Source organism: Stenella coeruleoalba (assembly GCF_951394435.1).
Source record: "Stenella coeruleoalba genome assembly, chromosome: 1".
Classification (NCBI taxonomy): Eukaryota; Metazoa; Chordata; class Mammalia; order Artiodactyla; family Delphinidae; genus Stenella; species Stenella coeruleoalba.
Window position 1 is genome coordinate 165,020,350 of NC_137169.1, and position 72,089 is coordinate 165,092,438.

A 72,089-nucleotide genomic window follows, 5' to 3' on the forward strand; every position below is an offset into this window, starting at 1 on the left:
CTCTGCCATCACTGGAGTATCCACCCTGGAGGTTAAGGACCCCATATGAGGGTGATGCTCTCTGCACACTCCGATGGAGGATTTGAAGAATCTGGTGGACGGTACATGTTGGGAGGGGTAAGAGTGGGGTAAGGGAGGTCTGGAGGGAGAGGAATTGTCCCTTGTGCTCTCTGATTTGGGCTGAAATCCAGAGAGAAAGCAAAGAATCCTTCCATCCCAGAGCTATTTCCTCCCATCATCGCCTGCCATCATTTATCAGAGCCAAACAGGTTGGTCTCTTTCTTCCTTTAACTATGAAATGGTTCAAAGACGGTGCAGGGGGACCATATCATCTAGATCATTCACAAGTGGGGCACATTTCTCTCTCATGATTGAGAGCCACGCGTACTTACGAAGAAGCCTGATGGGAGAGGATGGGCCAGCCTCCTTCCTCCCGGTACCCAGATCCCTGCCCAGAGCACACCCTGTGTTCGCCCTGACCAAGGAAAGTGGGGCTCTGCCTCAGCAATGGCTGGAACCCCGAGCCCTTGTTGAAGAGCCTTTTTTGAGATGCCCAACGCCCAGGGGGTTGGATGGGGGGTGGGGAGCCACGTTACAAGCCGCTGCCTCCCTGCATCGGGCCAGAACAAGCCCCGGGAAGAAAGTATTCCAAACAACAGGGTGGATCTGCCCTAACTCACCCAGTCAGCAAGTCGGTGCTGAGAACAGCCTTTTATGGGGCTTACACTGAGCCCAGGGCACGTCTGAACACAGCGAGGAAGGGGAGGGGCAGTAACTACATAGCAACGGGTGGATGGCATCTCTTTGTAGGAGGACAGAGAGCTCTCAGAGGGTTTCCATCCTCTCTGTTTATCAGTCTCTGAAATCCAGGTTATGGCCTCCCTCTCCACATTCCCCATCCCCAAGCCCCGAGAAGATGTACTGGTGCCATTTCCAGGAAGTTTGGGAAAGCATGGGGGGCCCCCGGAAAGTGGCCATCCTAGATGAGTCTGTAGGAGTGAGAGCAAGAAGGCTCACCCTCAAAAAAAGAAACAAAAACAAACAAACAAAAAGAAAAACGGAAAGGGCTTCCCTGGTGGCGCAGTGGTTGAGAGTCCGCCTGCCGATGCAGGGGACACGGGTTCGGGTTCGTGCCCCGGTCCGGGAAGATCCCACATGCCGCGGAGCGGCTGGGCCCGTGAGCCATGGCCGCTCAGCCTGCGCGTCCGGAGCCTGTGCTCCGCAACGGGAGAGGCCGCAACAGTGAGAGGCCCGTGTACCGCAAAAAAAAAAAAAAAGAAAGAAAAAGAAGGCTCACCCTCATGTGCCCTCCTGCCCCAGCCCCGACCAGGGTGCCTGGCTCCAGCCGTCCATTCTTCCTCCCATTTCGCACCCGCAGATGGGCCTGCCAAGTGCTGTTCACGCTTTCTGGACAGTGTGTTCTGGAGGGCAACGCCCCCGCCCCTGCCTCCCTCCGCCTTGGTAAGCAAGTGCACAGTAGATGGATTCTTCTAAAGCACTTTCAGAACACCTGCCTTCTGTAGCCAGGACCAAGCTCAGTTACGGCCCACGCAGGGGGACACAGACCAAAGAGGAGGATGACCAGCATCCATCTAGGTAAACACAGAGAAGCTTCCACATGGACTGGTGTGGAATGGCTGCTTCCAGGGCAAGAAACGGCAAGGGTCCCAGTCCCGCAGGCCATCCCCACCACTCAGCATCTTTGGTGCTGCAGACACAGGGGGATCTTGGTGAGCTGGATCTCTGCAGCTCCTGGGAGGAAGTGATCCTGGGGAAGATGTGAGTACTCAGATCTCCCACACCTCCCAAGTCTGTGATTCAAAGATCCCGAAGGCTTTCGGCCAGGCAACAACCCTGCGTGCAGAGGCCAGGCTTGACACGTGGCCCACCCTCTGAGAAAAAGACCTCAGACCGTCCATGTGCTTCTCTTGTCCTTCATTCCACCGGAGTCTGTCTCATACCCAACCAGATTTCAGTGGAGTGAAGTTCAGGAGGCGTGGAACTGACACCAGAGCAGCTGCAAGCGTAGCTTTGACTTGGAAAAGGAAAGGCCCAGTGAGAGGCGTGAGAGATGCAGACATCTGCTGTGAGTATCCTTCCGCAGATGGGACGGGCGATGGGCAGATTGGCAGAAGCGCCACAGATGGGATCTGCTTATTCTTTCTAAAATGAATGCCATGGACGTGTGTGTTTTCTGTAACTCATAAAAATTAAAAGTTTTCTGTCTCTGTGATTCACGCTGTTGGATGCCGACTCCCTGGCCTTCTAAGTCACCTCCCCTTTGAGCTAAAACGGAGACATGGGCTTGAACAACCGACACAGAATCCCTGCTCTCCTTGGGTTCTCCAGGCAGGTGGCTGGAGCACTGTTTGAAATCAGCAAGGAACCCTACCGCCCTCAGCCTCCCTGCAGTTCCAGCAGGACCTGCAGAATGGTGTAAAAAAAACTCTATTAAGATGTCTAAAACCCATTTATATTGTAATAAAATGAATGTAAGTAAGATTTAAGTGAGGGCAGATTGCAGATATTTGAGACGCTATACAAGATATATCTCATATAGTACGGGTGCAAATTCTGTAAAGGTTAATGCACTCAACATATTTGACACATAAAAATGTCAGGTCTAACATTTAATCATTTATCCATAGTAATTGCCCTTATATGGGTCTCTTCTCCCCAAGACATATGATTAAAACACCAGGCTTGGTGAAAATCCGGAAGGCGAAAAAACAAATAATACTTCTCAGCTGTCAGGCTCTATGATTTGCTTTCAGAGATTTAGCACTGATTTCATTGGCTTTACAGTCCTGTGTGGTTTGCCTTTTTTTTTTCTCCACGTCTCTTCTTTAGGGAAGAAGAAGGTTGTGGGGAACAGGGTGGGCCCCTAAGTCCAAAGGAAGTCCCACCCAGTTACTGAGGAGATGCCCAAGCCTTTCTGTGAATTGCCCCTTCCTCAGGTAAACAGGGGCTCCTTCAGGGAGCCAGTCCACTAAAGAGGCAAAATCTGAACAAAGCCTGCCCCTGACAAGACTTCAGAAAAACCGGTTTTCACCTCCAGAATGTGCCCCAAATGGTAAAAGTCAGTAGATGCCCCTGGCTTGGCCGAGTGGTGTTTTTCTTAGGAGCCGGCTATAAAGGAGAGTCCAGCTTTACAGACGGACGCCTGTCACTTGGGTATCGAAGCCCCCTCCCCCAGCCAGTGACCTCTGAGGGGAGGGGCCTCTTCACCCCTCCACCCCTTCCTGGGACTCCGCCCCTCAGGAATACAGGGCTCCCAGACTGAGGGCAGGAGACGAGAGGAATAAGCATTTCTCCAAAATATTTTCCTCTACGTTCTACCTGATGCACTGTTGGGTCTCCATACCCCAAATCGCACTCCAACGCCATCTTCGCAGCAGGGACACAAGAGTCTGAACTGCCCCCTCCCCCTGCTGGTGCCGCACGGGCAGGGTGGTTAATCTCCCATTCGGAAGGAGCGTGAGCCAGCCCGGAGCCACCTGCCAGGGAAGCCAGCATGTGCTGTGAGCTGGAGCGAACTGCCCCATCCGTCTTCCCCATCCAGCCCCCGCTATTTTATGTCCCATATCTTCATTGCAAAGCGTGGCTCGCCACGACGCAACACAGAGAAAATGATTTAATCAAATTTCCCCTGCAACAACAAGCAATGTTGCCCTGCTCGCTTTATTCATGATCTTTTATTGAGGCAAAAGGCAAATATCATTAAGCCAAACCTGAACAGACAAATATATACAACCACTGGTAATTTCATAGGTTGTGCTAATGGTATACACTGTAGATACAACCTGAGAAGAGTAAATTACAATCCTATCAATAATACATCACACCCGGGCTCTGGTTTCCTAGTTCACGAGAAAATGTGTACTGGCAAAAGGCTCTCCAAACAGTAAAAGCCATGCATATAATGAGACAGAAGCTACCTGCTCCCCTAGGGCTGTAGTCTGGTCTTTGTTATCAAGGTCCTTGATGGAAGAAATATCCCACATTGAAATATCCTAAAGCCGGTGCTAAATAAAGAAATCCCCTTCACGTTCTCGGCAGACCCCCGGGTGAAACTTCAGTCACAGAATAAGCTACAATCTGGGCCTCCGTTTGCCCGACAGCTCAGAGAACTGCATCCTTTTGAATGCCTCGGGTCCGTGGTAAATGTCTAGGGTCTGTGGGAGTGACCTACAACGATGGACAGGGGTCTGCAGAGAGACCCAGTGCAGACGGCAGTGTCAGAAGGAAAAACCACGTGGCTTCAGAGCTCTCATCCTGACCCTAACTCTGACCCTGTCTGTGGTCCTCCAAAAGAAAGGAAGAAGGGAGGGAGGACTGATAACAGGCAAGCAGCCAAGCACCTGCAAAAGATAAGAGATTTATTCTGGAATTTTAAAAGTCCCTAGTTCTTAAAAGTCAGTGGATCCAAATCCCCTTACTCCTACTTCCAACCCCCATCCCCCGTCCCCTCCCCTGCCCCCAGAGAAGCAAATGACAATTTCACTTGCAAGTGAGGAAGAAGCCTTTCTGTCAAGGTAATACTGCTATCAGGGACGAATTAGGTTACTGTTTACAAGAGTGCTAGTTCGTGCCATAGTCACACACTGATTCCCATCTTTGACCTCCTCTGATTAAGGACGTGAGGAGGAATCAGTACCTCCCTTAACTCTTTTTAAATTAGACCCTGAAAGAAAGAGCCCACAGAGGGATGAGAGCCTGTCAGGGTCTTTCAGGCAAAAGGAAGACAATGCAAGCAGGCAGCTGCCTCAGACTCAAACTCAGAAATGCAAAGGGCTGGCCAGACACCAGTTCGTTAGTGGAAATAAAAGCTTCCTAAACTGTAGGGAACTGACTCTAGGCTTTCTGGAGAGAGACACCTATGCATCAAAGAAAAACAATGCAAAAGACTACCTTTGTCCGGAGGCAAGGAGCAGCTTCTAGAAGACTCATCACAGTCTCCCGCCCTCCTCCCCACAACGCCTCCGTCCCCCCTCGATTCCTTTTTCCCCTTTGGAGGGGTGAAGAAGGCCATTTTTTCCTTGATGAGTGTCAGATAGCAGGGCTGGGTGGGACACCTGGTGGTGAATAGGGGAATTACACCCACATTGGCTCTCAAGCATCACTACAGGTCTAAGGAGACTTGTGCACCCTCGGAGATCATGGGAAATAACAAGGCAAGCAGCTGCTAGGGTATGTGGAATTGAAGCGGACTTTAAATATAGTAGCAATTCGGTAGATACCCACCTACGTTTCTGCTATGTTCAACTGTATTGGGGAAGTATTTGGCTAGGAATAAATATAAGTAACTGGAATCTATAAATAAACAAATATACACTATGATTTGCAATACAACTCCCGTATTATTATTATTATTATTATTATTATTATTATTATTATTATTATTATTTTGCGGTACGCGGGTCTCTCACTGTTGTGGCCTCTCCCGTTGCGGAGCGCAGGCTCAGCTGCCATGGCTCATGGGCCCAGCCGCTCCGCGGCATGTGGGATCTTCCTGGACCGGGGCACGAACCCGTGTCCCCTGCATCGGCAGGCGGACTCTCAACCACTGCACCAGCAGGGAAGCCCTCCCGTATTATTTTAAATTTACTTAAAGTCATGTTGAAAGGAGATACCATCCCAGAGGCTTCATCTTCCTGAACAGCTGGGAGAAGTTCCCCAGCAGATAATCTATAGATGAGAAACTCTCACCCAAGATAATCAAACACTGACTACGTAAGGCTAATACAATTCCTTATTTGCACCCAAGTGCATTGCTGGCAGCAGGCTGCGGTTTCTGAGTCAGTGTGTGAAGTACTTAAGAGGGGTCAGATTAGATCTGGTGCCAATGTGATCTGGCTAGGGGACTTTGGGCCAGACGCTTAACCTTTCTAAGACCCAATTTCCCTATCTGTCAAGTGGACATAATGATAATAATGGCGAGTATTTACTAAGGGCCAGACACTGCATGCTTTGCATATATTAAATCATTTAATGCTCACAATCACCTTATAAGGTATGATTGATATTTCAGTTTTATCATCATAAAAGTAAAACAGAGAGGGGTAAGGGACTTGTCCAAGGCCACCCAGTTTGTGAGCAGCAACCCTGGGCTCCCGGGCCCTGGAGTTCACACACGGGACTATTACTCTCCCCCATTTCTTGGTGCTGGTGTGAGGATGAGGTAGGATAATGCAGGCAAAGGGTTCAGCAAGTGTCCAGTAAACCGTAAGGATTCAAAAATAGTATTTACTATTGTAACCTCAATAACAAGACAAGTACCTTCGAGAAGCTTGCCTTGTGTCTGCCGACCAGGAAAAAGTAACCATATGCACATCTTTGGCTGCCAGCAATCCAGTGTCGAGTTCACTGTGCAGTTTAGTCCCAACTACAAGCCACCTCGGCTTCTAGAACAGTTCTCTCTTCCTCCCGTCATCTTCATTTTAGGGGAGTTTTCGTTTTTTAGCTTCACATTCAGTGCATGTGTCGTACCTTAAGGCCTTGAGGATTTTTTTTTTTTTTTTCAAAATAGGTGTGGCATAAATCAGACGTAAGTAACCGTTTTTCCAGGATAAGTGTCATTTCAAATTTTCACTCTATTTTCCCTGGGGCAAGTGGAATGTATGAGGGAAAAAGAAACTGGTGAAGAGCTAATAAAGAAAAAATGGTTTCAGCTCCCAAGAAAGTAGAACATTCAAGAGATGAAGCAAGAAAGACATCAAGAAATAGCAAACAGACCATCAGCAAGGAGGCTGCGATGGCTCTGAGCTCAGTACCCTGAAGCCAGAGGCTGAGGTTTGAGGAGCAGTTTCGCGCTGAAGCCATGACATGGAGGTCCCAGTAAAGAGACTGCAGTCCTGACAGCAAGCATGCCATCCCCCCGCTGGGGCTCATTCCCCAAGGGTTTTCACAGATGGGAGTGGGGCTGTTATGCCACTCGGACCTGCCAGGCGCCTGGCTCTCAGGTCACCACTCCCTCCTAGAGTGCCCAGCTGATCTCAGAGTATGAGGGTACTGGCTGGAGACTGCTTATCTGGTAGGTGCCAGTACCAGGGAGGTTCTCACTGGCAGCTGGACAAGGGAAGGCTAAAAGAGAAAGGGAAATGTTTACAGAACCTGTTCCTTTTGTCTCATTACCTTAGCCCAGACCATTTGCTTTCTAAGAAAGAGAGCCTGGAACAAAGAAAGTGTTCCTTTTTTATAACATATCAATTATGTTTCATCACTACACCATTATGGCACGTTGCATTATAATCCAGCTGTTAATGGCCTCACCTCAAAAGTCCACAGCACTCCCCTTTGCCCTCCTGAAGCCCTGGCTTTTAGCTAAGTTGCTTTATCTACTGCAATCTGGTCCAGAGTCCTTCCTTCCTCCGTCAAGCCCATGCCAATAATGGCAGCAACTTCCCTGGGCCCCTCCAAGCGGGGTCTATTAAACATGTCTCGCCCCTAGGAGGTTAATTTTCAATGTTTCTATGGGTTAATAAACCAGCAGGGCTTCTTTAACTTGAATGTGCATACAAGGCACCTGGGAATCTTGTAAAAATGATTCAGCAGATGTAGGGTGGGGCCTGAGGACTGCATTTTGAATAAGTTCCCAGGCGATGCCACTGTGGCACCAGGCCTACACTTGGAATAGCAAAGAACTAGAGGGCTTGAGACTCAAAGCCAGTTTCCCCAACACCACGCCTCTCAGTTCAACAGAGGGCCAGGACCCACTTCTCAGCTTTCCTTTGCTCATTTTCCTCTGTTTTTTCTTTCAAGTCCCTGGCGTCTTAGCCACTCCGGGGACACATGAGAGCCGCAGAGGGCAGAAGGGGGGTTCGGGCTTGTCATGGCAGCCCAGGCCCTGAGATGTGATGAAGAAGTTGGGGTCTTTTCTGGACGTAAGAATGGCCCAGGCGATCCCAATTCAAAGAACCCACAGCAGTTTAGAATAGTAATGGTACCTCCAATGCCTAATATACGAGGTACGTTACTATGGATAAAATCTTTGGGACCCAGGAACTAAGAGGAAGCACCTTCAAGGATCTTGGCCCATGACCACTGATCTGGAGCTAGGAACCATGAGTATACTTTGGCTGCCAGAAAACTCAGAGCTAAACTTAGTGAGCAATTTTGAAGATGAAAGAAGAAGTCAGATAATTTACCAAAGATTAAGATTCTGGGCCAGACCTTGAACTGACCTAGTCCTCCCACCTTGTAGACTAGTGTTCCTTTCAACAAGCCACTCTGTTGCTGTGCTAAGGACCTCCTGCTCTCTTGGCTAATTACCACGTGGATTTATCAACACCCTGAAACTCAATGCCTCAATTCATTTTTTTGTAACAGGGGGACCGTAGAGCTGTTAAAATGCAAAAATTAAATATTTAATATCATATATATTTATAAAAGTATACTTATAATATTGAGTTACTTTCTCAGCGGTGACTGGAGAAGTGAATACCACAGATAAATGACTCTTAGCAGTACTAGGTTGGCTCAGGAAATCAATAACTGGGTGGAAAGAACTCAAGCTGAAGCAGGACCGATTTGGGTTCAAATCCAGAGTCTGCGGCCTTAAGTAAAATAACAAACCTATCTGTGCTTCAGCTGACAAACAAGTTACAAAGCAAATCATGTTCCTTGTCTCTCAAAGTCATTGCAGGTACAAGAAGTACTCAGTGAATGGTAACTAGGAATAGGAGTATTTTTTTACATCTCACTGGTAGTCGGACACAGAGACAATGAAAGACAGCAGGACCAGGAGAGCTGAGGAAAGACTGCAAGGTCACAGCCAAAGGAGATTAAAGACACACCAAAAACCCAGAGGCCTCAACAAAGTAGGAGTCTAAAACACAGTGGGCAGAGAGGCAAGTGTGGATTCCAAAGGGCAAGTCGCCCCTGGATCCAAATGGATTTTGGAGGTACACATAGGCAGAGGGAAGACACACTGTGACCGATAATCAGAATAAAGTAGTGGTTCAGCAGACCACACAGTGTAGGGGTTCAGGAAGGTGCATTTCCCTGCGTAAAGGTGAGACAATGAGTTGGAAAGCCAGACGGGTTGGTGGGCCAGAAACATACCCACCACGAGAAACGAGCAACAGGAGGCTATGAATTGACCTTGCTGGAGGCAAGTGTCTGGCCCAGTCGAGTCCCTCAGTGCTTTCTATCAGGGCATAGATGGCTTCCAAGCCTGCAAGTACGGGCAGGAAATAACAGAAGCAACAACGTCTGGCTGGGTTGCAAAGAGAATATTGGGGCAGCGCCTGACAGCAGATTCTGACACAGCACCATTAACATACTCCTGACCCACATTCATTTTGTCAAAAGATGCTTTTCAAAATTGAGTCTTTATTGAGAAGACATGCACCTAGATCTGATCTGAGCAGGCAACATGGCTGCATGCGAAATAAGAGGTGAGAAAGAAACTGTTTTACACCATACTCTATAGCGAGAAGCAAAGCGCCCTATTTTGTATTCATATTCTGTGTTCCAGATAAACTGTCAGGTCCCTCTGTCAGATTTTTATGGATAATTAGAAGGTTGCAAGAAGCAGATGTTATGAAACTATCTATGACTCGTCCTTAATGGTGGATGACAAGAACTCAGCACCGTTTCTTAATTACACAAGACATAGTGAGAGACATAAAAAAAAGTAGAGGGAGAACTTGTCAAAGCCTGACAAGGTATCAAACGGTTAATCACCCACATTGAACCTGAACACCTCTTTGCTATGTAATTCAGAATACAGATCTCACCTCCCTTTAGCTGAATAATTTTCTAAGGTGTGCATTCTCCTGTGTTTTAATAACTAAAATATCATTTCAGGTTTTCATAACTAAAATATGAGCTCCTGCATAAAATAGGTAGATTTCTGGTTAAAACTTCCCTGACAAGAAAATTTGCATTTTATTAAATATAGATAAACTTTTGCTACATCAGATCCTATTCAGTAGGATAAAAGGAAGACACAGTACCTGGAAAACTGGGCTCTTGTCCCATGAATATGATGGCCACACCTTTTTTGAGATTTTGCTCTATAGCAGGTGCGGTGTAAGCTGATGGCCATGCAGCATCTCAAGTCTAAGTAGGTCGGCATTTTGTTAGGCCCATTTCTTAGAAAAGGAAACTAGTACTAATGTTAAGACGTATAAGTACCTGATAACTGCCACCAGTTGTAGCTGATGTGCCATCTGTTGCTATTGTTGTTATTATTAGTACTAGTTTCTTTTTCTAAAAAAGGGACCTAACAAAATGCCAACCTATTTAGAGTTGAGATGCTGCATGGCCATAAGCTTACACCGCACCTGCCACAGAGAAAACAGTCCATGGACTGGGGGAGTGCAGGGCCTCACTAGCAGTGGAACACTCTTCTCAATGGATCTGGGGCAGGTGCAAGTTTTATAGGGGTGTTACGAGAGGCAATTCGGACACAGGGCTTGAATGACCAGGAGGTGGGGGATTTCCTTATAAGGCTGAAGACCCTATCTTCTAGGTAAGGTAAGCTACTTAAAGCTGAGTTGGGGGATTGTGACCAGTGTGTGTGAGGTTTCCTTGACAGTGAGGCGTTAAGTGTGGGCTGACTGAGGTTCAGATTTGTGATGTGGGCCAGGCCACTGGGTTGCCCTCATTCTGTGGTTCCTGATACACAAATTAACTTTATCAAATTAAAAACAAAAATAGATATTCTGAAGGGGTGGAACAGAGTTCATCAGACTTTCTATAGAGCGTTTTTTCCCCCCAATCAAAAATGAGGCCAGGGCTTCCCTGGTGGCACAGTGGTTAAGAATCCGCTCGCCAATGCAGGGGACACGGGTTCGAGCCCTGGTCCGGGAAGATCCCACATGCCGCGGAGCAACTAAGCCCATGCGCCACAACTACTGAGCCTGTGCTCTAGAGCCCGCGAGCCACAGCTACTGAAGCCCACAAGTCACAACTACTGAAGCCCGTGCGCCTAGAGCCTGTGCTCCGCAACAAGAGAAGCCACCGCAATGAGAAGCCCGTGCACCGCAACGAAGAGTAGCCCCCGCTCACCGCAACTAGAGAAAGCCCACACACAGCAACGAAGAGCCACACAGCCAAAAATAAAATAAATAAATTTAAAAAAAATTCCAAGGTCAAAAAAAATGAAGCCCAAAAACGCAAATACTCCAGAAAGAGATAGTATATTAACTTAAAGTCACACCAAGCTATAAGTGATTAAATCAGTCCCTTTCCTAGAGCTCAGTTTTATGAAAAGGATGAAAGAGCAGAGGTAATGGGGTGCTGGGAGTGGGGAAAGAACTAAGGAAAGAGTTGCTGAATAACTGAAGACTAATGTTTTCTGCCTCCCAGTTTCCCCCAGGGCCACACCCGGCTGTTCTGCTCTGTGTTTCAGGAAATCTGTTAGAGTTTAGCAAGTTCTTACTAAGGAAAGAAGACAAGTATAGAGCAATAGACTCTACAGAAAGACAGAAAAGTAACTTTTAAGTAAAAAGTTGTGCAACGTCAGGAAGATTTCTCTTAAGCTGGATAAACAAGAACACATCCAAGAATAACTAGACAGTGATGACAACTTAGACTACCTGGCTTCCACAGCAGGAAAAACCAAGTGCATTTCATTCTGCATCAAACATGGATTGAGAGTCTCCTCCGCTATCCGCTCGTATTACCCCACCTTCAGCTGGTGCCATTGCTGCTCTTGGTGGCCTACTTGGTGGCATGACCCAGACCCTTATTCCTTGGGGTCTGTGCTCTTGGTCACCATGCCCTCCTCCTGCCAGGGCTGATGCACTTACCCATCTCCTACTTTCGAGCGTTTAGCTAAGCTACTCCATGGTATTGCTGCCTCAGCATCCCTTTTGTTTGGCCAGGTGTCCTGCAGTTATCTTCAACTGACATTAGCCCTCTCATGAGAGCACATACTCTAGACAGCAGCCCACAGAGTCACAAGCAAGGGTAGGTTCCTGCTATTGTGATATTGTGATACTGCTATGAATTCCTCAATAGCCCTTCTGATCAACAGTCTCCCTTCCCTCCCAGCACCTGTATGCTGTACGTACCTTTTAGATAAGACCCCCAAGGGGTTTATCAAAACCCCACACTTTTGGTTTGAATTGACCAAACCATCCCTAGCCCAGGAATCACAAAGCACTCCACCCATGAACTTTAATAAAGGCATGCGCCCCAGGTCTTGCCTCTCTCTCAGTACCCTTCCTTGACTGCCCCGTGTAGTGACCTGAGGCATGCTGTGTACTTCTCCCAGGACCCGTGAGTAATAAACTTCTCTATTTCGATCTCTCTGTGGTCTGCTGTTGAACTGTGATTCACCAGCTTACACCCTGTGCTCCACTTAACAATTATGAAGTTAACAAAGTCATAATACCTACTAAAACTGGTCAGAAATTACCAAGAGATGCCTCCAAGTGGATCACCTGAATTCCAAACATGTTTCTCCCTGCCTGCAATGAGTAACAGCAGCCCTACCTCCTTCTTCTAACCAGGGTAAATCACGCCAGACAAAATGGTAACTCCTCTTTTTGCCTACTGGTCTCCAGACACAAGGTGCCTGAAGTGTCAAGGAAGTAAGTGTTCAGTAGAATTCCAGCAGAATTTCCCCTTTAAAAAACAGTGGTAAAAAGAAAAGAAAAGAAAAAAAGAAACAGTGCTTTTACACATTTGTGGCCCAGATCTGTGGGGTAAGAAGCACGTGTTCCTTAAGTGGTCATTGGAGTATGATTCTATTTTTGTCCAAATGCAGTCCACTTGCCACAAAGTGGCCAGTTTTTCTCCTTGAGGGATGGTGTTAAATCATGGGTCCATCATTGTTCTCTGTAGCTGGCAGGTTGCTCGTTTGACAGTGGCAATATATAAATCAACCTTGGAAGTTCATGCTGCTGTGCCCACGTATATCTTGCATTCCTGCCAACATGGCTCTTACAGTCATTTGTCCATTGTGCCAACACAGGGGAGGCCAATGACAGATCCTGGCCAAACTTTCTGTGTACATGGTTCTATAATATCTATACCATGGTAGAGTACACTCTGTTAGGCACAAATATATAGTATGAAGATCTTTGCACTTTTGGCCCATTTCCATATGTCCATCCTCATGCCTCTTGCCCATACCTCCAGCCAACCCATTCCCTACAGCCCATGAGTCCATAAATATTCTAACTTTGGGCCACTTGTTAGATGGATGACTAGGTGGACCTCCTGAGGTCTTCCCATTTTGGAGGCTTTCCCTCATCACCGTCTTTCAAGCCCACTCCTGAGTGGAGCTGTAGTTCAGCTACAAAACACATCCACATACCAAACCAACCCATTCATGAACCAAAATCAGCTTGTTTCCTCCTTCATCAACTGGTCATACAAGATCCCAAGTATGGTCACACATGTGAGCTGAGGAAAAGGCTCTGGTACGGCAAGGCAGAGGTCATGAGGTCTGGGCTACTTGTTTGTGCAACTTGCCTGTGCCTTCTTCTGCTTGTGCTCAATACCAGATATATCACTTCCATCATAGGAAAGCTGGGCCTGCCTGATCTTACGATTTGGTGGATCTGATCAAATCCAGCTCATGATGGGAAATTCCAGATGCGTGATCATTTATTGTCCTATGGTCAAGTGTTTCATCTGCATTAACGACTAGTACCACGCTAGGAGCTTTTTCTCTAAAAGCTGTGTAATTCTCTTCTGCAGATAGCATGGCCTTGTTCCAGAATCCCAGGTGCCTATGTTAATATCCTCCCACTGGAACTTTCCAAAAACTCTACAGTGCATTGTTTATCATAACAGACACCTCTAGTACCATTGAGTCTGCTTGATCATATGACTCAAGCATCAGGGCCACTTGTACACTAGCCTGAACCTATTGCAAAGTCCTTTCTTGCTCTCAGCCTCACTCAAAACCAACAGCCAGCCGTTCACGTCACCTGGTACATGGAATGTAGAGTATTCCCAAGTGTGGAGTATCTGCCTCCAGAATCCAAAGAGGTATTGTGTTTTCTTCTTGGGGTTGGGATGTGCAACACACAATAAATTGTCCTTTACTTTAGAGGGGATATCTCAATATGCTCTAATGCATTGGATGCCCAAAATTTTGTTAATATGATGGTCCCCTAAATTTTCTTAGGGTTTATCTCCCACTTTCTGGAGTGCATGTTGTCTTACCAAGGCCTCCAGCAGGCTCATCCAGTCTGATTAATAGGATGTCATGTCATCAACATAGTGGACCAGTGTGATACTCTGCGGGATGTCTACATAACCCAGGTCTCTATGGATTGTTTGGCCTAGAGTGGGAACTTGGCTACTCTTCTGATTAAGTCCTGAGCCAGGTCTTCAACTTTCTATGTTCATCCCCCTGCAGGAGATGAGAATCTCTTTATATGCTGCCAGGAGGAGAGGTGTAGGAGAGAGGATGTATGTGTCTTCAAAAGACTCCAGACAGGGCTTCCCTGGTGGCGCAGTGGTTGAGAGTCCGCCTGCCGATGCAGGGGACACGAGTTCGTGCCCCGGTCCGGGAAGATCCCACATGCCGCACAGTGGCTGGGCCCGTGAGCCATGGCCACTGAGCCTGCGCGTCCGGAGCCTGTGCTCTGCAACGGGAGAGGCCACAACAGTGAGAGGCCCGCGTACCGCAAAAAAAAAAAAAAAAAAAAGACTCCAGACAAATTTGAAGGGGGTGATTGGATGAATAAAATGAATAAGTTTAGACATCAGACTCACATGGGGGAGCTTATAAAATATAGATTCTTGCCCTCCTGTCCCCATCCTCCGGAAATTCTGACTTTATAAATCTCAGAGTACAGCCTGGAAATCTTTATTTTTTAGGAGCTCTTCAGGTGAACTTTTGAATTATTTGACAAGATGACCACTCAGTTTTATGTCTATCCCAACACAACTACTATTTTAAATTGAAAACAAAAGGAATCCAAAATCTGGTACCCAAGTTTGGAAGTAAATTTATACACTGCCTAGGTAGGGGAGGAAAAGTTTTTCCTCTACCCTTCTAGGTTCTTCCAGTTGGTTTAATAATTAAATTGACATGAGACAGATTAACAGGAAAAAAATCAAATTTTAATTTCATATATGCAGAAGGTCATAGAAATATAAGACTCAAAGAAACGACCAAAGCAGGCAGCTTTTAGACAAAGAAACATTAAATGTGTGAAGAACTGGCAAGGCAAAGAGACTTAGGCTTGGGTAATGATTAGTGAAGAAACGAAGCAGAGTTTGTTTACATAGCCTTCTCAGCCCTGAATTTCCTATCTCTGGTGGTAAGAATGTCTCTCTAGCGACTTCCCTGGCAGTCCAGTGGTTAGGACTCTGCGCTTCCACAGCAGAGTCCATCCCTGGTGGGGGAACTAAGATCCCATAGCTGCGACCCACAGCCAAACAGAAATCCAAAAGTATGTCTCTCTACTCCCTGGTACAGGGAGGGTACTTTCCACATGGGAGATTTATTTCCTGTGTTTAGGGGGACAGAGAGGAAGGTAGGTGTCCTTTCCTTGCACTGACTGTTTCTCAAGCAACTTCAATTCAAGCTAATCAATTTACCAAAATTGCGTATTTGGGGGGGTACTGCCCTGAACCCCATTACCTGCTTGTATTTGTTTTGTGCCTTACCTGACCCCAGGCTAACTTCCACAATACTGGGTTTCCACAGAAATCTACACAGGAGTGTAAAGTCCTAAGAGGCAGTTGTTAATAGGTTGACAGGGAGAGATCTTGTGAGCTGCAAATTTCTTGCCTCAAAACGTGTGAAAATTTGGAGTCAAAGTGAGACCAGGACAGGAGGGAAATACCCAGGACAGCCCATTTCATCACAGTCGCATGTGGAGTGAGCTCCCCGCGGGCACATCTTTAAAATGGGCCCTGTGGTATAATTAGATAAATAAATAAATAAATATTAGGTCTTTGCCATCCGTGTTCCCGGCACAGAACTCCTAAAACCCTTGGAAACTGCTGAGTGATGACAGTGTCTTGTGTGCTGATGGCATAACCGAGGTGAGTAGACAGCTTCAGGATGGGGGCTGGGCACCAGAAAAACCAACCATTAGAGGGTTAGAGCTTTCAGCCCCACTGGAAGGGGAGAGGGGCTGGGGATTGAGCTCCATCACGAATGGTTGGACCAGTCATACCTACATAATGAAATCTTAGTGGGTTTCAGGGAGCTTCCCAGTGGGTGAACACATCCACGTGCTTGGAGGATGGTTGAGGGCATAGAAGCTTCCCAACCTCCCACCCTACCCCCCTCCATGCCTTGCCCTATGCTTCTTTTCCATTTAGCTGTGCCAGAGCTGTACCCTTCATACTCAACAGGTAATAGTAAACAAAGGTCTCTCCTGAGGTCTATGAGTTGTGCTAGCGAATCACCAAACCCAAGGAGGGAGTGGTGGGAATCTTCTAATTTGCGGGCAGCTGGGCAGAAGTGTGGGTAACCTGGGCACCCCACTTGTGGCTGGTGTCTGAGATGGGGGCAGTCCTATGGGACTGGCCCTTGACCTGTGGGGTCTGCATTAACTCCAGGTACTTGACATCTGAACTGAATTGGATTTTTGAACACCCAGCTGGTGTCAGATAATTGGTTGTTGGTATCAGAAAAATGAAAACCACACAGGCCTTCAGACTACTGCCCTCCTGTGGCTGTGTCCCCATCCAGAAAGCCCCGGCCAGCTGGGAAGACAATGTCTTCTACTGCCTTCCCAGCCCTCTCAGGGCCTGGCAGCAGGGTGGATGGTAACAGAGGGATCTGCATCCTCTGCCGCCCCCCCATAGTCCCTCCCACTTTGCACGATGAGCACCTGCCCCGGCTGAGCCTTTAGGCCTCTCACTGCTCTTCCATCAGGAACAGATCTCAGCCCACAGTTCAGCTCTCCCTTCTTTATAATTGATGTTCAATTTTCCACCTCCAGCTCTGATCTCATCTGGAACTTGGTCTTTTAAGTGTCTGGCTAGTCTTCGAATGCCTCTGCAAGTATGAATTCCCAACCAAATGTACCCTCTTCCTCCAGAGCAATTCCCTCTCCCAACTTGCTGAATTCTTTTTGTGGGTTCATTAAATGTTTATTGAGTTCTTAATATGTGCTAAGCACTGCCCTAGATGTTGGAGCTACAGTAAAAGAATAGGATCAGGTTCCTGCCGTCAAAGAGCTTACAGTCTAGTTGAAAATGTGTGTGCTTGACCTCAATGAAGTAGCTGACAACCAAAGCAGGGGTCTCAGGATCTGTCTCACTGCACGTATTATAGTGGAAACATGTGTGCAGTGAATAATTGTGAAATCAAAAGGATTGCAAAACCTACCTAGCCTACTGGGACCGCAGCACCTCATGTGTAAGGCACCTCTCTCCCTGTGGATACACCTTTCTGCAATTTCAGGTGTGGGCTTGGGAACTCTCTGCAAATACTCTTCCCTTTCTCTGGGTAACTCAAAGGTAACAACTGACTTTTCAAGTTACCAGCACTCTCTGCTCATAACATCACCATCAAGCTTTTAGAGAGAGAACAGCTAAAAACTACTCACAGCGAATGGCCACTGATGAGTCAGAAACCCTTAAAAGCTGTAATCAGGGGCCAGTGTCATGCATAGTTCTGTGGTTAGGCAAGCAGGAGTCACCTACAGGAAAGGATAATGATTATTCCCATCAGTATAAATGCTGTGCCCCCCCCAAGCACCTGGCTTCCCGTTAATTTGCCTGTGACATGTTGCTACACTTAATTGCATTTGACAATTAAGTAACATTTCAACACCTCTTTTAATGGAACAATTAAGAGAGTGCTTGTCTTGGTTGGAAGAAAATATATGAGCTGATTTTTCAGAGGATAAGAAAAAAGACCAAACATAAACCCCCAGTGGTAATTCAGTTAGAGTCAGCTTTGAAGTAAGCCCTTTCTTTTTTTTGCATTTTGCAAGAATTATGTGCCAGCATGTCTTTTCATGTTTGTTTGTTTGTTGGTTGGTTTCCCTGAATGAGCATTTCTCCACCAGACAGCTCCGGGCTGTTCACACAGCCAAATGATATTAATTACAAGGAAGAATGGATGCTAAGCAGTTGCTGTTACTCATTTCTCACTCGTGTTGTTGCATTGATTTCTTGGGAAAGCAGATGCCCTGAAGGCAGTACTTCCCACAATCAATGCAGGCCCCAGGGAAGGCTGAGAAGAGTCTTTGAGCTTTTGTCCTCGTTTCCAGTTCCCTCCAAATAGCAGACTCCTGGAGAAGTGTGGCCCTGAGAAGTCCCTGGAAAAACTTAAATAACTGCTATTTTTAGTATTCAACACCTCCCCCGGCACACACATATGCATTAATAACAGAGAAAAATTATTCTGCTCAGTTATTACAAAACTGACCTTACAGCAGTAGTTTATAAATCTTGGGACTCACGAATAATACAATATTGTCACTGTAGACAAGCCTGCAAGGAGCGTGTGCTTGAAGACTCGCCTGATAAAGAGTTGTGAGGGGCACAGAATTAAATGTCATTTGCGGCATGTGAACTCTTAGTTGCGGCATGCACGCAGGATCTAGTTCCCTGACCAGGGATCGAACCCAGGCTCCCTGCATTGAGAGCACGGAGTCTTAGCCATTCGACCACCAGCCGCAACTAAAGATCTCGCATGATGCAACTAAAGACCCTGTGTGCCATGACTAAGACCCGGTGCAGCCAAATAAATAAATAAATATATATTTTTAAAATTTTTTTTTAAAAAGTCCCAAGAATATGAGAAAACCTGGTCAAGGCTATCGTTGTTGCCCCGTGCCCACCAAACTTAAGAGCAGATCCCACCTTTAAAGTCCACTGCCATCCTCGTTGTAGACAAATTGGATTCCTGCTACCTCTGACAATTACCACTACTCTCCTATGACCACGTGGCTGCTGGCTGTTCCTTCTGTCTGCAATGATGTCTTCTGCTTGCCCCAAACCCACCATTCCTCAAGATGCAGCTCACATATCATGTTCTTCATGAAGCTTCCTCTGATCCCCTCCCCCTTTCTCTCAGACCCTTCACCGTTTGGATGCTTCCTATATCACTCATTATCTATGTCTTACAGGCATCTGGACCATTTGCTCATGACTGAGTAGACTGTAAACGCTGAGGCCAGGAATCCTATATGATTCTTCTTTAAATAAGCCATACACTCCAGTACAGTATATTATTATTTATATTATTAATGATAATTATAACTGTCAGGTATTCTTCAATAAGCGTTTGTGGAATTAAATTGTATGGAATTGTCAGAAAGGAGTCTGACTTCTTAAGAATGTTACTGGTTTGATTGACAGTTGCCTTTTTTCCCCCACCCACCCCCCAAAAGTGCCTGTACAGGTGAAAGGCTGGGAAGGCAAGGAAAACATTTCTGCTTCTCGAGCTTTGATTTAACACCCCTCCAACAGCTTAGGTGGGTACGTCATCCACTCTGGAGTGGCTGGGCGTTTGTAACCCCAGCGCTGTCACAATGTCCCCCCCAGGGAGAGATGCAGTCAGAAGAGCGATAATGACTTTCTGGGAGCTGCAATGAGCAACCTCATCTCTCAGGTCACGAGGGCAGCCCTCTTCTGAGATCCACCACAGATTTATCGCCATCCTTTCTCTTCCTTTCCACACTGACAGTATTCCCTCTTCCCTTCCCCTCCCCCCAACACTACAGCGTGTACCCAAGGGCCCCCAACTGGACTGTCTAGGCATATAAACAGAACTTTCACAGGCCCCATCCCTCTCCTGGGTCAGGAGAGAAGGGGGTCACTGGTCCCAAAAGATGAACTTCTTGCACTGAAATCCTCATCACTTGCACCTTCACAACACACATCCTCACACAGCTAACTGCACACACTAATGCCACATCTTGCTAATTGTATTACCCTTGCTGGTTATTATTAAGGTCTTGCTTTCAGGACATAGAGAGAAGCAACCACATAATGATCAAGGAAACAAACGGAGCGTATCACGGCAACCACCCTGCAGTGATAATGAGTTACATAAATCAAAAGTTCAGTAATTTACCTATCAGATCGAGCAGTGGATAGGGATTTTCAGTTATTGTGATTGTTTTGTGATAGATTTTTTTAAATAACTCTTGTACAAAGATGTTCTAGAAACTGGAAATGTGTTTCCTAAAGGGAGGCAGCAGAACGCTGTGCAAAGAACATGGCAGCTTGATGAGTCAAGAGACACTTGAGCTGATTTAGCTCTGCCACCTTGCGGAGAGAAGCCAGCTCCCTTCTGTGGCTTTCAGATTCTTCCATCAAATACTGTACGTAGAAGCGTCTTTGCACTCCTGAAGGTCCCTTTCTCGCTGAGATTCTAGGTACCTACACTCCTCAGACAAAATGCAACAGGACACCTCCTGCCTTCCACTTTCTAGAGAGAATTGAGCTGCAGTTTTAGTGAAAGTCAGCCAGCCCTTCATCAACTAAAGAAACATGAGTTTTTCCTCACTCTGTGTGCAATGCTTCACTCCCCAGATCCTACATTAAATCAAGGGATGGTATAACCCTCTTCCTTTTTTTACACTTGGTGAAATTGTCTATGTGAGTAGCTGGGTGGTGTTATCCACAGTAATTTGTCTTGGGTTAGAGCACAAACGGTTTGCATGTTAAACCACTTTGTTTTGTTGGTGATTTGTGGGTTAATACTTAGAAACTTTGAGGAATAGATTACTTTTTGGACCCAGGGGATTAATAATTCATTTTATTCTAATTTTCCAATGAAATAAACCTCAGGAAGTAGGATGTCTCTTGAGTCATGCCCAGACTAAGGCAGCAAAAGCCCCAGCGAGATTGCTAGATTCAGAAAGGGGCCTAGGAACAAGGTTCCTTTGAGGGGCAGTGGCCAAGAACATGTGTGTGTACATGTATATGTGTATAGATATGTATGAGTGTGCATGTATGTTTGGATATATACACGTACCTGTGTGTATACACATGCATGATTCTGTGTGTATGTGTGTATATGCATGTATATGCATGTAAGTGTGTATGTTAATATGTGTATCTATCTGTGTGTGTGCATGTGTGTCCGTGTGTGAGTTTATGTATGTGCATGTGTATCTATATGTGTGTATATGTGTATGTATCTGTGCATACATGTTTTATTTCTGTGTGTGTAAGAATGTATGTACATGTGTGTCTGTAGAATGCAGAGCTGACACCTCCTGGTTTAAGTCCCTGGATCAAATGATGGTTACATTTATGATAAAGAGGATGAGGATGCCAAAAGTTCACCCCTTCCCAAACCACTGGCCTCTGCCTCCTTCTCCAAGCAAGGATCCCTTCACTCCAATAACAGGGAGAAAATGATAATCTTCTCTGCATGGAAAGAGACTCGCCAAGCATGAAGCAAGTTGGCGCTGGCTCCGTTAGAAATGAACAGATAAACAAACAAATGAGAGCTTGGAAAGAGTAGATGGTTTATGAATAAAACAATGTTTTATTAAGTTGCTATTAAATTTCAATTGAATACTGCTTGGGATACATAGGCACAGATATATTCCTGAAACTAATTGGTTTTCCGCATCTGCCTTGCTTCCTAATTGGACTAATTACTGCACTGTAGGATAATGTTCGTCGTACTACAGAAGGCAAGAAACCTTGATTTACATTGAGAGGAGCAGCAATTAGAGGGAATTAATTCATAAAGCAACATCTAAATAAATCATATTATGAAAAGACAGCAATGTAATTATTGTGACTGCTGGGTCCCTGGTGGGGGAACATCAAACTTAAACCTCAAACCAAGCTGCTGAATTCTCCTCGGATCAGTGTAGCATCTCCTATTTCATCAAGCATGTACTACCTATTCTTTAAGGCCTAATTGAGGTGCCATGTCAAAAACAATATGCCCCAACGCTTCTCCTCTCTAGCGGCGGCGGAGAAAAGCATCAAGTTCTCACCACCTCATATTTGTCTTTTGTCAGAGTTAAATACGAGCTCAGCACGACATGGATAATGTGTTATGGATTGGCTGCAGTTTCAGAATGGGATTCTTTGCAAACTTAAGTGTCATTATGAATCCTCTCTTGACATCCAGTGACATTTTTGGGGTTGTAGCTAAGAGCACTTATTAGTAAGAATAGCATGTTAAATTCCGGCGTTTCAATAATTCATCTCCCCTTGCTAAGAAGTCCCTGGCTAAGGTCCTGCTTGACTGTAATGGGTCTGAAGGCTCCACAACATTCACACCAGCTCCCTCCCCTTTGACAGTAGAGATCCTCTGTTTTCCTTCTTTTTTTCTTTTTGTTTTATTTTTCTTTCCTCCTTCTTACTATCGTCCTGACTGAACCTGAAGGGAACTTGTGAACAGCCTCCAGAGCAAATCTTTTGAGCCTCAGTTTCCCATAAAATCCATAAAATTCAGTGATTTCCTCCTAACTAACATTCCGTCTGCAATATGCTTTTAATAGGGTTTTCTCACTTTTTCACATCAAGGCACATATACAAAATAATGTCTATACAGCACCAGGGAAATCAGAGAGCCTGTCTGTGGCCAAAGGCCATTAGGGTTTTGGGATCCAGGCTCTGGCTATCCCAGGACCTGCCCTCCTGCCGTGCTGACTGGGGGAATCAGTATCTTGGCACCCCTAAGACCCATTGGTGCCATGGACACCCACTGGGGAGCTCTTCCCCAAAGAAGCTACACTCTCTACTTCAAAGGAGCCTTCTGCACTCTCAGTGGCCTGGAGTAACCCTGTCCTGCAGCCCTCTACTTTACAATACAACAGGTCATTACTCTCGGCAGGTAGCCCCCCACGCTCACTGTCTGCTAGGAGGCCTGACTTTGCTCATCTCCATCTGCCAGTAGAGAGGTGGGGACCACACAGAGGAAAATATTGTAGGAAAATAACCTCCAGTGTAACCACACACAGTGCAAGGGCTCTGGACTTCCCTCATAAGGGGACTTATTCCATGACTATTAAATCAAGAAGTCAAGAGTTTAGCAGGGGTCAGAGAATTCTTTAGAAGAATGGCATTGACTTCCAGGACTAACTGTCAAGAACAAGGGCTTTTATTTATTTATTTTTTTAAAGTATCTTTTCCAAATTTTTTTAAAATTTATTTATTTATTTATTTTTGGCTGTGCTGGGTCTTCGTTTCTGCATGCGGGCTTTCCTTAGTTGTGGCAAGCAGGGGCTACTCTTCATTGCAGTGCACATTCTTCTCACTGCAGTGGCTTCTCTTGTTGTGGAGCACGGGCTCTAGGCGTGTAGACTTCAGTAGTTGCAACATGCAGGCTCAGTAGTTGTGGCTCATGGGCTCTAGAGTTCCGGTTCAGTAGATGTGGCGCATGGACTTAGTTGCTCTGCAGTATGTGGGATCTTCCCGGAACAGGGATCGAACCCTTGTCCCCTGCATTAGCAGGCAGATTTTTAACCACTGCACCACCAGGGAAGTCCCAGAACAAGGGCTTTTAGAATCAAAAAGACTTGGATTTAAACCTATTTCTGTGACGTTTAAGCTTGAATATACTATTTAACCTCTGTACCTCAGTGTTCTCATCCTCAAAATGTGGATAATAATACCTGCTTCATGAGGTTGTTATGAGGATTAAGTAATACTGTGTATGTAAAGAATTTAGCTCCTTCCTAGGCCTAGACTAAGTTTCAAAAAATAAAAATTACCATTACTCTTATTATTATTACTGCCCCCATCTAATTCTTCTGGTCATTCTAATGTAACCTCACCAAACGGTCATCCATCTTAATTCCTCTGAGAAACAGAATTTACTTTGTTCTCAAGCAGCCCATTCACTTTTCAAGCAGTCTCTTTGCTCCTGATTCCAACTTCTGGATCTACATTATGTCAGATTGTCTGTGTCGTTTCAAAATCATTCCTTTTGCCCAAATTGATACAGCAACATCATTCCCAGGTAGCTGAGTAAGCTCCCTTTCCCTGTTAAGACTTGATCTTAGGAGAGCTTTCAACTGGGGCTCATTTTGGAGATAATGATTCAAACACTGTTCCAAACAGATTCTTCAAATCCGAAGGAATATCTACCCTGATCTTGTGAACATAATTCTACCTAGATATAGAAAAACAATTGTCAATGGAGAACAGCTTTGTTTTCAAAAAAGCTTATTTTGGGCTTCCCTGGTGACGCAGTGGTTGAGAGTCCGCCTGCCGATGCAGGGGACACGGCTTCGTGCCCCAGTCCGGGAAGATCCCACATGCCGCGGAGCGGCTGGGCCCGTGAGCCATGGCCGCTGAGCCTGCGCATCCGGAGCCTGTGCTCTGCAACGGGAGAGGCCATAGCAATGAGAGGCCCGCATACCGTAAAAAAAAAAAAAAAAAAAAAAAAAGCTTATTTTATTTCTATTTATCTCCAAGCATTTCCTTAGGATGCAGAGCTGAAAGAACACATTTCCTTGTGAGGTAGAATAGTATTTCATGCTGCATTCCCAGACCCTCCTGGATTCTATGAGATTATGTAGGTAATGAGCTCATATAAATTAAAGTTGAATAAATGCGAACAGGTCCACATGAAATGCAATGGCCTCAAACAACACAGGAAGCAGAGGATGTCCAGTAGAGGATGTGGATTTGTCTTTGTAAAACAAGGGCTCCAACACCACCAGCAAGCCCTACCAGGGTGAAGGCACCGCTGGGCAGGACTTCAGTAGGTGCACACGTCTTATGGCCAGAGAAGTGGCCAGAGTGCAGCTGAATCCCAGCAGAGGCCCCCAACACCTCCATCTGCTCGTTGTTTTGTGGGATGAGGGTGGGAGCAGCTTTGTATGGGGAGATACATATTTGGAGCTCAAATGTCTAGCAGTCTAAGCTTAGTTGCTGGCTCTTAGGGGGATACTGAGAAACACAGCTCCATGTCGCCTGGGATGCTTGGGGCCCTCAGGACCAGTGGGAAGCTAAGTTTTGACACAGCCCCTCCCTCTGTGGAAGGGGGATCCCTTGATCCCAGCTAGCTCAGTATCAGGCAACCCAGGCTTCGAAGCTCATACACTGGACATCCCTCATGTTCCTCCAGACTTCCAGCTCCACATCCTAACAGCCATGCGATTGTAGGAAAGTAACTTGGACTCTCTGAGTCCTCACTGTTTCAATAGTAAAATGTGAACGCTACCCATGCTTATCCCACAAGATTATGGTGTAAGGAGTAAATGAGATGCTGTGCACAAAAATCTTTTAGTCAACGGTAGTGATACCCTGGGCTCTCAGGTTGTTTAGGACAGCCCATTTGGGAACATCTTCCTTTTCAGGAACAGGAGGCGGGGCAGTAACCACCCCCCCAATCTTTTTCTTTGATGTTCTATAGTCACATCACATTACGCTGTGTCAAATCACCTTCGTACGATGGAGAAGAATTAACATAATATGATGTTGGAAGGCAAGTTGCTGCTTGATACACCGTAACTTCCTCCATTCAAAAGCAAAGTTGCACAGCTAATTACCTGCTCTTAACAAAATATTCGTCCAATATATGCCAGAAAGATGCGGGATGTTTCAGTCAAGCAGACAAGGATCCATCCTGATTTGTGATGCTTAATGCCATGGCAAGGATACCTTGCAATTGGATCCCCAGCTACCGTGGAAAGTGTGGAGAGATAATGTCACTTCAGAAAGATACAAACCAGGAGGGGCAGGGATTTGTTCAACATTGTTTACCATTTCCGTCTCTTTGTCTTTCTCTCTCTCTGTCTCTGTCTCTCTATCTTTATCTCTATCGGTCTCTATCACTATCTTTCTATCTCTCTCTCTATTTCCTCACCCCTGGAATCCAGCCACCACAGTTTGAGGGTGGCCAGGTATTGCAGAGGCCTCACGTGTGTTTCAGCCTCAGCCCCATTGCAGGTCTCAGCCAATGGCCAGCATCATTGGGAGAGGGCAAGTCTTCAGCTATTCCAGCTCCCATTCTTCAAGTCTTCCAGCTGAGACCCCAGACGTTGCAGAGCAGAGAAATGGAAATTTCTCTGTTGAAATTCCTGACCCACAGAATCCAGGAGCTTAACAAATGGTTCTTTCACACTACTAAGTTTTAGGGTAATTTATTATGTATCCATAGTAACTGTAATATCTTAATAACAGACTTAATAATAACGGGGCTTTATAGCTTTTCATATTCACTACTCACTTAATCCCCAATGGGAGACATATTATTACTCTCCTAATTTTATGGAAAGGCAAAGTTCCTTGATTAATAGACAGAACTAGCAAATGGTAGAGCTAACATTAAAACCAAAATCTTCTGGCTCCAAATCTTGGAGTCCTTTCCCTAATATTATCTTTACTGGGTCACACACTGCATTTTGGGGAACAGGAGACGGCTTCAATCAGATCCGGGATTTTCAGTTGATTCTAGTGGCAGTGTAGCATGTTATGTGCTGTGGTTCTGGGATTCGATTTGCCTGGGTTCAGTCCCTGAGTCTGCCTCCTATGAGCTGTATTGTAATTGGTCAGAACCCTTTGGAGTCTTTCCAGGACAGACCCCTCCCCCATATCTTCTGCTGTAGCTCCTCTCTGAAGTACCTAGATATTAGTATCTCATGCATACTTCCTGCATTTTTCGGATACTAAAAACCACCCCCAAATGGGAGAAGTTAACTGCTTGATGATCATGAGCACATAGCTCCCAGACCTTCTGGTGCCTAAGGATGGATAATGTTACCTTTCCTGTGGCCTCAGCATCAACCAATCAGAGAACTGTGCACGAGCTGGTCACAGACCCTGGGAAGCCCCTCCCTCACCTTGCTGAAATACTCACTTTTAAAATGCTTTGCTGAAACCCTTCAGGGAGTTCAAGAGTTTTTTGGCCATGAGCCGCATTCTCCTTGCTGGGCCCTGGAGTTTCTCTTCTCCTTGCTGGGCCCTTGGAGTTTCTCTTCTCTAAACTCCAAGCCTTCAGTTCGGCCTCACTGTGCAACAGGCACACAAACTTGTGTCCAGTAACAGTATAACTTGGGCAAATTAAGAGATGTGCTGAGTTTCTTCATCAGTAAGTAATTTAGAACAATGCCTGGCACATCAGTGATGCTCAATCAATGTTGATTGTGATTATGGTTTATAGAATTGCTCTTAGGCTCAGGAAGAGGGACCCCTGCCCTAGGCCTTCCACTTTAGAAGGATGCATTTGACCCATATCTCTAGTCATGCCCTTCCCATAAGGTGAAAGTACAAGGAACCAGGAGGACAAAGCATTCTAGCCAACGTCCTTCCCTCCAGAGTGTCCTTCCCTCAGCGTGTCGAGATCGTGGAATTCCCTACACACATGGCTGCAAGCCCACTTCCATGGCACAAACTATTACCATCTTTGATTCCTCATCCTAAGGGCAGACTGTGTTTTGTCATATTCACCCTAGGCTGAAGGGTGGGCAAAGCTTGGCTGCTTGCATGGGGTGTGCGTGAATCTTACACATGCAAGCTCAGAATTCTCACACGTGTGTGCAAAGCTTCTTATGTCATGAGTAAAGCCAGGAATGGGAAGAGAAAAGGGTGTGGGTGATGAGCTGGTGTCCGGGATCCAGTTCTCCCCGTTCTATATATTCCATCATGTAACCCCCCCAAAATTTGAAATTTGATCTGGGCTTCCAAGTCATTATGAAGGTCTATTTGTTAAGACAGGAAACCAGAATATATTCTGTTTAGCATGTATTTTATCTTGATTTATAAATTTTAAATATTTAGACATGTAATGTTTGGGTCTCTATTCACATTTTTATCCCAGGCCCTGCAAATATTAGGATTGACAGATTGATTAGGAAAGAGACAAAAGGCAGGGAGGCTAGCTGCAGGGCTCCTGTAGGCATTCAGGTGACAAATGGAAGGCCAGATTAGGGTTAGAGACTTTAAAAGGAGGAAACGGAAGTGAGAGACATTTCAGCAGTAGAAGTGATCAGCCTCACCCCTCAGTGGAATGAAGGGTTTGAGAATGGTACCAGTGACTTCTCAGATTTCTCTAGTTAGTCCATGGATATAGAAAGGATGATGGGAGAAGCAGCAGAATTGGGGAAGGGAGGGAGCAAAGTGAGTCTGGTTCTGTGCCTGCTGAGTTTCAGGTGCCAGCAGGCTAGCCACACGGTGAGGACTGTGGCTTGAGATACATAGGTTTGGTAAATATTAAGGCATGGAATTGATGCAATCACCGGAATGGGAGAAAAGGGCTGGGCAGCACCTCAGAGGAAGAAAAGCCAGATAATATGCTGTTATATCAGCCAGGGTAAGCTGAAGTGACACATGGCCCCCAAACCTCAGGAGCTTACAACATCAAAGGTTTATTTCTCATACATTTGCATTGCAGGTCACTCGTGGCTCTGCCGCATGTTCTCTAAGCAGTTCCCATGCAGGTGGAAGAGCATGACTGGTGGAATTGCAGAGGGAAAAGAGATGGTGACAGTTCACATACTGGCTCTTAAAACTCTTTCTTGGAAAGAGTTTTCATAGAGATGAAACAGAGCATTCATTCACTCAGTAAGCACTTAGTTATCATCTACTAAATACCAAGTACCAGGAAAAGATCTTCCTACACGCCCAGGAAATGGCCTAACACACCCAACAAAACTAATGATGTATAGCCATAAGGAACACAAACATTTTTTTTATGAAACAGTTTCTAACTGCTTTATATCCATTAGCCATCTCTCCTCAATAACTCGGTACAGTGATAATTATTATTATCATTTTACAGATGAGGAGTGTGAAGTTCAGGGGCTGTATAACTTCCCCAAATTTACACAGCTGGCTAGGGTCAGAGGCTGGATTCCAATCCACTCCCACTTCTAATCTCCCACTGAACCGTCTATCCTCAGCATTCAGGGGTCTGCCCAAAGCGAGAAAGAATTCAGGCACAGAGTATACAGAACAAAGGCTCGAAAAGAGGCCGGAAGCTAGTTAATAGGCTACACAAATTCACTTTAGATGGTGTCAAAGAGAATAAGCACAGGCCCAAAATGGTAGCACTTGTGCAAAACCCATGATACTAAACCTAGATGTAATACCTAACCTAATTGCAGTTTAGACCTTCACTAGAAATGTAACCTTAATCAACCAGTCTGGAATCTTCTGGTCAACACCAATAAGGTAATCTGTCATGTGGACCCTCTCCATACCCTCAGAGGCAGAAGAGGCAATCTGCATGATGAAACCTTAGCCTTTCCCTTCTCCCAGAAAAGAAGATATCCTGGCCTAAAAATAATCCTTTCTTTTCTTTTCCTAATAGTTCCCTTACCCCACCCTTCTTCCTATAAAAACTTTTCATTTTGTACAACCCCTTGGAGTCCTCTTCTAGTTGCCGGATACCATGCTGCCCAATTCGTGAATCAGTGAATAAAGCCTATTAGATCTTCAAATTTACTTGGTTGAATTTCGTTTTTTTAACAAGGGTGAAGTTTCTTCCTGGTGGACTCCTGGAGGGAGTGATGCTTTAACTAAGGACTGTTAAGAAAACAAAATTCAACTGAGTTAACCGTCGACTGAAAAAAAATAAGCACAACAGGAGAGTTGTGAGTTAAGGTTTATTGGGGGAAAAATGAGGACTATAGCCTGGGAGACAGCGTTTTGGATAGCTCTGAGGAGCTGCTTCAGAGAGGTAGTGGGGAAGGTCAGCGTTATATACGATTTTAGTGAAGGGGGGACGTGCAATCAAGCACACATTTTGGCAGAGGTTTGCTGCTAGTCACGAGGAGCAAATATCACAGTTAATGATTTCAGTACTTTTCTAGATACAAGGAGATGCAAGAGTTGGGCTCATAAAATCTTCTCCTGAAAATATCTAACTATCTGAAGGCCTGTTCTGCCAGTTTTTCCCAGAGCACAGAGTGCCTCATTCCTGATCTCCACCCTGAACTCCTTTCAGGGGGTGTTGAAAGTCAGCAGCTGCAGCGGCTCGTGATTTTTAATCCTTGTAGAGGTAGATGGCAAGTGCCAACTGGTAGTTGGCAAAATGGTAAAGATCTTATTGGCTTTATTCAACAATTCATGAATCGGGCAGCATCCCATCTAGCAGCTAGAAAGGAGCTCTGAGGAGCTGTACAAAATAGAAGACTCCTATGCAGGAGAGATCAGGACAAGGGATTTATACCTGCTAAAAGTGGATTGTCTGTGACAAGGCTACCTTCCTATAGGAGACAGCAGGAATCTATCAGTTAGATGACCTCATTAATGTTGACCAGGTAATTCCAGTCCAGTTGACTGGTTTAAGATTTCATTCTTGGGAAAGACTGAAAGTGTCATTAAATTAGGTATTAAGTCTTGGTTTGATGACGTCTGGTGACAAGTGACTTCCTTTTGGGGCTGTTGTCTTGTTTTTAACAGGAAGGACTGTCAAATACGGAAGACCAAGCATGAGCAAAGGAACTGGACTGAGACTGTGAGGTGGGTAAGAATTGTGGAGGCAGAGGAGAACTGATTTGGTGGAGAGAGCATATCAGATTTTGAGCTTCAAAATAGTAACCATCTTCCTCCATGTCTTTCCTAATCTCCCAGGCAGGTTCAGACTAATTCATGGAACATTTTGCATCTCTCTTCAAACAACATATTCTATCTTCTATTACACATGTAGCAGCCTTATCTTCCAAGACTGTAAACTTCCTAACAGCCCTGACAGTGTCCTATTCATCTTTGTTTCCCAACACTTGGCATTTAGTAGCATCTCAGTGTGTCTGCCCAATTGAGGATTGTTCCTCAAATAAGTCCTCCTGTGGGCAAGGAGAGCTGCCTTTGATTGGAGAAATGTTAATAGCTATATTTTGAAGAGGAGTTAAGGGGGGATCCTCCTGGGATGGGTGTAATTGGAGAGAGGGAAAGATTATTTCCAGAACATTAGGGGTCACAGTTATTTGAAGAATCAAAGACAGTCTTCTCTGTCAGCTCACGGAAGCTCCTTTGCATTTAAAAGCAATGCCATTTACTTACAAATTATAGTGCTTTTGATGCAAATGAGCTGCTTCTGCTTCTAGACAGTTTCCTCTCCCCCAGATTAGCTAAGAAACGTGGGGAAATTGACCTAGGATGCAGAATGCTGAGCCTGACCTGAGGCTTATTAAAATAAAGCTGCTATTTAATTATTCCTATTTCTGAAGGAAAAGGCAATTAGAACCCAGTGAAGTGGCGGGGGGGGGGGGGGTGAGCCCAGGATTTTGCTTTTAATCATGTGAATTCTTGGGTATGGAGGTGGCCAGCAGAGCACACTTGACCAGACTGTGTAGGGAAATGGCTGAGTGCAGAGTCCTGTCCCAGGCCAGACCTGACCCAGACTTGAAGAAGAATTGTGGTAAATTACTGAACCCCTTTGGCCTTCAGTTTTTTAAGCAGGGAGACCCATCCCTGCCCTCTTCATGAGAGGACTGGTGAAAGAATATTAATCTAGTGGCTGGTATTTGACAATTTACAATTTATAAAGTGTTTTTGCACCCATTATCTCGTTTGATCCCCACAAGACCCTGTGAGGTGGGAATTATCATTATTTGCATTTCCAACAGGAAAACTGGGACCAGTAGAGGTTAAATTGTGCAAGTCACACAGTTAGTTATGGAGGCATGCTGTTTCTGACTCCAAATCCCGTTCAACCCTTCTTTCTCCTTGATAGATAGAACAATGATGAAAAGCTAAGGGAGAAAAATCGGTTTTTCTTTTACCCAGATTAGTTTCTTCAGAGGACTCCTGTGCATGAGACTGGCCAAAACCAGATTAACAAGAGAGAAACAAACAGAAGTTTATTAACAGGTGCATTGCTCGTAGGAGCAGGGGTGGTTGGAATTTGAGCTTATATACCATCTTAGGCTAAACAAAAGGAAAAAGTGTTTGGGGCCTCTGGGTAGAAAGACGGGATGGGGAGGCAAGTTTTGGAAAGGTGACCAGGAAAGTATGGTAAACTTGTTTAGTAAAATGTTGTTTGGTGAGGTTTGTTATGCAGATTTACATTGGTGATAAGAATTGTTAAGAGTCCTCCTCTTCCTGGTATGGGCAACAGAGACATCTCTACAAGCGAAAATTTCCTTTGTAAAAGAAAAAATTGTGCCCTCCTTTTAAAGCTTTTCCTGCACCTTCTGGTTCTCAATTGCCTTTTAACTCAAAATAATCCACATGCCAAAGAGGTGTGTATATATATATATATATATATATATATATATATATATATATATATATTTTTTTTTTTTTTTTTTTTTTTTTTTTTTTTTGCGGTACGTGGGCCTCTCACTGTTGTGGCCTCTCCCGTTGCGGAGCACAGGCTCCGGACGCGCAGGCTCAGCGGCCATGGCTCACGGGCCCAGCCGCTCTGTGGCATGTGGGATCTTCCCGGACCGGGGCACGAACCCACCTCCCCTGCATCGGCAGGCGGGCTCTCAACCACTGCGCCACCAGGGAAGCCCCAAAGAGGTATATTTTTGAGTGGCATCTTCTGGTACCCTTTAGAAGATAAGCCATACCTAATAATATTACCTTCTAAGAGCCATGCCTATATGCTAATTCATTTAATCTTCCCAACAACCTAATAAGATAGGTACTATTATTATTTTCACTTTACAGATGAGGAGACTAAGACACAGAGAGGCTATGATCACATCACCAGTAGGTAGTGGAACTGTGATTAGAATTTAGGAAGACTGGTTCTAGAACACGTGTCCTTATGCCTTAAGCAATGACTTTTCCCATTTCTTGTGGCAGAGCAGAAGGACTATGAGTCATTACAAGTATGATATTCCTTGAAAAATGAAAGCACATATATTCTCCTACTCCCCGTTCTCGTCACCCAGAAATCTTTCCTTCTAACAATCATGTTGCCAAGATTTCTACCATTACCAATCATTTCTCTGGACAAAGTTATTAGTCCTCCTTGTTTAAAGGCTCTCACCTTTCCTGCCTCCTTCCCCACCACCCTACCCTCATGTACATGCACACAGAATAGTCTAAAAGTCTAGCAGCAAGTCCTCCATGACCTTGACCCCTCTTGCCTCAGCTCTTCCCCTCCCTCCTTCACACCCTGCCCTCCCAGGGCACCAAACCGTTGGAAGTTCCTCAAAGGGCCACAATCTCTTGCATATCAGTGCACCTTCCTGTTTAATTCTCCCTTCCTCATTCCCTGTGAGACACCTACTTTTTAAAGTTCTTTGCTGCTCTCCCAGTTTACTTTCAGTGCATCTCCTCAGTGCCCCCATAGCAACCTGAGCATTTTCTTTTCATAGGGCATAATGGTTGGAGCAAATAAACTGAGAGCTACCTAAATGAAAAACTTTTTTTTTGTTAATCTCTGTACTGCCTAGGTCGGTGCCTGCTACTTAGTAGTGAAAGGATTCAGAACCAGCCTCCCTGAAATGTGCCACTTTGCCATGTCGATTTATTTGAGCTGAAGACAATCAAGGCACAAATGACTCAGGAAGAGCTTTTCACCTTTCCCCTTAACTGCCCAAAAGATTTTAGATTGGGGGCCTGGTCCAGGAAGAGAGCTATCACCAAAGATAGCTACAAAGAATATGGGCTAGGTGTGGTAAATTGGGTGGAGGGAAGCTAGGCAGGGGCCTGTGGACCAAATTCCTCCCTGTGTCCCATTGTCTCTGTGTGGCATGGAAAACATTTGTCTACCAAATATTTGCTTTTCCCATCTTCCTGTAAGTTGTCTTCCTTCCCTTTGAAGCCCTAGACCCCTACCACCTTCTTAGCTCAGAACAGCATGTTAGCTCAATTGCCTAACTGCCTACGGGTCTCATATTCTTATGGGGCTCCCATATACACATAATTAAATTTGTTTTTCTCTGTTAATATGTCTTATCTCAATTTAATTATTAGACCAGGCAAATGAACCTAGTAGAGTAGAGGAAAATATTTTCTTTCCCAACAGTTGGTGACCCAGATAGGATTACCTTCACTGGCTGGACACTGCTCAGTCGGAGGCTGCTACAGCTGAGAAAACTGGGACCTCTGACAACAAGCCAGCAGAAAGTAAAAATTCTTACCAATTCAGTCTTCCAGGCTGCAAAATCCAATGGAAGCAAGAGTGGTGAGAGTCTTTTTTTTACTTTTCTAAATTTAAATTAGCAGGAGAAAATATTATAGGTATAGCAACTTTGGTAAAGATTTGCTATTCTTCTTGTTGATCCTTTCCCTCATAGAGATGACCACTGTCTTTCTTTGTCTCTGTCTGTTGTGTCATTTGTCATAAGGAGGAAAACCATAGGGTAGAATGTAGGCAGAAGCCCTATAAGTCCGATATTTGAGTCAGCCTCACAGACTGGTTGAGTTCATGATTCTCACCAGACTGGAGTATGTTTAGACACATTTTGCTGTGGGTTAGTGTGCATGTGAGGTAAAGGCTTTTGTTAAGGGACATCTTGGAAGCCAAATCTGTGAAATTGGCAGGCATGGATCAAGCACTTAAAAGCTATTAGAATGCTCACCACCTAACTCAAAGACTCTCATGTGAAGGTCAGTTGATCATGGAGAAGGTTAGATTGACACTAGGTCACCCACCAAACCTCAAGAAAATTCCATACAACAAGGTGTTCTGTAAAATACCACACAATCTTCCACCCAGTGACGCATTTGACTTAGGTATCAAATTTAGAAAGGAATTTGAAAGATTCGTGACCATTCACAACCCCACTCACAGGGACTGAGGCCAAAAACTTGGCCTCTCTGCAGCAGTGCCAAGTCAAATCTCAGAGACCGAGTTTGGGGTGAAGTAGAAAAGAATAGCTTTATTGCTTTGCCAGGAAAAGAGGGACACAGCAGGCTCCAGCCCTTGAAAACCATGTGTCCCCACCCAGGAGGATTTGTTGAGGAGTTTTATAGTGATGGTTCAAGGGTGGGACTGCTGATAAGATTAGGGTGTGTGCAGGTCCTGCACCCTTTTAATCTGGTCTCAGATAATCTCTTGGTGAGCTTCTCTGTTTCCTTTAATCTGGCCTCAGGTGGTCTTCTCTGGAATAAAGAATGCTGACATCTTCCATTTGTTGGGGTTTTAGTTCTATAAAGAGCTCAAAGATATTGTGATGTGTGTCTCTTAAGGTAGAACCAGGACCCTGTCCCAAAGCTGCACTACAGTTTCCTGGTTACTCCTCCCTTATCTCTGCATCCTCTCCCATCCCTGATTAGCAACTGTTCAAATCTTTCCTTTGAGACTCAGGGAAGGCCATGGAAGCTGGAGTCTGTTTCCTGAAAACAAGGAAAGGGGGACACAGAAAGTCTTCCATGCCCAGGAGCCTTATAGGGGCCTATTCAGTTTCAGAACCTAGATTAACTGCTAAGGGGTATTCTTCCCTTCTGTGATTATACCGTAATTATAGACAATTCAGATGGCCCCCTGGGGAAGAAAAATACACACACAGGGGAAATAGGTGACCAGAATTCCTCCTAAGCCCTCCCACAAATGATCAGCTGAAGGCTGATATTCAGGGGGTGATAGAAGCAATCTAGGGGCTTTCCCCCTAAGGTGAATTAGTCCAAGGTTGAACTGTGTACTCAAAAGGAAGGCTTTTTAAAAATGCTTTATACGGACTTTTCAAAGACATAAATCTTTTGGTTTCCATCTTAGTTGGAAATCTTCTCTTTGATATAAAGAAGTAAATTGAAGATAGTATAGTTGGATGGGCAGGTCAGCTCCTTCATATCATTTAGGCTGTAACCTCGTTCTTTGAAGAATGAAAAGCAACTGTGCTTATCTTACAAATCTTTGCAAAAGTAGAAATGCAGCTCTAAAGGCCTATTCCTTTTCACCAATCCCAAAACCTCCCCTGTTTACCTCAAAAGGCTTGTAAATATTGGTCTTAGGAAACCAGTCTTTCTTGTAGGAACTTGCATTCATTTCCTGTGCCTTTGAGATGTAAATATTAACTCTTATCTAGACCATTCCTAGTTCCTAAGATTGAAAAAAGGGACAAAGGAAGGGAAAAGCCTTTTTAAACAAACTGCTATAAAAGGTCTCTTGCCCAAAATCTAGTCAGGTACACTTAACTTATTCCAATTCACTATTCTACAAACTAGTGAGTTTTGCACTGTCATACCCATCCCATGGCTACAATTTTAAATCAAAAACTATATGGTCTCAGGTTTCCCTGGTGGCGCAGTGGTTGAGAGTCCGCCTGCCGATGCAGGGGACACGGGTTCGTGCCCCGGTCCGGGAAGATCCCACATGCCGCGAAGCGGCTGGACCCGTGAGCCATGGCCGCTGAGCCTGTGCGTCCGGAGCCTGTGCTCCACAACGGGAGAGGCCACAACAGTGAGAGGCCCGCGTACGGCAAAAAAAAAAAAAAAACAAAAAACTGTACGGTCTCTATGTCTGTCTTCATGTTTATGTATGTCTATGTATGTGCATTACAGATATATTTTTCTACCTCTGGATGGTATTGCCAAATTCATTTGTAAAAGAACTCTATTTAATTGGCTTAAAATAAGCACTTATAAATTATTTTTAAATCTCAAAAATGTAATAGAAACTAGCCCAAATGTTTTTCAAGTTTGCATGACCTAGGATAATTTTGGGTAAATAAAATCTAGTTTAAGTTTGTTGGTTTAATTAGCACAGACATGTCTTTAGAGTTATCAGCATTAAGTATAATAGTTTTATTTTACCTAGGTTTACTGAAAGTCAAATAAGCTCATCTCTGTTACAAAATATGTCAGCAAGAAAAATAATTTAAGGTGATGGCTAGCTGCTTTAAAGTCTTATGAAATCTTCAGGCATAATCTAAATATGATTGTTAAAAACAAATGAACTGTGTAATAGATGTAAGTGGCATAAGAGTTTTTAGGTAACTTTTCAATAATAATTGTTTTATGGTATGTCTGTTTTAAAATAGCTTCCCAAATCTCTTTGGTAACTTCCACCCTTAGAATTTTGCTAAGTTAAATTAACTGATGGGAATTCATTAAATGGCTAGATCATTTCCAAATAAGGTAAAACGCTAAAACATTAATTGCTAAATAAGTCTAAGTTTACCTATTCAATACTTTTAACCCCTTATTACAGAGGAACAAAAGATATTTGGGTCTCTTAGTAAGCATGTTTTGTGCCACACCAAAAAATTTACTGTGAGATCTAAGCATGTGTTTCTAGAAATTACAAAAAGTATTTATAAATTTGCCAAGCCACAGAATGCTAATATAAAAGATAGTTCACAATTGTTTACTTTTTTATTTTCACTAGAAATTAAGGGTTTTTTTTATTTAAAAATTCTAATATGTGTAATTAAAACTACTAGAAATAAGGGAAATACAAAGAAAATAAGATGTGGATTGGGCTAAGAAAATGTAAGAGGTGTAGAGGTGCATTTGTGTTAAGGAAAAAGAAAGCAAATTTGTCCTAAAGTAAAACTGGTTATTTTAGAATGGGAAAGATAAGAATGAAGGACAAACTAAATGGTATAGAAGGTAGGGAAGAGAGAGAGAAAAAAAGACAGAGAGAATTTTACCTTGTATAATCAAGCTGACTACAATTGAATTGTTATTATAGGGGTTTTTAAAATAAGTTTTAATGTCAATAGTGTACTTATATAAAACTGAACCTTAATTTTCTTTCATCTGCCAAAGAAAAACGTTTTGTTGGACTATTGGTCTGCTCCTAATAAGAGATTGTAAAAGGTTTTTCTTTACCTTTTTCAATAATATGCCTAAAAGCAGAAACTCTATGTTTTATCAGAATAATTTCCTGTGCTTCATGTTGTCTTTATCTTCAGGTCTTTTGATTACTTAACTAAATGAAGTATTAAAAGAGCTAAGTTTTGCTCAGAACTATGTAAGCTTCTACATTTGCCTTTGAAATCTTCTTGTCATTTTGGTTAAATGGATAATTAAATATTGTTTCATAATGATCTCTGATTCTATTTAGTCAAGCGTCCAAACCTTTTGATATTTTTGACAAACTTCCCCAAATCAAATTTTAAATGATGTCTTTTTGACCCAGAAGTAACTTTGGGATTTTCCAGAGGGCCTCTGTAACATCTCAAAAGATCTCTTCTCTCTCCTTATAAAAAGAGAGATGTTAAAATAATTAGGTTTATTTGATAAGTTACATGAAGCACTATCAAATAAGTGAAGATAAGTGTTAGATTGTATTTGTATATATATATACTATTAATATGAGTGTTCTACTGGTTTGCAAGGCAGAAATAGAGACACAGTTGTAGAGAACAAACATATGGACACCAAGGGGGGAAAGTGGAGGAGGGGGGTAGTGGTGGTGGGATGAACTGGGAGATTGGGATTGACATATATACACTAATATGTATAAAACAGATAACAAATAAGAACCTGCTGTATAAAAATAAATAAATAAAATTAAATTTAAAAAAATATGAGTGTTCTAGAAATTGTATGAAATTCCTAAAATTCTGATATGTCCTGGTATAATGTTAATCAGTCATAACTATAGTCATTATCTTAAAATGTTGCACGTTACAAAAATAAGTAAATTTCCTTGTCAATTACATTATAATAAACTCTCATCAGATCTTTAAAAGTGGGTATTTTTAAGTCTTTTGTCATTCACTCTGTCATTGTTTTACTCTGATGTTTTTGCAGAAGTATTCCTGAAAAACTTCATCTTTAGAGAGATTCATGGAAAGGAATTTTAAAGTATTCTAGAATACAGATTTCTGACAATTTTAAGATCATCAAACTGAACTGGGTAAGAAATTTCAAAATTAATGGAAAAACTGGATTCAAGTATAACAAATATTAATTTCATGGGACTGAATGAACTGATGAGGATGATTATAATTTTTTATGACTTTTTGTTTGAAACATCGCTGGTCCTTTTAAGTTTTGTTTTTCCAGATTTAAGCAAACATTCTTCTCTTTTCTTAGAGTAATTTGGTAAAATCTATCTTTGTGAACAAAGATGAAACAATTACTTTTATTCCCTGCCTGATCCCTCCAGGATTCAGAAACTCTCAGTGAGTATTCTTATTTTCACAGCAGTTATTTGCCTAAGTTCCCTAAGAATCTGTTCTCCTTGTAACAGGACACAATTAGAAACGTTGGTTACATCACCAAGGCCTTGAATGAAATGTCATATTTGAGAGAAATGTATATAGAGTCATATATGACCAGACAGCTTTAAGGAACTAAGGTTGACTTTATGGAACCAATAAAGCCCATTGGAAAAATAAGCCTGGACAACTTGATATCAACTTTAGAGAAATCACCATAGTAGCTCACGTAGGGGCAATCTTTGTGCCTGTTACTGTGTGGCTACTCAGAAAAATCACCAGAGACATTCAAACTGCAATCCAGTAAATATATCAGATTGACATTGCCTGCCCTCACTCCATCTGAAAGTGTCATGAGCTGGACATTGAGCGATCTTCCCAACTGACCGCCTTCAGAACGCAGACACTAAGGTTATAGTCAGCTCCAATCATTAACCATTGTTTTCTTTTGTTTCCATAGAAATGCCTCTTATAAAGTACCTGATTGCTTGCACCATAGGCCTCACTTTTGGAGCCCACCTGCCTCACTGCCTCCTAAAATGAGACACAACTGTTTAACTAAACTGATCTATTTTCAGACTAAGAGACTGGTTCAATAGATGGAGGAATCTACCAGCTCAACTTCTGGACTATAAAATTTCTTGAATAAATTGTAAAGGCAGGACAGGAGGATTTCAGAATGAGCCTCCCCAAAATGTGCCACTTTGCCATGTGGATTTATTTGAGCTGAAGACAGTCAAGGCCCAAATGACTCAGGAAGAGCTTTTCACCTTTCCCCTTAACTGCCCAAAAGAATTTAGATTCAGGGCCTGGTCCAGGAAGAGAGCTATCACCAAAGATAGCTACAAAGAATATGGGCTAGGTGTGGTAAACTGGGTGGGGAGAAGCTAGGCAGGGCCTGTGGGCCAAATTCCTCTCTGTGTCCCATCGTCTCTGTGTGGCATGGCAAACATTTGTTTACCAAACATTTGCTTTTCCCATCTTCCTGTAAATTGTCTTCCTTCCGTTTGAAGCCCTAGACCCCTACCCTTTTCTCCTCAGCTCAGGATGGCATATAAGTCTTAATTGCCTGACTTCCTGTGGGTCTCATATTCTTATGGGGTTCCCGTACATACATAATTAAATTTGTTTTTCTCCTGTTAATCTGTCTTATCTCAATTTAATTATTAGACCAGGCAAATGAACCTTGAAGAGTGGAGGAATTTTTTTCTTCTCCAACAGTAGATATTTGATAAAGTTTCTCTAGGCCAATACTGTTCATCAGCACTCTATTATAAGCTAGTTTATCAGTATCTTTCTTCCGTAATAGAAATAGCTTTATAGATTTTCTTTCCTGATTATTAAAGTAAAGCGTTCTCATTGTAAATATTTTCCATTATTACAAGAAAATGTAAAGAAGAAAAAAAAGTCACTAATAGTATCCCCACCAGAAATATCTTCTCTTTCAGCTAGTTTTTTACGGTAGCAGCTAGCTGAGAAAGGATGGTCCCTATGACAAGTTCATTCAACATGAACACGGCCAAGAGAAAAGGAGAGACCTAAATCATAGAGCCATGGCAAGGCATCTGTGAGTTAAACACTTCACTGGATATGTTCCAGCTCAGCAAGGAAAAGCATGAGGTCACTGGCTACTGAAGAAAGAGCACATGAAAAATAGGACAGCAAAAACTATAGTAAGGGAATAAAGAAAGAGGCTTTTTTGCTGCCTTCAGAGAACTGAACCAGGACATATGTAGAAAATTTGCAAGGAGTCCATCTTTGACTCAATTTAAACAACTTCCTAATAATCAGAAAGATCTACAAAAACAATATATTGCCTTCTGAGATAGTAAGCATCCTGTCCCTGGAGGTGTCCAAATAGCTTTGATGTTAAAGAAAAAATTATTCATGGTACTCATCAAAAGATGGTAAGGCAGACTTTATTCAAGGCGGGAGGTGGGGGGTGGCTACTACAATGGAGTTTTATAGTAAGGGAAAGAGATGAGGTTCAACTCCAAATACAAGGAAAAGTGGAAATTTACAGCCAAGGAGCAGAGAGAGAGTCAGAGGATTAAAAATTACTAAGAGGAAACATCAGGGGTAAGAGAGGATTCTGGCTAAATTAACCTAATAGGATTCTTGCTAAAGGCATATGCCAGGGTGATCAGACCTCAGCTGGGGAATGGTGGGGGATGAAAAACTCCATCAGATATTGAGGGTGGAGGATTCTGGTTAAACTGATTTAGCAGAATTCTTGCTAAAACTGGACGATGAAAAGTTGAACATAGAAACACAAGAGTCAGAGCCTAGTTGAGAAGAGAGTTCAGAGGAGCCCAATGAGAGTTTTGATCAAGGAGACAATCTTTGTTACTGAGAGAGATGCATTCATTTACTCAGTCAGCAGGTAATTAGATCAATATTCATTGAGCACCTGCTACTTGACAAATGATGTTATAGGTTCTGGGGAACCAAAGTCAAACGAGACCCAGTGGTCCTTGTCCTCAAGTGGCCATCTGTCATGAGCAGGATGTTGCTATAACAGGTGTGAGGGCAGACCAGATGACTTCTGAGATCCTTTCTAACCACAGCATCCAATGAGTCTTAACTTCTGAGAAGTCTGGTCCCAGCAAACCTCACCAATACGTTCCAGCTTGAATGTGAGTAGAGAAGATGGGAGGGCTCCCTGTGATGCATTGCTATCTCCTGTCCAAGAGGACCTATTGCTTCTCCTCTAAGGGAGGAGCTAGAGTGGCTGCATTTCTAGTTAGGTTTAGGAAAATCCACTTTCCAAGATGGTGTGGATTTTTACAGGGTTTTATTTAAGTTAAATCATGGGGCAAACTTGACTCATGACCAAAGGATTCTTTATTTCATAAAACAGCCTGCAGTTGTGTTCTTCAATCGCAAGCTCTCCTCATACCTTTACAATTGGATTTGATCTCACCAGAAAATAATCCTATTAACTTTGAGGAGGTTACCTATTTGAGAAATCAAGCCCCACATGTTTAATTCCATGGACCTTTGTTTGCTCAGCTTCACCTCTTCACACAGGTACATCAGCTTCTCCCCATCTCCTTGCTGCCTGCTCAAAATCCCTTTCCACCATTACAGTGGATCTTGGACCCCTACAGAGAGACAGCTTTGTGCATATCTATATGACGGTAGAGAAAAGACTTGTAAGTCACTGGATTTGGGGCCGATGAGCACGTTAGGGGCAGATGAAGTGGTCCCCTCATGTGAATTGAATATTAGGTACGTTGTCCCTGGACAAACATCCTGCTCCCACCTACCTCCTAGAAACTCAAACAGTACCCCGACACTGGTCCTTGATGCCCGGTTGCCTGGAACCCCAGCTTGGCTGTTTTACTCCAACACACGCCTGGAACCAGACCCCGCTTCTTTTTCCTTCTTTCCCAGTCTCTTCTCATTTGCAGAACATACTCACATTGCCCTCAACTCAAAAGTTTTATTTTATTCTTCTCTTTCATAAGACCCCTAAATGAAATTTTAACGACATCTTAGTTAATTAACTAGGCCACAGCAGTGAGAGGCCCGCATACCGCACAAAAAAAAAAAAAAAATAGTACTAGATAGGCAGTAGGGTAAGTTGTCCGGGTGTCTTTAGCAGACAGTTCCTTGAAGGAGTTGCTTAAAAGAGCAGAAGGAAGAGGAGAGAGGCAAATGGCAAGTCTTGGTGGTGGAAAGCCTCCTTCTGAAGCTGAGATTTGAATTCCTGTCAGCAGAGCAGATGTGGAGGGACGTGTACATTATTCTCTGCAAAAATGTACGCAGCCTGAAGGATAAGTTGAGGCTAAAGTCCAGGCCTGGCACAGGGTTACATTGACCCAGAGTGGGCATCTTTTCTAAGCCCCATAAAGGCACTGAATATCTTAGCTTCTGTCTTCACAGCCTTCATAGTCCGCAGCCTGTTCCCCTGCCTTGGAGAAGGCTGGAAGCAGCAGGACAAAACCCTGCATCATCACCATGTACACATCCTCCCCAGCACCATCTGTACCCCTCTTTATGAACAGGGGGATTGAAGGCAGCTTTAACAGGAGAGAGCATGAGGGCCTGGGGTGTCCAGGGAATTTGTTTCTTGTTTAGTAACTGCTTCCCAACTGTGTGACTGTGAACAAGTCACCTAATCTCCTTGGATCTCCGTTTCTTTATTCCTACAATGACATCAATCACAGTCCCACCCACCTTGAAGTTTATTGTGACAATGAAACAGGTTCCCTGCCTTTGTCTTGTTCTCTGCCCCTCCCCCGCCAGACTTCAAGCAAGTAAGGACTCTACTCTCTGCTGTACCCAGACTATGCTCCTTAAAATGCTGCAGGGTATTTTCCCGAAGAAAATGTCCTTAGGGGCTTGCAGGCATGGCCCCAAGCAGTCACTGGTCCCGACTGTTTTCCATCTTTGCAGCATTCTTCCAGAGAGGGAGGGGGAGGAGGTGCTTATCGAACTTGTGCAAATAACTCCAAGCAGCTGAACCATGATGCTGCCTGCCTATGCTCCCTCCAGCCCTTCGTCTGCTGCCCTCTGTTCAGGCCATCCCCTGAGATGACTGGAGAAAGGCTGAAGTCCTCTTAACCAGTGTGATGTCATCAACATCATGCAAATATGGTAGGTCCCTTTGCCCTTCAACCCAGCACGCCTTGCAGGGCAAAATCTCTGGTGATATCATTTGCTGGAAACTTCGCTGCCAGGTGAGTGCTTCCAGAGCTCTCCATCTAAAAACCCTCAGGACTGGAGATTCAGTAGCCGATCAGGCACCAGGGCTTCCAATGTACGGTTCAGAGAAAGAAGCCATATTACTCCGGGACCTTTTATTCCTCTGTAAATCCCAGTCATATTTAATTCAGTCACCATCAAGGTTTTCCCCTATCTGCCAACGGCAGGGCCATAATAGAATGCTCGTCAATTCAAGGAGAAATTAAGAGCCTGCTTAGTATTCCAAGGGTAGTCCCTTTCACTAGCTTCCTTTCTGAAGTCCCCCACCATGCCCATTTAGGCAGGGGAGGGGTATCTCTGCGCTAACTTAAGCAAGTCCTTTAGGCCCTGCGGCTGGGGAAAAAGAGACATCATCTCCTTCCCCCTGGTAAACAGTAAATTCAGACTATCTGTGCTGATGACCTGTTGACATTCTCTTCCCCTCATGAAGCCCAGAGAGCAAAAATGACTCACCAAGGCCATAGGCTCCTAAGTGGCAGAGCCATGGCCAGAGAAAGGAGGAGAAGAAGGAAGGGAATTATTTTAATTGATTCATAATTAATTTTGTGAGCATCTCCTATGTTCAAGGCACTTTTGTTTTTAACTGAAGTATACTTTTTTGTTTTTTTGTTTTTTGGTTTTTGGTTTTTCTTTTGGCCGCACCGCTTGTCTTGTGGGATCTTAATTCCCTGACCGGGGTTCAAACCCAGGCTCCCAGCAATGGAAGCTCGGAGTCCTAACCACTGGACTCTCAGGGAATTCCCCAAGTTGAAGTGTAGTTCATTTACAATGTTGTGTTAGTTTCAGGTGTACAGCAAAGTGAATCAGTTATGCATATATATTCTTTTTCACGTTTTTTTCCATTATGGTTTATTACAGGATATTGACTATAGTTCCCTGTGCTATACAGTAAGACCTTGTTGTTTATTTTATATACAATAGTGTGTATCTGTTAATCCCAAACTCCTAATTTATCCCTCCCCCACCTCCTTTCCCCTTGGGTATCCATAAGTTTGTTTTCTATGTCTGTGAGTCTATTTCTGTTTTGTAAATAAGTTCATTTGTATCATATTTTAAGATTCCACATATAAATGATATTATATGATATTTGTCTTTCTCTGTCTGACTTTTACATATTCTTTCCTATTAAACACTTAAAACTCTGCAAAGTCAATGTTACAATCTCCACTTAACAAAGGAAGAAACTGAGGCTTTGATCATCCAGCTCTAAAAGCACTTCCTTCAAAGTCATCAGATATTTCCTGAGGGCCTGCTCCGCGCCAGGTACTATACTAAAAGCAGGGAATATCGAAGCAAACATGAGATCTCTGTCTTCCAGTCTAGTAGAAAGAAACAGAAATCAAGAAATAAATAGGAAAAATATCAGAGTGCTGAGTGCTCTGCAGGGAATGAAAATAAGATCATGTGATAGTGGCAAATAGGAGACTGAGTAGTCAGGGAAGGCCTCTCTGAGGAGGTGACATTTAAGGAGGGATCTGAGGGCAAGAAAGAGCCAGGTCCTGCAAAAAGAGAGGAAAGGGGAATCTGAGCAGAAGACATGGTCACTGCAAAGGGCCCAAAGGTGGAATGATCATGGCTGGATGACATGAGAGGAACAGGAAGAAGGCCAGTGTGGGAGACACTGAGCATCTGAGGTGAGCCCAGGGCTGTAGGCAAAGGCCAGGGCAAGGCGTTTAGATTTTATTTCAAGTATAATGAGAAACCACTGGAGACATCATTTGTATCATTTAAAAAGAGACATTGCCACCTACAGCTTGAGATGCGATTGTTTTCCTGGTTAAGAATTTCTTAAAAGGCCCAGTGAGCCAGCTCCTCTATGCTGTTGTATGAGGGGCCAGCCCCTGCCACTGTTCTCAAAATTCTTGCCCGTATAGAATTATTTTCAGGCAAAGAAAATAACAAACCTCTTAAAAATAAAAACATGAAGGGGTCAGAACCCTCTAAACCTGTGTCAGTCCTGGTACCTCAGAACCAATTGACTACATAGGTCATTCCCAAGTCATGGACCTGAAGTACCAAGACCCAGGGATGTGCTGATGGGTGAGGATACAGTTGAGGAGAAGCCCAGATGATGGGCTGGGCCAGGAGTCCCTCAAAATCTAATAGTGTGAACAGCTGGCCTGCCTAGCTCCCCCAAACCTTCCTCTGGTGTGTTTGAAAACTATGGGGAAGTTGAATAAGCAACTTCCGCTCTCTTGATACAAACTGGAAGCTGTAGAGTCAAAGTCCCCAGAGGTTAATGGAAGCCTGAGTTCTCCATCGACCTTATGGGGCGAGCCAGCTCTCTTCATTTCTTCCTAGGGTTGCTTGGATGTGATACCTGGACCACTAGTCCATCGGCACTCTGGCAGAGCTGGGGAATGTGAATTTTTCAAGAATGGCAGTGCTCTGATCTCACCAATGTTTGTGGGCTACTGGAAGCCCCAGCAGGTCACCTTCTGTGGGCTACAGATGGAACCCCTGGTGGAGGGGACTTCAGGATATGGCTTAGGTCCACTGCTGCTTAAAATAGTTCACAGCTCTACCCTTTTCAAAACAAGAATCATCTCATCTGTCCTCAAAAGCCCTAGTAAAGGTAGAGAAAAATAGGATCTTTTTTTTTTTTTTTCGAGCTGAGAAAATAGAGACAGACATTAAGTGATTTGCCCAAGGTCATGGAGCAGGTAAGGCGTAGAGCTTGGATTTCAATCCGGTCCTCTGAGTTCAAACTCAGCTGTTTCAAGTGATAGAAATCAGCTGTCCCAGAACTGAGGAGCAATGCCCCATCTTTGCAGCACTGGGGGAGGCTGCAGAAACCCTGGCAGCAGAGTTGCTGTTTGGAAAGCACTGAGCATAAAGAGAAGCACTGTGTTCTGAGGAGAACTTAATTTCTCTGATTTATCTCAACATGGATAAGGAACGACCAAGGTCCTCGGAGTACAGGGGGTCCTGGTTTATTGTCCTCTCCCTGAGGCAGGTTTTAAAAAGGTATAAAAGATTGGATTTTTATCTCTCTGATGTCTACCAGTAGATTAATCAGTTTCCTGCTCACACTGACTCTCCTCTCTACCAACGCAGGGAAGGGAGGGACTAGAGCTGTTTCTCAAGGTGGGGAGGATAGGAGAGGGGAGAAGATGGGGATTTGGGGTAGAATTTCTGTTTGTTCCTGAGCCAAGTGTGCTTGTCCCACTCTAAGCCCTTCAGGGAAGGGAGTGGAATTAATTCTAAGGGGCTTCAAGGAAAAATCATGACTGATTGACAAATCTGAATCCTGTCCGAGTGAGTCACAGGGGTGAGAGTAGGAGGTGACAGAGATTTTAAACTCTTTCTGGGGAGATGTGTCTGACCAGCCTAAATCAAAGATCTTCAAACCCTAAAGAATCACACTGGATTTTATTTAAAATGCAGATTCATAGGCCCATCCCCAAAGACTCTGATTCAGGAGGCCAAGTTCCTGAATCAGTGATAGGTCCCATTTTCACAAAACCTGTTGAGCGTGTTGAGAAGCATATGGGTGGGGAAGAGGGCAAAGCTGTGCCACTCATACAGGGTAACCAAACCCACAGCCTAGACCTCATTAATGCTGTACTGTAATCAGCTGAACACAACCCATAATCTTGATGGAGCGTATAAGTGGAGACCTTCCGATGGTGAAACTCAATACTCTTTTATTTAACCAATATTCTTGGAGTGCCTCATAGGTGCAAGACCCTCACATTAGGTGCTAAGGGTTTGATGACAAACAACTCAGATTAGGTCACAATTTGCCTGGAAGGTAATTATTCAAACAAGTTATAATACTAAAATAGTAAGGATGTTAGGATAGGGAAAGTGCTATAAGAATAGATGTAATGAAAATCTAATTGCAGTATCCCTTTCATCAGTGTCCTGGGGCCTGAGTTACCCTGGACAAGCCATCTGTATGTGTGTGAGTCTCCATTTTGTCATCCACACGATGGAGTATCACACATCTCCCTTAGGAATCTTTGAGACAGTGTATGTGTAGCATTTTGTAAAAATGTATATTCTTTCCCAAAGGTGAGAAAGTACTGCTGAGATTCCCAGTCTATCTTCCCTTCTGAAGGCCGTATCACGCTGAATGGTGAGGGAACTTCCTGATGGCTTTGCGTTTTCCCCAAGTCAACAATGCTAAAGTCCATTTCTTAGTTGAGCCCCAGGCAGACAGGAATCTCTAACTGGAGACACTTCTGCAAGGCTCATTCTGAAGCTCAGCTGTGTGCACTCCTGGATGTGCCTTGGACTCCTTGACTATCCCTGCTCTATCCCTACTCTCCTGTCCGTTTTCAGTATGGTTAACAGAGCATACTTCAATCTTCTACTCTTTGTAACTCAAAAGTATCTGAGTACCAGCAGCATCAATATCCACAGGTGCTTGTTAAATGTAGGATCATGGGCCCTAACCTACACCTCCTGAATTAGAATCTAAATTTTAGCACAATTACCAGATGATTTGAAGTGCATTAAAGTTTGGGGTACCTTGGCTTAGAGCATAAGTTGATTTCCATCCAGCTGTATAATTCTTTCATTATAAAAGTAATGACTCTACACCTACTATGTGCTGGCACTGTGCTAGATGCTGGAGTTACGCTGCTGAACACCCCAAATAGCAGGGAAAATGTCTATCTGAAATCTTTTTGGAATAAGGCACATTACAGATTAACAAGAAGCATCAGTGACTGACCCCAGACAAATCTATGTGGTAGAATATAAGAACCTCTCTGATATGAATGACAAAGGGTGGGAATATGGGAAGAGTTGAATTGGCATGGGCAGTGGAGAAAGACTCCACAAAGGAGGCAGTGCTTGGGCTTAATCTTGAAGGATGATTAAGAGCTGGTCACTGGACGGGTGGAGCAATGAGAGGATAAAATTCCCAGCCAAGAGACAGGGTGGTGGACGTCAAAGCAAGAAGAGTCCTGTTCTGCTCTTGGCTGGGGACCCGAGCTCTGCTCTCACTATGGGAAAGCTCACCTCCACTTGGTGCTCTGCCAACAAGCACTGTGGGGCCTTGGGCAAACCATCACTCCTATCTGGGCCCCATCTTCATCTAAAACTTGTGGGTTGCGTTACCACTTGACAGTTTTCAAAACGTAAAGAGTTCCTTCAACCTTCAGCAATGGCCAAAGGGAAAGGAGAAGAGGCAGGACTCTGGGGACCATTAGAACCTCTGCCACGTGTGCAGTCAGCCCTCTGTATCTACAGATTCAACCAACTGAATCCAATAACGATGCAGAGAGCTGACTATACTACACTATTTTATAGAAGGGACTAGCACATCCACATATTTTGGTATCTGCAAGAGTGGGGGGAAGAGGTGGTGATCCTGAAACCAATCCTCACCCCCTCTCAGACACTGAGGGATGACTCTATCGTTTGCAGTGATGGACTTCCACTTAGCTTTTGAAAAAGGACAGGTCAAGGTGGAGTGGGGTTTCAGATATTTAATAATTGTGAAAAACACTGAAGGGGGTGACCTCTAAGGTCTCAGGCCAGAGTTAACACTGAATGCTTATTCAATTCTCTAACAGCTCTCCGGGTAACCAACCAGCTTGGACTTTCAACCTTATGGACAGAAGACTCCTCTCACTATGTCTTAGAGCTGTAATTTTTTTTTCTCTTTCTCTCTCTCTCTCTCTTTTTTTTTTTTTAAAGCAGAACTCCTTCCTACATGAAATCATATAAGAAAAACACAATATGAAGAAGAGATCAAAGGGATAAAGAGAGTTCTGGGCAGATTAAATCTTTATTATTCAGTGATACTCTTTTATATGGGGTCTCCTTGCCCTTATCACCACCACGTCTCCAGCCCTTCTGTAGATCCCAGGACTGAATGTAAAAAACAATGACTACAAGGAAGGGGTTCAAGCTGAGATGAAGGTTGTGGTAAGTCCTGGAGCTATGAAAGAAGAGCTCTTCTAAAGGAAGGTACTGTGCGGGGCTGGGAGCAGCAGCTTAAAGTAGGTTGGGGAATGGAAAAAGGAAAAAGCAGAGAAACAGATAAAAGAAGCCAAACAAACAGAAAAAAACCCAAAAGATAGGAACAGAAAGAGAGCTCCACAAAAGGCCAATTAAGTGGTCTGAAGGAAAACTATATGAAACCTTAGGGCCTGCTGTGTACACAGCCACCTTGCAAAGAAAATGGCCCCAATCCATCCTTTCTCACCTGCTTGCTATTATGGGTTCAATTATGTCCCCTAAAAAGATATGTTGAAGTCCTAACCCCCAACACCTTGGAACATGACCTTATTTGGAAACAGGGTCGTTGTAGATGTAATTAGTTAAGATGAGGTCATACTGGATAGGGTGGGCCCTTAATCCAATTTGACTGGTGTCCTTATAGAGATAAGAGACACAAAGACAGAGACACATGGGAAGAACACAATACATGACAACAGAGCAGAGATTGAAGTGTTGCAGCTGCAAGCCAAGAATTGGTGGCCACCACCAGAAGGTAGGAAGAGGCAAGGAAGGATTCTCCCCTTCTGGTTTCAGGGGAAGAATGGCACCTTGACCTTGGACTTCTAGCCTCCACTATTGTGAGACAATAAGTTTTTGCTCTCTTAAGCCACTCAGTTTGTGGTACTTTATTAAGGTGGCCCTAGGAAACCAATATACTTACTTTGGAAGTAGCAGTGAGGTTTGCTAGAGAAATCATCCCTGCTACTTAACAGATCAGCTGGGCATGGGTGTAGACCCAATAGTGCTGGGTGCCTCAGAGCCAGCCTGGCACTCTTTGTCTAGTTGGGTCATTCCCACTTATTGGTGGCAAAACAATAGAATGATCAAGCATCCAAGATTGCCCAGGACTGAGGGGGTTCCTGGGACACAGGACTTCCAGTTTGAAAATTGAAACAATCCCAGGCCAGCAAGGATGACTTGGTCATCTAATGAGAGAGAGTAGAGATATGAGTGGAAGAAGAAAGGTTTGCATGATGGGAGAAGTTGTCAGCCCTCAGAATGTATATGCAGAACTGATCTAGACCAATCCAGATCAATCCAGACCTGGAGCATCCTTGCCTTCCTGTGACTTGGCCAGATGTGCCCCTCAGTGGATCCAGGGGAACTGGTGCTCAGGATTCACTCAGAACCTCTACTCTGACCAAGGACTCTTGGGAAGGGAATGATGGGTGACAGGAGCATCCCCTCTGCAGTCTGGAAGGCTCTGCTCTGTCCAGGATGTCTCCAAAGGGAGGAGCCCTTCACACTGAACTTATCAACACATTTCACTCAGTGGGACTGGTCCACCATATTCCTCAATCCCACTGGGAGCCTTGTAAGGGAAAAAGCCCCAGGCCCTGTCCACAGGTATGTTTTTTCCTTCTCTCCTTGTCTTTCACTCCACCACTGCCATGAATCTTCCATGGGATGTTCTCAGGGATGTACAAAAAAAATGTCATTTACCAACTTATCCACTTGAAGCAAGAGAAGTCCTCTTGTTTACGTCTCTACATTCTCTCAGATATGCCCCACTGTAGCACTTTTCAGAATGTAACTCAGTCATTAATGGTTTTATTATCAACCTCCTCCCCTTGAAACAATTTCCTTCATAGCAGCACCCACATGTTGCTCATCTTTGAAACCCTAAGTGTAAGGGAAAATGCCTGGCATGAAGGAATTCCTCATGCGTCATCTGACAAGTAAGCTAATTAATTAATGAGTTAGTTAATGTAGATCAGCATAATCTTTCTCTTGGAGTCAGGTATATAGACCTGGCACTTTCTGGATTTGTGATGTGTTAGTCATGAAGCCACCTGCATGGGTGGCTTCATGAAAATAAAAGAGATAGAGAGAAGGAAACCCATCAGAGCCCAGAAGCCTTAGAGTCTGGGGTGAGCAGTCACTATGGCCAGCCCCAAGGCAAGCCTGGGTCTTATGCCAGGGCAGTGACAAGGGCTCAGGAAGTGGACACAGACCCCTATGCCCCTTACAGTGGACTCTTCCCTGACCCTACTTCTTCCACTCTCACTTGATGACCATGATGCTAAAAGAAGAAAAAAGAAACTGAACTAGGGAAAAGACCAACTGTTGAGCTCCAGACAGAAGCTCCATAAAAGACGTACAGAATAGTATAAATCGGCTAAGAGAACACTTGGCTTGAACACCCCATATCACAAATCTCATCTTGTAAAGAAGGCCCTGGGTGATGAGGAAGTGGACCCATGTTCTGATTCCACTACTGTGTGTCTTTAGTCAGGTGGTCTAGCCTCTCTGAGCCTGCATTAGCCCACCTCTGTGCTCAGCTAATCATTCTTCTGCCCCACGTCCATTGGGGGGACATGTGAATCAACATATGCCAGACATCTTGAACTCTTCTCAAGAGGTGCCCGAGAGAAATTTAAAGCAGAGAATTTTCTCTGCCTTAAAATGACTCCCAGAGCTCCAAGGACAGTCATTTTGGAAAGCCTACTGCTGGATTAAAGTTTATGAACCTGAAAGCTAATGTACCTTTCCCTATAAAGAGCAGGGCACTGCTGGATTTTTGGATGCATAGAAACTCAAACACTCACCCGAGAAACCTATTAGTAAATAAAGCTTACCTTTTGTAATGTGGAAGCAGTCTATTTCTAAAACAGCACTGTTGAAATTTCTTCTGAAATTTTTTTAAAAGATAGGCCTAATGTTTCACTGACCTCCTGTGGGCATAAGAAAGAAGTACATTCATTTCACAGATCTGGATTTTCTGGTGTGGGCTAAGAAAGAGCTTCTTAAATCTACCCACCGGATGGAAAATTAAAGCTGCATTTACAAACCTCCTGAGAATGAGATTCCTCATGCTATACCATCTTGCCCGCAGGACCCTTCAGGTCCTTGCGGAAAGTTCCTCCTAATAATTTAACTGGTACTTAAGTCCATTTTATAGATGCAGAGCAGGCAGCGGACAACAGGCATCATGTGGGGAATGATTCGAACATAGATTGCTAAGCTCCACCCAGAGATTCTGATTCTGTGAGACTGGGGTGGATCTGGGAATCTGGATTATATTACAAAGAACCTGGGTGATTCTAATATAACAATTTCTTTGGATCTCACTTTGAAAAGTTCCATCCTGGAACTTCTTGTTGAATGCGAAAAATAGATGTTAGACAAATAATCACACGAATAAATGTACAATTAACAATTTGTGGAGAAACTGAGAAGGAAAAGTCCAATGCGTTATGTGAGAATAGAACATTTTGCCACAGGTGTGGAGTGTAGTGTGGGCTGAGAGGATGGAGGAGAGCTTTCCCGAGGAAGCAAAATTTTAAGTTCTAAAGTGAGCTAAAGGAAGGATGGGAGAAAGAGGATGCCAGCAGGGAAACAACGTGAGCATACTTTCTGTAAGAGGGCAGATATTGGCCAGGGATATGAAATGCTAGTGTAGCTAGAACTCAGTAGGCCAGGGAGAGGGTACACAGAGTTCCCCACTCCTGGAATGGCCTCCCCATTTCTCTCCTCTGAAGTATGTCCTTAGGGCTTATTAAAGCCTCACCCCCCTCTCTGAGCCCCTACCTACTCCAACCCTCCTCTCTTTCCCCTTGTTCAGTTCTAGACCATCTAGTCCCAATGCCTTGCAATTTCAAGGTAGTTATGTATCATACTGTACTATATCATGGGTTTATATTTTTTCTTTCTCTATAGTATCAACTCTCTGAGGAAAGAAACCATAATGAGTTATCTCTTTGTACACCTATTACAATGTGTGACATATAATAGACATTTAATATGCTTGAAAAAATTATCATGAAACCAATGGTAAAAAAAATTAGGATTGGAGCTCTATCTGCACACTTGTACATAGACATGATTTCACTCTCTCTCAAATGCACATATGAATATGAATACACACATATCTATACACACATATCTCTGCAAGTGGGGCTGGTAGAAAGAACAACTGAAATCTGGTCATTTTAGACCATCTTGGGTGATTTTAATCCATCCAAAGGAAAGAATTAAAGACTTCTAAGTAATTATGACAGATCAGACACACAGCTACATTTGTTTCTTCCTAAAATCTCACAGGTGTTTTTGCAAAGGGATTTAAAACCTAAAAACTCTCAAAGACAAAACAAAAAAGCACAAGCAACAACATTTCAGAAGCTAGAAAACACATGAAAAAAGAGTAACTTAGTGAGTTCACAAACTTGAAAAAGTTAAAACCTAAGCTGGTAGTAGAGAAATCCAACAAGTAAAGCAATTTATACTGAGGAAACTCCAACAACTCAGGTATTGGCAGCACAAGACAATCCTGGAAGTGGGGATGAAGTTGGAACTAAAAGCAGGAAGATTGATCTAATGTCTGCTTAGAAGCAGTTACTCTAAGAAACACACCTTGAATGAAAAAAGTAAATTATAGAAGAACTACATATAGTATGATAACATTCTTATAAATCTCAAAATAATCAAAACCAAAAATATACATTGTTTATGGATATATACATATGTGATATACATATCAAACTATTTTTTAAAGCAGAGAAATGATAAATACGAAATTCATGATGGTAATTACCTCTGGGTTAGGATGGTAAAGGAGGCAAGGAGATGGGAAAAAGAAGGAGCACAAATGTAGGTGCAAAAATATTTAGAATGTCCTAGTTCTTAATTCTTGTTTATCTAATTAATATTCATAATTTATATATGTTGCTTGTATGATTTGTGCATAATGTTTGTATATTGTATAAATATTTTTAAATTTAAAAAAATAAACAACCAGATCTCTTCTCCCATTCCAAGTTACTGGGTTACTGCTTCTTCCACACCCAAGAAGACTTGAGATTTAATCTCTAAGAAAGTAAAACAGGAAGTCTTTGGAATGATAGACACCAACCAGAGCTGAAGACAGAGATCATACTGTAAAGAAGCACAAAACGGAAACTTATATTCAGTATTTTGTGAACTTGAGCCTTCTCCCTCCAATCAGTTTCCAGAATGCTTGCAGTTAGACCTATAAGATAGATGTTTGAAAGACATTTCTTGGCAAATTTGGACAGCTCAAAAGGAAAAAGTTAAAGATTTTCCACATTGGAGGTTTACCAGCAAATAGCTCACACTGATCATCTTATAGTGAAGCTCAAAGGTCAACACCCCCAACTTATATGCTCAGAGATTTCAGTTTGCTTTTGAGTGCTTGTTCATAAATATGAGCAGATGACCATACATTTAAGGGAATCTTCCAATGGGAAAGATAGACACAAATATCAAAGAGTAAATAACAACTTATAGGAAACAGAGATAAGCCAAGGGGGAAAAAGTGTAAAGTTTTATATCATCAATGTTCTCAGAAGGATAACAGGAGACATACTGTATCTATGAAACAGAAACAAAACACTTAATAAAGGAGAATTAAGAGGACCAGAAAAAGTACTCTTGAAAATTAAAAAGAAATTTGCAGACATAAAATATTCAGTATGAGTTCAATTGTTAGGTTGAGGAAATTTCCTAAAAAGAAAACGGGAGGGGAGAAGAAGAGAATAAGAGAGAATAGAAGGGGAAACAGAAGAGAATGGATAATTGGGAATTCCCTGGTGGTCTAGTGGTTAGGTTTCCACACTTGCACTACCGAGAGCATGGGTTCAATCCCTGGTTGGGGACCTAAGATCCTGCAAGCCGTGTGGCACGGACAAAAAAAAAAGAAAAAAAGAGAGGGAGAGAGAGAAAGGATAAAAAAAATTAGAGGACCAATTCAGGAGGTCAAAAGAATTTTCCAGAACTGAAAGACCTGAGTTTTCTGATTGAAAGGGTCTACCAAATATCCATCAATTAGAAATGGATAAGAACAAACACACATTGTTACATAAACATGACATTTCAGAACACTCAAGAAAAAGAAGATACTCTACAATTTTGGCGGGGGTGCGGGTTATGGTCAGATTAATGTAAAGGATCGGTAATCAAATTGGTTTTGGACTTCTTAACAGCAACACTGGTAGCTAAGAAATTGTGAGAAAGCCATCAAAATTCTGAAGGAAACGATTTTCAACTTAGAATTCTATACCAACAAAACTATCGATTAAGTATGAGAGTATAATAATGTTAATTTAAGACAACAAATGTCTCAAGAAATTTACTTCCTATGCATCTTTTCTCAGGAAGCTATTAAAGAATGTGAGACTGACTGTCTTTCTCATAGTCATTCTTAAAGAATTTTTGACTAAACTTCTGGGGCCTGGGAGAGAATTAAACTTAAGGCGCTAAGGCAGTGGTTCTTAAACTTTTTATTTCAAAATCTCTTTATACTCAAAAACAGTCATTGAGAACCCCAAAGAGCTTTGAATTATATGGACCATATATATTAATATTTACCATATTAAAAATTAGAACAAAAAATTTTAATTTTAAGTATTTATTTTAAAATAACAATAATAAACCTATGATGTTAATAAAACAACATATTTTTATAAAAACTATTTTTCAAAAAATAATTAGAATAGTACATTGTTTTGTTTTTTTGCAAATCTTTTTAATGTCTGACAATAGAAAACAGTTGAATTTGCATATCTGCTTCCTTATTCAATCTTTTGTGGTACGTTTTTGTGAAGTAAATGAAGAAAATCCAACTACACAAACAGGATAATTTTATAGCCCTTTGTAATAACTGAGGGTATTCTTCGATTCTACACTAGAATGCAAGAAATGACAGTTTCTTTTTTTTTTTTTTTTTTTTTTTTTTTTTTGCCGTACACGGGCCTCTCACTGTTGTGGCCTCTCCTATTGCGGAGCACAGGCTCCAGACGCGCAGGCTCAGCGGCCATGGCTCACGGGCCCAGCCGCTCCGCAGCATGTGGGATCTTCCCAGACCAGTGCACGAACCCGTGTCCCCTGCATCGGCAGGCGGATTCTCAACCACTGCGCCACCAGGGAAGCCCGGAATGACAGTTTCTTAAAGCTAAGTTTTAATGTAGAATTTGAAATCATTTCAATGAATTTTATGTACTCTGTTACACTAAAATCTACTGTTTATCTTGAACTTTGAATTGTTATTTTATCCATGCATGATTTTATAATAGTATGCATTGGTCATTTGGAAAATACTAGTTCACTGAGTTATGCAGATCTTCCAAATGTTGACATACTTCATTATATAATATTCAAATTTGACATACTTCATTATATAATATTCAAAAAAGTCACAAGGATTAATATCATCAATCTCATCAGAAAAATCTATAAGAACTGGGGAGCTGTCAAGCTTACAGAGATAGGTAGAGGTTTTTCAAAGTTCTAATTTTCACTTGAAAGCTCAATTTTATTTTAGGCAAGAATATTGTCAGTTGTTCTCCTTGAATTGACTGGCCCACTTCATGCCTTTTTTAGAAAATATCTGCTTAATACCCAAGTATAAATAACTTGCCTATCAATCATTCTTTGAGGTTAAAATGGTGTTCCTTGGGGCTTCCCTGGTGGCGCAGTGGTTGAGAGTCCGCCTGCCAATGCAGGGGATGCGGGTTCGTGCCCCGGTCCGGGAGGATCCCACATGCCGCAGAGCATCTAGGCCCGTGAGCCGTGACCGCTGAGCCTGCGCGTCCGGAGCCTGTGCTCCGCAACAGGAGAGGCCACAACAGTGAGAGGCCCACGTAACGCAAAAAAAAAAAAAAAAAAAAAAAAATGGTGTTCTTTGGAAAAAGCTGCTGACTTAGCCCACTGACTTAGCCCATTGGTGGTTTGACTTAGTGCAAACCGCCAATGCAACTGCTTTTCCTCAGATGTTCATGGTGCCTTGGCATGCAGCAGAAGTGCTCTATGCATACTTCTTATTTTGCCACACAAAATATTTAGAAGAACCCAGTGAAGGAATTATTAAGGAAAACCAACCTTTTTTTGTTTTTTCTTTCAGCAAATGTGTTGTGGTGAAAAACCCAATTCCTAGTACAGTTTTGTGCATGGCTTGAGTCCTGCTAAGGTGCCAGCAGTTTCACACACCATTACTTTTTCACAACCAGTGCAAATGTCAACACAGTGAAATAAGAAAATATGACTTAGTATTTGTATGAAAAGTGTTTTGATCTCCCAGATCTCCTGAAAGGGTCTTAGAGACATCCAGGAATTCAAACACCACACTTTGAGAACCACTGTCCTAAGGCATGCATTGTATGTAATGAATTAATTTCTCCCCCATGTATCTTGCATGGTACCAGTTATATACCCTCCTGGGGAGAATTCAGCAGATTTTTACTCAAATCACATTCTTGATTTTGTGGTTCAAATGGGGAACCCCTTTTGAAAAGACTGTGTGCATGTGTATCTTTAAAACAAAACCAGACTCCTGCACACAGAGACTCAGCCACACCCACAAACTCTCCTGGCACTCTTTCCTCTGCTTTCTCACCAGGAAACAAATGAGGCTACAAAGTTCAGGACTGAGAACCTGTGATACAGATTCACTTTAGTAACCATATAACTAGAGGCTTATACTGGAAGTCAGGAAACCTGGTGCATATGCTATATCGTATGAGGTGTTATCAATTGCACAGGCTTTGCCAAGCCCCGTTCAAATCCCGATTCTGTGACTTACCAGCTATGGGACCCTGGCCAATGCTTTCCAACCTTTCTCTATCCTCATCTGTAAAACGGCGATCATATCTATCCTCACAGGGATTTGAAACTATGAAATAAAGCAATAACTATCAAAATAATGACTATCTCTGACTTTGAACAGAGATTGCCTAGTAACATGAAATGTACAAAGCATCAGTACAGGTTCCTGACCTCAAGGAGGTTATGACTTAGCTGGGGAGTCAGCATAACGTAGACAAAATAAGAGGTGGCAACACCACACTAAAGGGATGTTAGAAGTGAGCAGCCACTCCTCTTTTTAGCCACATCAGAACAACCTTGGGACACTTACTATTCCCCGTTATCCCCGTGACGATTCTCAAGAAAGCCAGAAAAAAAGTTTATGAGCCAGAAGCAGCAGAGACAGAGGCACTACCTACACGGTAAATGCTGATCAAGAGTTCCAAGACCTGTCTGCCCAAACAGGCTCTGCTCCACCACAGCTCCACTCTGGAGGTCAAACCACTGTATCCTGAAAGCTCTTGTTTAAAGGAAAAAAAAAATAGCTTGAGTGGGTGACCGTTCACTAGGGTTTAAGTGATTTTACCAGTAGGATGATCTGAGAAAGCAGGTTTCCTGTGTCTCCTGAGGTCTCGATGCTGACCTACACCTACTTATGTTCAGGGGAAGTCAGGAAAGGCCTTGACACCGTGGAGGACCCAGCTGGGCTGTGAGGCCCTGGTTCTCCAAGGAAAACCTCAGACTCTGGAAGTTTTAGGACAAGAAATAGAAGGTGTGATACCGGTAGGTGTCATCTCCTTTTTGCATTGTGCCGGGGGAGTTAGCTCCTAAGCAGAGAGAAAAGAGAAGCTCCACTAAGGGCAGGACCTGGATTCTCTGTTCCATACAGTCTGACCCTTTGTAGTGGGAAATCAGCATCTTTTCAAACCCTTCCAGAAGCAGCCAGGTAAGGGCGCTCCCTGCCGCAAACAGTGGACTTTGTGCAGGCCAAGGAAGAGAACTGGGTACAGCATCGATGCCACGTGGACAGTGTGACTTTCACTCACAGAGGTAACCGGGAGAGATGACACAGCCACTCCTGGAAAGGAAAAGTGATTTAGAAATCAGCTGTGCCCTTGTTCCACCACCTGCTGCTGAGCAACAGGAATTAAAATGCAGGGAAAACTGTTGAAAGTTAATAACAGTGCTAAAATCTCAAAGGGGTGTAAGCGGAAAACAGTTCATCATTCATGTAGAACAGAAAGGCAGGAGCTCTGTCTTACAGCACAGGTCATCCTGGGTTTGAAACCTGCCTCTGCTACTGGCATAATCATGCAAGCTTATGTGAGGTGTAAAGATCATCTGTGTAAATGTCTAGCGTGGTACCTTGAACACAATTAGCATTCAACTAATAATGCTGATTATCGTTTTCTATTATCATAGCTGTTAGATTATTATTAAACACATAAAAGGATACATTCAGTGCAATGTGAATGTACTAGATGCCCGAACACAATTACCATTCAATTACTGATGCGTATTATCAGGAAAGGCACCAACATACAATGGAGATGAAAGGGAAACAGAGGAAGAACAGTGAGGTGGAGTTAGTTCCTAAGCAGAGAGAAAAGAGAAGCTCCACTAAGGGCAGGGCGTGGATTCTCTGTTCCATACAGTCCGAACCTTTGCAGTGGGAAATCGATATCCCTTCAAACCCTCCCAGAAGCAGCCAGGCCAGGGCGCTCCCTGCCACAGTCAGTGAGGGATCTGAACCTCGCTAACTCGGTCAGCCTGCCGGAGAGATTTTACTCATATCTGCTTTTTCCTTATTTTCCAGCCCCAGGAAGACTGGTTGGTAGGATCACCCATATCAAGCTCTAGGCATCAACCACAGGGATACTGCCTCAGCCTAGAAGTCTCTGGAACCCGGACACTTCGGAAATCGAGCTCTGCTAAGTGGAGGTCAAATGGTCTGGCTCAGAATTGTTCTTCCTTCTGCTTTTGGAGCTGAATTCAGATGATCAGCGGAGCTTCCACCAAGACAGGGCCATGCAGGGGGCATGGTGCATATAAACTCCACCCCAGGTTCAGCGCCCCCAGTAGCAGAGACAGAGAGGCATCAGTTTCAGGGCTACTGGTTGAGTATTTAGCTGGATGACTGAGGTGGGGTGGAAGAAGGGACCAGGAAAGCAGACTGCCTGGTCTCTGTCTCCCATCCTCAAATATGCCCTTATAAATCTACAATGGCTTCCCACTGCCAATTTCTACAGAATACACTCCTTTGTATCTTACAGTGTCTTTTACAACTTTACTCCATCATTATGGCCTCACCTTGATGCACCCTCCCCAACTCTCCCATTCCTCCAGCCATAGAGAACTTGTCCCCACTCCTGACTATTCAAGCCTTGCACATTCTGTTCCCTCAGCTGTGGCAGCTCCTCTCTTCCTTTTCTTCCAGAGTAATTTCAATATATCTGTCAAGGGCCAGCTCTGTGAACTCACCTCTTTATGGCCCCTTTGCTTTTTGTTCCATTTAGTATATTTACATTGCATTGAAAGTATCTCTTTATCTAACAACAATGATACTCAGTATCACCGATTAAATGTTAATTGTGTTCTAGGCATCTAGCATTAATGCATTAATTCATATCGCATTAAAAGTATCCATTAATCTGTTTAATAATAATCTAAGAGTAATGATAATATAATAATGATAATCATCGTCACTAATTGAGTGCTAATGGCGCTGGGCTAGACATTTACATAGATAATCTTGACATGATTGCACCAATAGCAGACAGGATTCTATCCCAGGATGATCAGTGCCATAAGACAGAACTCCTGAGTGACAGGAACTATGCTTTTTTCATTCCTGAACCCTCAGATTATATTAGGCCCTCAAATAAATATTCATGAAAGGAAGAAATAAGGACATCTGGGGGAACTTTATACTCACGTTCATTGCCATCAGTGCCAGTTCATTGGCCAGGCACTATGCTTAGTACTTTACTTGCCTTCATTTCATTTAATTTTCGCCAAAATACCAATGAGAATGGCATTATTATTATCAGCATCTATCATAGTACCTGGCACGTAATAGATGCTCAATTAATACATGTTGACTATGAGTTCATTTCCATTTTGAGATATGGTAACTGAGGCTTAGAAATAGTATTTGGAACACACAGGAGAGCACAGTTGGGACTGGCATCCAAGTGTATCTTTCTCCAGGCCCACAAAAGAAGGCTGGTAAGCAAGGCTCTCTTCCTTTAACACTAGCCTGAATGAAGTGCAGTCTTTGAGATTTCCAAATGGGCTACGAGGATTTTACTGATGTGAGCAATCCCTGTAGTATGCTTCAAAACTGTTGTATGGCAGAAATCAGCCCTGGACTATTTGGGAAGCCTGAATTCTGGTCCTAGCTCTTGTGCCAAATAGCAAAATAGCCTTGATGAGTCAAATGACCTCTCTTGAGTCCAATTCCGGCATCAGCAAAGCAGGTTTATTTATAGGCTCAAATGCCAATATATTCAATAGGAAGAAATAGAAAGTGGGTATAAGTGTAAAGTTAGGACCCTTTTGATTAAGATAATTCCACGAGTGATTACAATAATTAGCATGACTGAAGCCTCATAAAGCGCTCCTCTTGGCTCACTGGCTCTCAGGCAAGACAGACGACAGTGCAGGGAGTCAGAAGTTACCTTGCAACTCCCTCCAAAAGGCAGCTTCCAGAAAGTCTGCCTGCACCCTGCCTGGTCCCAGGCAGCTCTGGATCCCTAGAGAAGCTGCCGTTATCTCTCTTCCTCTGATTTTATTAGGACCATAATTGTACATTTTTCCGCTTACCTGTAGTGATGAAAAAGCATCGCAGTGCATGGTTCGGGTGTGAGGCTAGGTCTCCACACATCGCTTCTCATTACAACAAAGCGGCACCAAAAAAGCCATCCTTCATCATGTAAAAAACACTCTCCATACCACGGTGTCTCTATTTGCAACAGCCTCTGAGATACTCATGTGATAGATCACATATTCGCCTGAATCAATATTTCCCTGACACTGGGAAGCCCGCCATCCATCTGTCCCATTTCGTTTGATAAAGCCCTTCTGTGTCACCTTTACTCAGGCTGACGGGATCACAGTCCCTCATTCCCCACCTGGTGGATGATGTCCAGATGAATGATTGCTTCATAAATTACTATCTTGGGAGCAGAGCTCCCAGAACTCAGTCAAGCCTGCCCAGGAGTTGAACAGACAGCAAGGAGACATGGCGTGAAGGGCAATGGCTCAGAGAACCTAAGCTGGAAAAGCTTAGTCCAACGTTCATAATTTAACAGAGAAGGAAACTGAGACTTGAAGTGATTAAATAACTTGCCTAAGGTCAGACGGTTAGTTTAAATAGATTTTTGGATTCCCAGAGACCTTGATGGTTGGATTTTTCTTTCTTTCTTTCTTTCTTTCTTTCTTTCTTTCTTTCTTTCTTTCTTTCTTTCTTTCTTTCTTTCTTTAGCTGTCCAGGAAAGATGGAGAGTGGTGATTCCCACTTCACTCTCAGAATGAAAGGAGAATTCAGTTCAAATCCTCTCTACACAGCACCCAGCAGACCCCCTGAAGGGCACTCAGTCATAGATAAAAGTCTCTGCCCTGGAAAGTTCCACTATCCGTTCTGTGGCTGAAGAAATCAGGTGACCAAACAAAGAACCCATAGACTAAACATATGTGTCCCATGCACTCCACCATCCCTGTACCTACCCTTCTCTCTCAAACCCTGAAACACACCTGCCTCCTAAACATATGTGTCCCATGGGCTCCACCATCCCTGTACCTACCCTTCTCTCTCAAACTCTGAAACACACCTGCCTCCTGGAGGAAACACTCCTGCTCAGCCTGTCTTTCCTGTTGCTGCGCATCGCGTATTTCTCATGGGCACAACCTCCAGGCAAGTGTCACAGACCAGAAACCCTCACACCATTCCTTTGCCTCTGCCTCTCCTTCTGCACTCCATCTGTGGAACTGCCCAGTTCTACATATTCTGCCTCCACAGCATCTCTCCTCCCCAGTGGTGGCTGCTAAATGTTTAACAGTAAGCAATCACCCAAAGAAAACCCCTGATTTATGGAATTTGCTGATTGTTATAACTACCCCACCATGGACAATTTCAAGGTACCAGCATGATGTCATTGAACACTGGGAAGAGAAGTGCAATATTGCACTATCATATAGCCTTTCCACCATATAGAAAAAACAGATGAAATAACCTCAAGAGCGTAGATATCAGCAAAAAGCAGTCAAATAATTAGGAAGCTATGACTTTTGAGTACATATTACCTTTGTTTTTTTTGTTTTTTTAATTGAAGTGCAGTTGATTTACAATGTTGTGTTAGCTTCTGGTGTACAGCAAAGTGGTCCAGTTATATATATAAATATATATATATATTCTTTTGTATATACTGATATATATATATATTCTTCTTGAGATTCTTTTCCATTATAGGTTATTACAAGGTATTGAATACCCTGTGGTATGCGGTAGGACCTTATTGTTTCTCTATTTTATATATAGTGGTTTGTATCTGCTAATCCCAAACTCCTAATTTATCCATCCCCCACCTTTCCCCTTTGGTAACCATAAATTTACATTCTATGTCTGTGAGTCTATTTCTGTTTTTTGGGGAGTTTTTTTTTACATCTTTATTGGAGTATAATTGCTTTACAATGGTGTGTTAGCTTCTGTTGTATAACAAAGTGAATCAAATATACATATACATATAACCCCGTATCTCCTCCCTCTTACGTCTCACTCCCACCCTCCCTATCCCACCCATCTAGGTGGACACAAAGCACTGAGCTGATCTCCCTGTGCTATGCAGCTGCTTCCCACTAGCCATCTATTTTACATTTGGTAGTGTATATATATCCATGCCAGTCTCTCACTTCGTCCCAGCTTACCCTTCCCCCTCCCCGCATCCTCAAGTCCATTCTCTATGTCTGTGTCTTTATTCCTGTCCTGCCCCTATGTTCTTCAGAACCATTCTTTTTTCTTTTTAGATTCCATATATATCTGTTAGCATATGGTATTTGTTTTTCTCTTTCTGACTTACTTCACTGTATGACAGACTCTAAGTCCATCCACCTCACTACAAATAATTCAATTTTGTTTCCTTTTATGGCTGAGTAATATTCCATTGTATATATTTGCCACACTTTTATCCATTCATCTGTCGATGGACACTTAGGTTGCTTCCATGTCCTGGCTATTGTAAATAGAGCTGCAATGAACATTGTGGTACATGACTCTTTTTAAATTATGGTTTTCTCAGGGTATATGCCCAGTAGTGGGATTGCTGGGTCATATGGTAGTTCTATTTTTAGTTTTTTGAGGAACATCAATACTGTTCTCTGTAGTGGCTGTATCAATTTACATTCCCACCAACAGTGCAAGAGGGTTCCCTTTTCTCCACACCCTCTCCAGCATTTACTGTTTGTAGATATTTTGATGATGGCCATTCTGACCCGTGTGAGGTGATACCTCATTGTAGTTTTGATTTGAATTTCTCTAATGATTAGTGATGTTGAGCATCCTTTCATGTATTTGTTGGCAATCTGTATATCTTCTTTGCAGAAATGTCTATTTATGTCTTCTGCCCGTTTTTGGATTGGGTTGTTTGTTTTTTTGATATTGAGCTGCATGAGATGCTTGTATATTTTGGAGATTAATCCTTTGTCAGTTGCTTCATTTGCAAATGTTTTCTCTGTTTATGGTTTCCTTTGCTGTGCAAAAGCTTTTAAGTTTCATTAGGTCCCATTTATTTTTTTTGTTTTTATTTCCATTTCTCTAGGAGGTGGGTCAAAAAGGATCTTGCTCTGATTTATGTCATGGAGTGTTCTGCCTATGTTTTCCTCTAAGAGTTTGATAGTATCTGGCCTCATATTTAGGTCTTTAATCCATTTTGAATTTATTTTTGTGTATGCTGTTAGGGCCTGTTCTAATTTCATTCTTTTAAATGTAGCTGTCCAGTTTTCCCAGCACCACTTATTGAAGAGGCTGTCTTTTCTCCATTGTATATTCTTGCCTCCTTTACCAGAGATAAGGTGACCATATGTGTGTCGGTTTATCTCTGGGCTTTCTATCCTGTTCCATTGATCTATATATCTGTTTTTGTGCAAGTACCATACTGTCTTGATTACTGTAGGTTTGTTGTATTGTTTGAAGTCAGGGAGCATGATTCCTCTAGCTCTGTTTTTCTTTCTCAAGATTGCTTTGGCTATTCAGGGTCTTTCATGTTTCCATACAAATTGTAAAATTTTTTGTTCTAGTTCTGTGAAAAATGCCATTGGTAGTTTGATAAGGATTGCACTGAATCTGTAGATTGCTTTGGGTAGTATAGTCATTTTCACAATGTTGATTCTTCCAATCCAAGAACATGGTATATCTGTCCATCTGTTTGTATCATCTTTCATTTCTTCCATCAGTGTCTTATAGTTTTCTGCATACAGGTCTTTTGTCTCCTTAGGTAGGTTTATTCCTAGGTATTTTATCTTTTTGTTGCAATGGTAAATGGGAGTGTTTCCTTAATTTCTCTTTCAGATTTTTCATCATTAGTGTATAGGAATGCAAGAGATTTCTGTGCATTAATTTTGTATCCTGCTACTTTACCAAATTCATTGATTAGCTCTAGTAGTTTCCTGGTAGAGTCTTTAGGATTCTCTATGTATATTATCATGTCATTTGCAAACAGTGACCGATTTACTTCTTCTTTTCTGATTTGGATTCCTTTTATTTCTTTTTCTTCTCTGATTGTTGTGGCTAAAACTTCCAAAACTATGCTGAGTAATAGTGGTGAGAGTGGGCAACCTTGTCTTCTTCCTGATCTTAGTGGAAATGGTTTCAGTTTTTCACCATTGCAAACGATGTTGTCTGTAGGGTTGTCATATATGGCCTTTATTATGATGAGATAATTTCCCTCTATGCCTGCTTTCTGGAGGGTTTTTATCATAAATCGGTGTTGAATTTTGTCAAAAGCTTTTTCTGCATCTATTGAGATGATCATATGGTTTTTCCTCCTTCAATTTGTTAATATGGTTTATCACATTGATTGATTTGCATATATTGAAGAATCCTTGCATTCCTGGGATAAACCCCTGTTGATCATGCTGTATGATCCTTTTAATTTGCTGTTGGATTCTGTTTGCTAGCATTTCATTGAGGATTTTTGTTCATCAGTGACATTGGCCTATAGTTTTCTTTCTTTGTGATATCATTTTCTGGTTTTGGTATCAGGATGATGGTGGCCTCGTAGAATGAGTTTGGGAGTGTTCCTTCTTATGCTACATTTTGGAAGAGTTTGAGAAGGATAGGTGTTAGCTCTTCTCTAAATGTTTGATAGAATTTACCTGTGAAGCCATCTGGTCCTGGGCTTTTGTTTGTTGGAAGATTTTTTATCACAGTTTCAATTTCAGTGCTTGTGATTGGTCTGTTTTTGTTTTCTATTTCTTCCTGGTTCAGTCTCAAAGGTTGTGCTTTTCTCAGAATTTGTCCACTTCTTCCAGGTTGCCTATTTTACTGGCGTATAGCTGCTTGTAGTTATCTCTCATGATCCTTTGTATTTCTGCATTGTCAGTCATTACTTCTCCTTTTTCATTTCTAATTCTATTGATTTAGGTTTTCTCCCTTTTTATCTTGATGAGTCTGGCTAATGGTTTATCAATTTTGTTTATATTCTCAAAGTACCGGTTTTTAGTTTTATTGATCTTTGTTATCGTTTCCTTCATTTCTTTTTCATTTATTTCTGAACTGATCTTTATGATGTCTTTCCTTCTGCTAACTTTGGCGTTTTTTAATTCTTCTTTCTCAAACTGCTTTAGGTGTAAGGTTAGGTTGTTTATTTGAGATGTTTCTTGTTTCTTGAGGTAGGATTGTATTGCTATAAACTTCCCTCTTAGAACTACTTTTGCTGCATCCCATAGGTTTTGTGTCATCATGTTTTCATTGTCATTTGTTTCTAGGTATTTTTTGATTTCCTCTTTGATTTCTTCAGTGATCACTTGGTTACTTAGTAATGTATTGTTTAACTTCCATGTGTTTGTAATTTTTACTGATATTTTCCTGTAATTGATATCTACTCTCATAGAGTTGTGGTCAGAAAAGATACTTCATATAATTTCAATTTTCTTAAATTTACCAAAGTTTGATTTGTGACCCAAGGTATGATCTATCCTGGAGAATGTTCCATGAGCACTTGAGCAGAAAGTGTAATCTGCTGGGTTTGGATGGAATGTCTTATAAATATCAATTAAGTCCATCTTGTTTAATGTATCATTTAAAGCTTGTGTTTCCTTATTTATTTTCATTTTGGATGATCTGTCCATTGGAGAAATTGGGGTGTTAAAGTTTCCTACTATTATTGTGTTACTGTTGATTTCCCATTTTATGGCTGTTAGCATTTGCCTTATGTAGTGAGGTGCTCCTATGTTGGGTACATAAATATTTACAATAGTTATATCTTCTTCTTGGATTGATCCCTTGATCATTATATAGTGTCCTTCTTTGTCTCTTGCAATAGTCTTTATTTTAAAGTCTATTTTGTCTGATATAAGAATTGCTACTCCAGCTTTCTTTTGATTTCCATTTGCATGGAATATCTTTTTCCATCCCCTCACTTTCAGTGTGTATGTGTCCCTAGGTCTGAAGTGGGTCTCTTGTAGACAGCATATATGCGGATCTTGTTCATGTATCTGTTCAGCTAGTCTAAGTCTTTTGGTTGTAGCATTTAATCCATTTACATTTAAGGTTGTTATCAATACGTATGTTCCTATTACCATTTTCTTAATTGTTTTGGGTTTGTTATTGTAGGTCTTTTCCTTCTCTTGTGTTTCCTGCCTAGAGAAGTTCCTTTAGTGTTTGTTGTAAAGCTGGTTTGGAGGTGCTGAATCCTCTTAGCTTTTGCTTATCTGTAAAGCTTTTGATTTCTCTGAAATCTGAATGAGATCCTTGCTGGGTAGAGTAATGTTGGTTGTAGATTTTTCCCTTTCATCACTTAAATATGTCCCACCACTCCCTTCTGGTTTGCAGAGTTTCTGCTGAAAGAACAGCTGTTAACCTTATGGTGATTCCCTTGTATGTTATTTGTTGCTTTTCCATTGCTACTTTTAATATTTTTCCTTTGTATTTCATTTTTGATAGTTTGATTAATATGTGTCTTATCATGTTTCTCCTTGGATTTATCCTGCATGGGACTCTCTACGCTTCCTGGACTTGATTGACTATTTCCTTTCCCGTGTTAGGGAAGTTTTCAACTATAATCTCTTCAAATATTTTCTCAGTCCCTTTCTTTCTCTCTTCCTCTGCTGGGACCCCTATAATTCGAATTTTGGTGAATTTAATGTTGTCCCAGAGGTCTCTGAGACTGTCTTCAATTCTTTTCATTCTTTTTCTTTATTCTGCTCTGCGGTAGTTATTTCCACTGTTTTATCTTCCAGGTCACTTATCCATTCTTCTGCCTCTTTTATTCTGCTATTGATTCCTTCTAGAGAATTTTTAATTTCACTTATTGTGCTGTTCATCATTGTTTGTTTGCTCTTTAGTTCTTCTAGTTTCTTGTATTCTCTCCATTCTATTTCCAAGATTTTGGATCATATTCTCTATCATTATTCTGAATTCTTTTTCAGGTAGACTGCCTATTTCCTCTTTATTTCTTTGGTTTGGTGGGTTTTTACCTTGCTCCTTCATCTGCTGTGTGTTTCTCTGTCTTTTCATTTTGCTTAACTTACTGTGTTTGGGGTCTCCTTTTCGCAAGCTGCAGGTTTGTAGTTCCCATTGTTTTGGTGTCTGCTCCCAGTGGGTAAGGTTGGTTCAGTGGGTTGTGTAAGCTTCCTGGTGCAGGTTACTGGTGCCTGTGTTCTGGGGGATGAGTCTGGATCTTGTCTTTTTGGTGGGCCGGACCACATCCGGTTGTATTTTGGGGTATCTGTGAACTTATTATGATTTTAGGTAGCCACTCTGCTAATGGGTGGGTTGTGTTCCTGTCTTGCTAGTTGTTTGGCATAGGGTGTCCAGAACTGTAGCTTGCTGGTCATTGAGTGGACCTGGGTCTTAGCACTGAGATAGATACCTCTGGGAGAGCTTTCACCATTTGATATTATGTGGGGCCAGAAGGTCTCTGGTGGACCAATGTCCTGAACTCGGCTCTCCCACCTCTGAGGCTCAGGTCTGACACCTGGCCAGAGCACAAAGACCCTGTCAGCCACATGGCTGCTAGTGTTAGAGGGTCTCCTGCAGAGGTCGGAGGTGGCTGTAGCTCACTGTGGGGACAAGGACACTTGCAGCAGAAATTCTGGGAAGTACTCCTTGGTGTGAGCCCTCCCAGAGTCCACCATTAGCCCCACCAAACTATTTCTGTTTTGTAAATAAGTTCATTTGTATCACTTTTTTAGATTCCACATATAAGTGATATCATATGATATTTGTCTTTTTCCATTGACTTCACTTAGAACGATAATCTCTAGGTCCATCCATGTTGCTGCAAATGGCAATATTTCATTCTTGTTTATAGCTGAGTAATATTTCATTGTATATACCACATCTTCTTTACCCATTCATCTGTTGATGGACATTTAGGTTGTTTCCATGTCTTGGCTATTGTAAATAGTGCTGCTATGAACTTTGGGGAGCATGTATCTTTTTGAATCAGCATTTTCTCCAGATAAATGCCCAGCAGTGCAATTGCTGAATCATATGATATTATCTTTGTTTTTAATATAAATTTAAAATTTTTGAGTTTATGTAATTTAACTTATAATAAAGGCAGTGTTTAACACATGGCTAAAAATTTAATAACTGGTTCTCGTGTGCTGGCTCCAACAAAGCACTGCATATCTGTGTTCTTTCTGGGGTGTCTTATGACCTCTTCAGTTCTGTCCTCTTTATCCTTCACCTGGACTATTTTAATAGCCTCCTAACCTGTCTCACAGCTTCTTGTCCCTTACTTCAAACTATCTAGCTTTACCATTCTAGTCTGCCTTGCTCATAGGTGCAGCTCTCCCCTGCCTCCAAATTAAGCATAAACTCTTTCTGCATAGTCAAGGTCCTGTACAGTTACAGCCCCAAACCTTCCTCTGTCATTGTATCTCCCAAGTAGCACACTGCAGTTCCCATGGCATTTTAGAAGCTGAAAGGCCTTGGTTTGGAGTTCATTTTTGCAATTTATTAGCTGGATAACATGGGGCAAGTTATTTAACTTCTCTGAGCTTTAGTTACCCCATATGAAAAATGGGAAAACTCATGGAGTGGCTGGAACGACTAAATCAGATCACACATAATATTCTTAAGGCAGTGACAAACTCATTTTAGGCAGCCAGCAACAGCAATGGCATCAGCTTCTTTGTATGATCTTAATCTATCTGTAAACACTGGTTCTTTATGGCATTTTGTCTCCTTGTTATCCCAACTTGATAGATAAATAGAGATGTTTGACAGTCATCTCTGCTAAATCCAGATTCACATTTCCTACATAAATGTTACTCTCTGGCCAATCTGCTTTATTTCCCACTCTTGACTAGCATTCTCCTTTCTCCATATCAAAGCTTTTGTCCCTGCACTTTACCTCTCAAAAACTCATTCATCCACTCAATAATAAAAAGACACAGAACCCAATTAAAAATGGGCAAAGAATTTGAATAGGCATTTCTCCAAAAAAAAAAAAAAGACCATGTAAGTGGCCAATAAGCACATAAAAAGATGCTCAGCATCATCAGTAATTAGGGAAATGTAAATCAAAACCAAAATGAGATACCACTTTACACCCACGAGGATGTCTATCATTAAAAAGACTGACAATAACAAGGATATGGAGAAATTGGAATCCTCATTTGTTGCTGGTGAAAATGAAATAAGTTGCAACCACTTTGGAAAACAGTTTGGCAGTTTCTCAAACAGTTAAACATAGAGGTAACATAAGGCGTAGTAATTCCACTCCTAGGTATATACCCAAGAGAAAGAAAACATTTGCCCATACAAAAGCTTGTACATGAGTGTTCACTGCACTGTTACTCATAGTAACAAAAAAGTGGAAACAACTCAAATGTCCTACAATTAATGAATGGATAAACAAAATATGGTATATCCATACAATGGGATATTATTCAGCCGTAAAAAGAAAGTAAGTATTGATACATGCTATAACATGGATGAACCTTGAAGTCATGCTAAGTGGAAGAAACCAGTTACAAAAGACCACGTATTATATAATTCCATTAATATAAAATATCTAGAATAGAGAAATCTACAGAGACAGAATGTAGATTAGTGGTTGTCTAGGTCTGGGGAATGGTGGGTATAAATAGGGGTGACTCCCTTTTAATGTTGGGTTTCTTGTTGTGGTGACAAAATGTTCTAAATTTAGATTAAGGTGATGATTGCTTACTTCTGTGAATATACTAAAACTCATTGTATTGTACACCTTAAATAGATGAATTTTGTAGTATTTGAAGTATACCTCAATAGAGATTTTTTTAAAAAATAACTTGTAGTTAACAATCCTGTTTACAATTGCATCACAAAGAATAAAATAACTAGGAATAAATTTAGCCAATAAGGGGAATGATCTATACACTGAAAACTATAAGACACTGTGGAAAGAAATTGAAGAAGACACAAATAAATGAAGATATTCCGAACTCATTAATTGGAAGAATTTATATTGTTAAAATGTCCATATTACACAAAGCAATCTATAGATTCAATGCAATGCCTATCAAAATTCCAATGGCATTTTTCACAGAAATAGAAAAAAACAATCCTAAAATTTGTATGAAACCACAAAAGGCCTCAAATAGCCAAAGTATCTTGAGAAAAAAGAACAAAGCTGAAGACATCACACTTTCTTATTTTAAACTATGTTACCAAGGTATAGTAATAAAAACAGTATGACATTGGCATAAAAGCAGACACATAGATCAATTGACCAGAATAGAGAGCCTAGAAATATACACATGCATATATGGTCAATTAACATATGACAAATGAGCCAAGAATATACAATGGTGAAGTATAGTCTTTTCAATAAATGGTATTTGGAAAACTGG